The sequence below is a fragment of the Monomorium pharaonis genome, chromosome 2 (genome assembly GCF_013373865.1).
Source record: "Monomorium pharaonis isolate MP-MQ-018 chromosome 2, ASM1337386v2, whole genome shotgun sequence".
Lineage (NCBI taxonomy): Eukaryota > Metazoa > Arthropoda > Insecta > Hymenoptera > Formicidae > Monomorium > Monomorium pharaonis.
The window spans coordinates 461,669-533,757 of NC_050468.1; the positions used below are offsets into that span (position 1 = coordinate 461,669).

Consider the following 72,089-nt stretch of genomic DNA (forward strand, 5'->3'; position numbering starts at 1 on the left):
GGTATAGTGAAAGCTGACAATTGGTACAAATCCGATGGTTTATAAAGCCGAGGTATTCCGTTTTATGCTCTCTGGTTGCTGTTAGGGATCCATAGTCGGTATCAGACAATTGTATTGTGCATTCTGTACATATTGCCCATGGTAAAAAATAAAAATAAATGACGCACACTTTTCGCTGAAAATGCAGCGACCGAAGTTTCCCATATGAAAATGTTTTTTCAGTAACGTCTGTTTCGTCCTCACTTTGATCACTTTTGTAGTCTGAATCGTTAGGTAGCGTTTCATCATCTTCGCTGGAATGGTTGTCATCGTCAGCATTGTCGTTGTCGAAATCGTCGGCATTGTCACGATGATCGCCGTTGTTGTTAATTTGCGCTGCCATTAGTCGATCGATTTCAATTGCAGCTTCTTCAAAAATTTGATCAACCATATCCATGGGTTCGTCATTTATTTCGAAAACGTTTTCAGCCATTTCACTGCACTACTTAATACACTGCTTATACGGAATACGTTTTCTGGTGAACTGACTCTGCATTTTCGTCTGCAACCCCTCTATATATGTCTTAGATCCCATAAGGTGCTATGGGAAAAAGAATTGGCGCCTATGAGACGCTAAAGTTTTCTTTGGGTAAAAAATATTAAAAAAAAAAACAGCAGTTGCGAAATCAGTTTCCCAGATGAAGATTGTAGATATTTATCTAGGATCGTTTTCTAACGTGACACCTTGGTGACAAGTATCTAGAGCAGGTTTTATTGCGGTCCCCTCAAAAATACGGGTTCGAATGTATTCATTTGGCAATAAAACTCATGGTTTCGGCAATAAACTCTACCCCTAGATACTTGTCGTCAAGGTGTCTTATTAGGAAGCGATTCTAGGCAAATATCGATATGAGATCTTTATGAGGAAGCGGTGACAATTGATATCAAATTTTATATTTTTTTAACCAATGAGAAGCACGCATTGTGGAAACGTGTTACGACGTGTCAACCAATTTTATCGGAAACCATATGGCATATTTTTATGTCCCAACGTTTTAAATCGGCGCCAAAACTGATGCCGCTAGTAAATAAGCATGTCAGGATAATTGCAGGTGCATTCTTTTTAAGATTGTGTTAGTGTGAACAAGAGAATGTATATATGGCAAGAGCATCCCTTAGAACAAAGGATAGAGAGGTAACAGTCGCGGTCAGTCAGTCAGAGAGTGCGTGTGCTAAAACGAAATTAACGCGAATTATTCAACGATTTGTATTCGTAATAGTGAATAGTGAACGAAGTGTATTTGTAATATGGAAAACTTCGAGCAAGTGGAACGCGAACTCTTGGAACAAGCTGACAAAGTTGCTACATTGGGCGAATTTTTTGCGTGGTTGCAACGATGTGATGCATGCATCGAACAGCTCGAGGAACGCAATCGTACCAAGCGTCCTCGGTTTGCCGTTGGACAGAGACAATCTTCGGTGGCGAGAATTGCTCGACTCGCGGGTGAAAAAACGCGACTGCAAAGACGTTTTATGCACGTCGGCAGTAATTACGCGAGCACTAGTGATAACACGAGACTTGAGTGGCGTGAAATAGATACCGCATTCGAGAGTCGCGTTCTGACAGGTGCGGTGATTAACGTGCGTCACATCGAACCTCGCCAATTTTTAGAAGATGCCAAAGACATTGTGCTTGAGCGAGTGCGAGAGGCAATAGACATACATGACAGTGTAAAAGTAAACACCGCGTTTAATGGTGAATTTGTAGCGGATGAAAAACGTGACAATAAAAGTATAAATACAAAAAATTATGGACTTTTTCAAACATCTGACTTAAACGAATGGTACGAGCGGCACGTTATCGAGCCCACGTTGGCGTCGCTCGAAGAGTTTCAAGAACGTGATAGCGGATGGGCGCTATCGCGAATCTTAAATCTGACTGTTAACATAAATAAATATAACCCTATGCACGCGGGATGTTACGTTCAACTACCGGAGGATATTATGCTGAAGAGAGCGGTGATCAACGTGAAATCGACTGACAATGCATGCTTTGCGTGGTCGGTGATCGCTGCTCTGCATCCCGCAGAGAAACATAGTGAAAGAGTGACATCATACCCACATTACAGTACAATTCTAAATTTCGAAGATATGAAATTTCCAATTGCGTTGAAAGACATTGGAAAATTTGAGAGACTCAACAATGTGTCAGTCAACGTTTATGGGATCAAAAAGGATAGAATCGAAAAATATAAAATTCTTCCGTTGCGGCTCTCCGACGTGAAGAAAGAGAAGCACGTCAATTTATTATACGTGCAAGATCCGCGTGACGACAACATGGGTCATTTCGCGTGGATAAAAAATTTGTCCCGCCTCGTGAGCTTACAATTGAGCAAAAAGGAACACAAAAAATACATTTGCGATCGGTAAGTAATAATTCTTGTATAAAATGTCTTTATAAATTTTTATTTAAAACATAAAATAAAAGCATGTTTAAATTTTTACAGGTGTTTACACTATTTTAGTTCTGAGAAAAAGTTGGATGCCCACGGCATAGATTGCACAGCGTTGAATAACTGTGCCATAATATTACCTAACGAGGACGACAAGTGGCTCCGGTTCGAGAATTATAACAACAAGGAACGACTTCCCTTCGTCGTCTATGCTGATTTGGAGTGCGTACTGCGGAAAACAGAATCGGATACAGACAACGCGTCATACACATACCAGCATCACCAGGTATTCAGCATTGGATATTACATGCGATGTTCGTACGATGCGTCGTTATCCATGTATCGGTTTCGCCGCAGTAATGATTGTGTCGCGTGGTTCGTCGAACAACTAAAAGAATTGGCTCATAGTGTAAATAACATATTATCTGCTAATGTCCCCATGACAGATTTAACGCGAGACGAGTGGGATGCATACCGTAGCGCGACACATTGTTACATTTGCGAAGAACCGTTTGCGCCAGACGATAGACGAGTACGCGATCATTGTCACATAACCGGTAGATATCGAGGTCCCGCGCATTCAAATTGTAATCTAAATTACAAAAATTCGTTTTACATTCCAATAATATTTCATAATTTATCCGGCTACGATGCGCATTTTATTATTAAAGATATAGCCGCAGCGTTTAAAGGGGAAATAGACTTGCTTCCCATCACAAAAGAAAAATACATTTCGTTTACTAAATATGTTAAAAGTACAGAAGAACACAAAAATGGTTGGAGAAAATGCATAAAATTACGTTTTATTGATTCATATAAATTTCTTAATACGAGTCTGGATAAATTAGCATCGTTTTTAAATAAGGACAGACTTCAAATTTTACAATCTGAATTTAAAGACATATCAGCTGAAAAATTTAATTTATTAACACGGAAGGGAGTATTCCCATACGAATACGTTGACTGTGTTGAAAAGTTGGAGGAAACGTGTTTACCGTCACGCGAATCATTTTATAGTTCTCTAACCGGTAACATGATATCTGAGAACGATTACTCTCATGCTATTAACGTATGGCAACGGTTCTCCATTCAAACGCTAGGTGAATATAGCGACATGTATCTCAAAATTGATGTTTTGTTGTTAGCCGACATTTTTGAAAATTTTCGTGATAAATGTATGGAAAGTTATGGACTCGATCCCGCGCATTATTACACTCTCCCCGGATACACGTGGGATGCTATGTTAAAGTACACGAAAATTACTTTTGAATTGCTTACAGACATTGATATGGTCATGTTTATCGAACGCGGTATACGCGGTGGCCTTAGTCAATGTTCTGGTAGATACGCACAGGCTAACAACAAGTACATGCAGTCGTATGATCCATTGAAACCGTCATCGTATCTAATATACTTTGATGTGAACAATTTATACGGATGGGCAATGTGTCAACCACTGCCGTATGGAGATTTTCGATGGGTCAACGACGTGTCCAATTTTGATGTATTATCAATCGCGCTCGATTCACCAACAGGCTATATCCTCGAGGTCGACCTTGAGTATCCACAACATCTTCACGACGCGCACACCGATCTACCCTTCTGCACCACGCGCGATAAGCCGCCCGGTATGCGACAGGAGAAACTTCTCGCGACGCTTTACGATAAAAAGCGTTACGTCATCCATTATCGTAACTTGCAGCAGTGCATGCGCCACGGTCTTCGCGTAACGCAGATACACCGCATATTACAATTCGAGCAATCTCCATGGCTCTGCAAATACATAGAACTGAACACACAGTTCCGAACCCATGCAAAAAATAATTTTGAAAAAAATTTATATAAACTAATGAATAATGCAGTATTTGGCAAAACCATGGAGAATGTGCGCAATCGCGTCAATGTAAAATTGCTAACAAAGTGGAAGGGTAGATATGGTGCGGAGGCAATGATCGCTAAACCAAATTTTCATAGTCGTAGTATTTTTGCGGAAAATCTTATTGCTATTGAATTGCGTAATCTCGAAGTGAAATTCTATAAACCTATTTACGTGGGCATGTGCATACTCGATATTTCTAAAACATGTTTATATGAATTTCACTACGAGTACATGATGCCTTTGTATCGTGACAAATCTAGAGTTATGTACACTGACACAGACAGCCTCATTTATTACATTCAATGTGAAAACATATATGAAAACATGAGGCGTGACATACATAGATTTGACACGAGCGAGTATCCGATCGACAATGCGTATGGTATCCCTCTCAGTAACAAAAAAGTGCCGGGCCTGATGAAGGATGAAAATAATGGCGCCATTATGACCGAATTCGTAGGACTTAGGGCGAAAATGTATGCGTTAAAAGTGAATGGAAAAAAGGACACAAAAAAGGCTAAAGGTGTAAAAAGCAATGTTGTGACACGAACTATATCCTTCAATGATTATACGCGCTGTCTCAACGAAAAGATCGAGTTGACACGTCGCCAGTCGTGTATAAGATCTAAACTACATCAAGTATATACGGTGTCGGAAACAAAAATTACCCTGAGTCCTTACGACGATAAACGGTATCTTGTACCGGATTCGACCGATACATTACCGTGGGGACATTATCAGATACCATTATAAATACGTTTTTCTTTTATACGTTTTATACTTGTTATATCATGTATTTCACATTACATATATTTTTTTAATTGTACATTTTGCGTTTCACGTATTTTATAGATTACATTTTATGTATTTTAAATTTTACACGTATTTTATAATTTTACATTTTACGCTTTATGTTATATATATTTTACACATAATTTACATTTTATATTTCATGCGTGCTATATTTTTATATTAAAAACCTGTGCGAATTAATATTTAAAGAATGTATTATAAATAATGATGTAATGGAAGGATAATAAAGATGCTTCATGTATGTCATACAATTTATTTATATATTGTATACATTGTATTTTTATACGTTTACAATAAAAATGTTTTTTGAACGCATCAAATTACATTGTTTTTGTTTATCCAAGAATTGTGTGATCCATCAAATCCCAGCCACTTTACATAGACCTTGTCTCCCTTTCTGCGCAATACTTTCTCCACAAGATACACGTCAGGATGAGACGCGCGATGCAATTCGTGTTCGTAGAACGCTCCAGCGATAGTTGTTCCGCGATAATCCTCGAGTAAATAAGTTACGGGATTGGTACGCTGCACTTTAACGATCTTAAACACCTCAGTTGTCCAATTCGGTGTGTAACCCTTTTCAAAGATTGTCTTGTACTTGCTTACGCGTACCGAATCGTCCACTCTAAATTTCCCCGGACCTGCGATCTTTATCGCGCCGTATACCGTAGCCAAAAGTCTTTCAGTCACAGCGGGGGTTACGTCAATGGGTCGCATGCCGATTGTTCGGTGTTTCCGAGCGTTGTAATTCGACACGAGACGTGGTAACAGGTCAAACCACTTGTAATTACCGTTGAGCGTAAACATCTTCCACATGTCGTTTTTCAATGTGCGATTGAACCGCTCGATGACCGACGCCTTCATTACGGAGTACGTAGAGTAATGATTAATGTCATGTTTCTTCAAGAGTTTCTGCACTTCGGCGTTATAAAACTCCTTCCCCATATCGGTTTGCAAGTTTTTCGGATTTCTGCCGCTCTCTCGAATTATCTTGGTGATAGCATTAGCCGTCTCGTTTCCGCCCTTGGTCTTGAGTGGTAAAGCCCACGCATACTTGCTCAATACATCGATGACAGTGAGTATGTAATGGTAGCCTTTGTTGAAACGCGAGTATGGATGCATCTCGACGATATCTGCCTGCCACAGGTCATCGTATCCCCGAACTATGACGCGTCTTCGTGGAAAAGTTTTTCTAGCCGGAGCGTGCAGTTCCTCGACGAGTTGTCGTCTCTCGGAATTAACGTATCGATCTGATTTCGATGCTCTCATGTTTCGCACACAACTTTCGATTAAATGACGCGCACGATAAAATTACACTACAAATTATTTCGTTTTTTAAACATTATTGACGTTCGTCGACGTTTGTTAACGTTTGTTGACGTTTGTTTCACGTTCGTTCACGTTTGTTCACGTTCGTTTCAAGTTCGTTGACGTTGGTTGACGTTTGTTGACGTTTGTTTCACGTTCGTTCATGTTCGTTCACGTTTGTTTTAAGTTCATTTTACGTTCGTTTACGTTTGTTCACGTTCGTTTCAAGTTCGTTGACGTTGGTTGACGTTTGTTTCACGTTCGTTCATGTTCGTTCACGTTTGTTTTAAGTTCATTTCACGTTCGTTCACGTTTGTTCACGTTCGTTTCAAGTTTGTTGACGTTGGTTGACGTTTGTTTCACGTTCGTTCATGTTCGTTCACGTTTGTTTTTAAGTTCATTTCACGTTCGTTCACGTTTGTTCACGTTCGTTTCAAGTTCGTTGACGTTGGTTGACGTTTGTTGACGTTTGTTTCACGTTCATTCATGTTCGTTCACGTTTGTTTTAAGTTCATTTCACGTTCGTTCACGTTTGTTCACGTTCGTTTCAAGTTCGTTGACGTTGGTTGACGTTTGTTTCACGTTCGTTCATGTTCGTTCACGTTTGTTTTAAGTTCATTTCACGTTCGTTCACGTTTGTTCACGTTCGTTTCAAGTTCGTTGACGTTGGTTGACGTTTGTTGACGTTTGTTTCACGTTCGTTCATGTTCGTTCACGTTTGTTTTTAAGTTCATTTCACGTTCGTTCACGTTTGTTCACGTTCGTTTCAAGTTCGTTGACGTTGGTTGACGTTTGTTTCACGTTCGTTCATGTTCGTTCACGTTTGTTTTAAGTTCATTTCACGTTCGTTCACGTTTGTTCACGTTCGTTTCAAGTTCCTTGACGTTGGTTGACGTTTGTTGACGTTCGTTGACGTTTGTTTCACGTTCGTTCATGTTCGTTCACGTTTGTTTTAAGTTCATTTTACGTTCGTTCACGTTTGTTCACGTTCGTTTCAAGTTCCTTGACGTTGGTTGACGTTTGTTGACGTTCGTTGACGTTTGTTTCACGTTCGTTCATGTTCGTTCACGTTTGTTTTAAGTTCATTTCACGTTCGTTCACGTTTGTTCACGTTCGTTGACGTTCGTATTGACGTTCGTTGACGTTTGTTGACGTTCATATTGACGTTTATCGACGTTCGTTGACGTTCGTTGGTGTTCTTTATCGTTTGTATTATTCTTTATCGTTATTTCTTTGTTGTTAATATTGACGTTCTTTTGTCGTTTATTTATTATTTTTTTCTGTTGTCATCCTTCAAAAGCCATTGTTTGTCTTCCGGTACCGATCGATTAGATAGTCGTTCATAACCATTTCGGACCTGATTTATAGTCGTTCGATAACCATCCGATAACCGTTCCTGAGTCGCTCGATAGCGATCCTGCGCCATTTGATAGCTACCTGACACCCGTTCCTGAACTGTTCGTTGTTGATTCAGAAACTGTTCGAAACCGTTCGTTAAACGTTCGTAACCGTCCTTTCGTCGTTCATTGCCGCTCATTGTCGTTCGTTGTCGTTGTTGTTTCTGAATTGACTTTAATAATTATACGCTGAAGTTCGTTTATCGCAGTCTGCAACGCTCGCACGTCCTTCTCAAGCAAAGTCAATCTTTCATCTGATTCTTTCTGTTGATTCGTCGAGGTTTTTATACATTGATCCACGTACAGTTTGTTGACGGCGTCTGTATCAGCCTCAGGCTGCGCTAGACGGCGAATCTTGCGCAATCTTGCGTCAAAGTTCGTTGCAACGCGACACAGAGCGTTTTCGCGCACGTAATTTCTCACTATGCCGCTCCAACGATAATACGAATCGTCATCGTTTCTCTTTTCGTATAGCCCAAATTTATTGATTGGCATTTTTTCGATGCGAGTAACACTATTCGACTGGTTCGTTTCGACGACACACAAGTTAATTTATAATTAAACCAACCTCGCGAAGTTCCTCAATAATCGACAGCATCTCATTGTCGTGTGCGTTGTGACCAGCTTGGCGCGAAGCTTCGAGCAATCGTAAGCGATCCACTAACTCGTTAGGATCATCCCAGTGTACGTGATCAATTACATTATGATTTAAGGTCATAGCGTTAGGTAATCCTTTTCCAATCTTAAATTCGTTTTTAAATAACGGTGCAATTACATATTTATACTTGTATCCCTTGTTGGCTAATAATCGACCGTGTGTAACGTGATTGCGTTTATGCGCGTTTGTAGTCAACAATATATCTTTGTACTTTCGTTTATCGTTTTCAGTGTAGACGGAATCATCGGGATATCTCTTAAAGATCAGCTCATAGAGACCGGGTGTGCCAACGTATCGCATACCATCTACAATTATGCGATCGCTACTATCCACGTCAAACTTTTTATTACCTAGCATCATTCCATTCTTGTCCAGATAAATACCGTACACGGTATCAATTATTTTTTCTTTTTCACCGCTACCGTCGAGAAAATCTCCTATGTACTCTTGACCCAACGGACCCAAGTGCTGCGACAATGCTTTTCGACCCTCCGGCGTTTGCAGGCGATTTCGAACAGTCGCCTCGAACGAATTGTTTGTGGTTTCGAAAACATCATCGTTCTCGAGCGACGTTGGTTTTGCAGTTACCGTACGCGGCGTGAACGTTATCCCTGGCGAATCCATCGCTGGCAATTCTGTCGCGTCGTTTGGCATATGCTGCATTGATGGTAAAATCATTGCGTCGTTTGACGTATACCGCATCGATTTGTGCGATTCACTTAACCCGAGGTCTGTCAAAGTGTTTTTTCGTTTTCTCTTTATCTTGCTCTGTATCGAGTCTTTCTGGGTGAACGATGTTTCGACGTCTATGTCATTGTCATGCGGCTCGTCCTTTATCTCGCGCACGCCGGAATTGTCAACGATCTTTTGCAGCGGTTCGATCAGCGGTTCAAAGTGTTTCTTGGTCGCGATATCCTCCTCGATCCTACCGGTTTTCAAGGCGCGATATTTCTTGCGGATCGATTCGCTAGTTTTCTCAATCTCTCTCGCAATTTTCTCACGCTCGCGCGTATCTTTGTTTCCAACCATGTTGACGTTTGTCCAACGTTAACGTATCGATAACAACTAACCACTCCGCGGCACGGCGAACTCGTTAAATCCTTTTCTGTATCGTCCGTTAGTAAGCGCACTATCCTTGTCTATCACTAGAAATCCATAATCACGTTGCCAACAATCGCGGCACAATGCACAAAAATCCTCATACGTCATGTCTGTATTCACGTGATCGTTGTACACGTGCTTCAGGTTGGTACCATCCTGTTTAAACAGGATTAGAAAATTCGCGTTGTCGCGTATAAGATGTTTCGGTATTCTAGCGTACGTCTGACAAAGATAAAAGCAGTCTACGTTTGAGTGTCGTCCCATTGAAAAATACTCTCTTATCGTATCTTGCTTGTCGCATGCCACGTCATCAAAGACAAAGATTGAATTTGGACGTGCCTTGCTCGGTGGAATGACGTCACTGTTATTAGAGAACGTAAAGTAACCGATTTCGTCGATTGATGTTAACAGATTCTCCAAATATTGATATTTAGGCTGTTGCAACGATTTCGAATACATATACACGTTCTCAAAACGTACTCCATGCGGACTTTCCAGCAAACTTATAAGAACGTTGGTTTTACCGCAATTCGAGGGACCGCAAATGATTCCCCGTATAGTACTCGGCAGCATTTCACCATGCTTACGATTTTCCCCGCTGCCCTCCATCCCCCGTAACTTGTCGTCGTAATTTGTAACGCGTATCGCCAACGGTTGTCGCTCGAACCTCATTTTTTACTAAGTAGAAGGATAGGATCGAACGCCTATTTATATGCGTGTAAAGCCGCGACTCGCTCAGTATCAAAGATGTTCGTGCTGTTGTCGAATCCTTCCGATATTCTTGATCTAAGCGCTGATCAGTTGCAATTTGTACCGAAACCTGTTTTGCTACGAGTGTGCGGCAACTATCTCGATCACGTGTGGGACAAGCTTCCAGAACACATAAAGTTGGATTCGGAGGTTCGAAGCTATCGTCACTGCAACGAGCATTACAATCAACCGTGGCAGAGGACGCACATCGACGGCCCCGCACCGTTGATAAAGAATTGTGTCGAATGCCAGCGGGTTGTGGCTTGTTAAATAACGTGATAAACGCGCTTCCTATCGAGTTACATATCCCAGGATATCAGTTTTGCGGTCCGGGAACGCACTTGGAAAAACGATTAGCCAGAGGTGACCAGGGTATAAATCCGCTGGACGCGGCGTGTCGCGAGCACGATATAGCTTACTCGCATAGCAACAATCTCGCTGAACGACACGTAGCCGACAAGATACTCGCCGCAAAAGCGCGAAAACGAATTACCGCGAGAGATTCGGTTTTGAGCGAAAGAACTGCTGCTGCAGCTGTCTGGGCAGCGATGAAAGCTAAAACGAAGATCGGTATGGGTATGAAAATGAAAAAAAAGATGACGAAAAAGAAACGAGTACTTCCTACGGTGAAACGAGGTGGTATGTTGCCGATTCTACCAATGTTGGGCGTACTCGGATCCTTGATCGGCGGAGCTGCTGGCGTGGCGAAAGCGGTGAACGACAACAAAGTCGCGCGGCGTCAACTCGAGGAGCTGCAACGTCACAATCGCGCGATGAAAGGTCGCGGGGTGTATCTTGGTCCGTACACGGGTGGAAAGGGACTGTATCTCGCTCCATACAAAAATGGAAAAGGTGTAACAGCAAAAAGGAAAAAAAAAACTCCGAAAAGGCGTTAAAAATGCCCGTGGGTGCAATGACGAACGTACAACTGCATCAACTGGCTATCCGTATGCGTATTCCGTACTTTAGAGGTATTTTTATGCGTAACGCATTACCGATAAGCGGTGCACGTCGAAACGAGAGCGGTATCGTAAACCTGGACGATGCGGCGGGCCCCGGTACTCACTGGGTAGCGTACGCAAAGAGAGACAATCACGTGATGTATTTTGATAGTTTCGGCAATCTTCGACCACCTAAAGAACTCGTGCGATATTTCGGAGACGGTGTGACAAAAATAGAATACAATCAAACGTCCTATCAAACTTACGATCAGAGCATCTGCGGACAACTGTGTCTACTGTTTCTCCGAACGATTGATGCATGTGAATTTAAAGCCTGACAGCGTGCTATTTGACTCAGTATTGGATGGTTTTTCAATCATGTCGCTGATACTTACGCTAACCGGGAAAAGCAGTGCTCTTGCTACAACATACTTTCCAGCCATAGATTTGAGCGATGGCGATTAAGAACTCGGTCTAATGAATTTTGAGACATACAACACGATTCCGAACGTAAATGCTTCGAATAACACATTTTACTTTGACAAAGACGATGTGGAAATCACGATTCCCAAGGGATCGTACAAACTGCATGCTATAAATGAGTTTTTGAGACGTACAATTCCACAGAAACATCTGGAACATGTTGTTAACAATAGTGATAAAAAACGTAACAACGGCAGTGATGATAAGAGTGATGATGATAATGATTTTCCGATAGTACTCCGCGCGAATAACAATACGATGAGAAGCGAGATAAAATGCGTCTACAGAATAAATTTTAGCAAGCCCAACAACATCGGATCGCTGCTGGGATTTTCTTCAGATCGTATATTACAGCCGCGAAAATGGTACGAATCGGATCTACCGATTAACATTATCAACGTAAACATTATCCGCGTAGAGTGTAACGTGACCTCGAGCGCATACAGCAACGACAAGCGTGTGCATACGATACACGAATTTTCTCCGAACGTGGCACCAGGATATAAGATCTCGGAAACACCGGCGCAGATCATTTACCTGCCAATCACCGTACGGAGCATTTCGGATTTGACTATACGCGTCGTTGACCAGCACGGGCGATTGCTTGATTTTCGAGGAGAAGAAATTACTGTCAGATTACACGTACGGCGGCTACGGCGATAACGCGTTAGTGGTGGTATATGAGATGCTCGTGTTGAACGGGCACGTGAGAGATAACGCAATATTTACGAAATCAACATTTGTTAGTAAACTCCAATCACCTGGTTGCGCTAAGAAAAAGAAGCTCACCGCGTCAAACGTTGAATTTTTGAAATCTCTGGGATTTGCGGTGCGACAATGACGAACATCTTAAACGTCGAGGACAAGCCGATCTTTGATGATCGCATCGTCAAAATCGAGACTCACACGTACAATCCGTTTGCCAATACAACGTTCGAACACAGCGACGAGATAAGAATACCTATACAACAGCAAGATTTATACACGTTGCCGTCTGAAAGTTTTCTATACATTGAGGGAAAACTTACAATAAAAAAACCAGTTGCGGGGTCTGATGTGAAATTGGGAAATAATTGCGTCGCGTTCATGTTCGACGAGATTCGATACGAGCTCGACGGTGTGGAGATTGATCGCAATAGAAACGTTGGAATAACCAGCTCGCTCAAGAATTATGTAACTATGTCAAGTGACAGAATTATGATCGCAAGTAACGCGGGCTGGGATCCATGGGATTCTCCAAGTGGATACTTTAATTTTTGCGTACCACTCAACATGCTGCTGGGATTTTGCGAAGATTACAGACGCGTGGTGATTAACGCTCGTCACGAGTTGATCCTGATACGCGCGCGCAACGACAACAATTGTCTAGTTGGCGATCCGGCGCGGGAGCCGGAAATTGAATTATTCAAAGTACAGTGGCGAATGCCACATGTGTTACTAAACGAGATAAATAAACTATCGATGCTGCGTGCTCTGGAAAGCGGGCGATACCTCAGCATGGCTTTTCGCTCGTGGGATCTGTATGAGTTTCCGCTGTTGCAGCGCACGACTAAACATTCGTGGGCCATCAAGACTGCTACTCAGCTCGAGAAGCCGCGGTACGTCGTCTTCGCTTTGCAAGCTGGTCGGAAGAACGTCATGCTCGAAGATACGAGCCGATTCGACCATTGCAAACTGATGAACGTAAAATTGTATCTAAATTCGGAATGTTATCCGTACGACGATATGAATCTAGATTTCGATAGAAACAGGTGGTCGATTATCTACGACACGTACGTACGTTTCTGTAAAACTTATTACGGATACGATTATCTCGAGCCGAATCAAACTGTCGCGAATTTTCGGCAAAAAGGTCCGTTCATAATTATCGATTGCTCTCGACAAAATGAATCGATCAAGAGTGCAACCGTGGACGTGCGCATAGAATTCGAGTGTAAGGAGAACGTGCCCGCGAGTACCACCGCGTACTGCCTCATCATACACGATCGCGTGGTTCAGTACAATCCATTGACCAATGTTGTGCGCAAAATTACCTAAGTCGCGACGGCACTCTTTTAAGACGATATAAAAATTTACAACACACTGAAATTTACCGCAGTCTGCTCAATAATAACAATCATGTCTCTACCAACGTTTGTGGACCTACAAGGTTTCCTCGTTGGAAGAAATTTTGTCGTGAAAGAATTTGCTTCTCTCAAAGATGGATTCGAACTGTCTTACTATATTTTTGAAAGCCCTGAACCATGGTATAATCTGACCAAGGCAGAGAGAAATCAGGCAATGTGGCTGATTCAAAATCATCATGGAATATCTTGGGAGGCTGGAATGATCCCATACTACACGGCTAAGAGTTTAATTACAAAAGCGGTCACGGGTACAACGACAATGACGATTGATAATAATGAAATTGTCGTGTACGTCAAAGGACATGAGAAGCAAGAATGGTTGCGGGATTTGCTCTTAGACGAGGCGAGACAGAAGACCTATGTCGAAAATATCGAAGCGCATTACAAAGGCATTGAATCTCTAAACAAGTTGGATATTACACATACCCTACGTTGTCAGAATCATGTAAACAATTGTGCTTTACAAAATGTATTCAAATTATTTAATTGGTGGTCTAACAATAAAAATAAAAAGTAAACGAATATATACGTATACGTTGTCTATTATTTACTTCCTTTTATCCGCTCATATTCCTTTTTCCCTCATCTCGTTTATTTAACTTAGAACGATAAGTAGGAAAATATAATTCTAAAAGTAATACGATTCTTCTTTTCACACATTTATTTACCATATAAAGTATCATATACAATATTATCCAAAGCGTAAGCAATTAGTTCGCACTCTACAAGACAAGTTTTATCATATTTTTCATGCAATAATTTTATAGCATCGTTTTTATTAGTGATATGATTTTGACGTAAAATAGTGATAAACTGTTTATATTTATCACTCGCGTCGTACGTATTTTGATGCATTTGATGGCATAAATAGTCGACACAATTTTCAAGTTCGTATAGGAACAATAAGGTTGACGGTTTCATGTACATATAATTATCGCGCAACATCAACTTTACAATATTTTCGTCGCGTATTTTTACAAGTTCTATAACCAGATCGCGAACCAAAACTCTTGAAGACACAGTTGATTGCACAAATCGCTCAATATCCGTGCGTTGCTCCATAAACGTTTTCCATGTTGCGTGCGGTAAAATTATCTGGTTGCCTTTGTTGTCGCCAAGCAGTATTTCCACATAGGATATAGGCCCCACGCTGATCCCGATATCCAAATACTTGTATGCCGTGGCAGTCAAAGCATATCTCCTTCCTAGGATACGAGGAGTATAACGCGGCTGCGATAATGTTCTGTAAAAAGAATATAGCGAGCTATAGAATAATAGAAAATAAATATAGAAAATAAATATAGAAAATAAATATGGAAAAAATTTTTTAATTATAAATACTTACGATTTATCGCACGCTTCGTTTGGTTGGATCGGAACGTAGTAGTTCATCTCGTATGTTTTTTTCAAGAAACTTTGAAATCTATCTTCAACCGATCAACTGAGCAGTAACGTTGCCCGGGAAGAGCTTCGTTGTCCGTTTTGTAACAAACGACTGATGCGGTGGCGTTGTTAGAACTTTTTTATATTGTATGTCCCCTCCACATGTGTCAATAATAGTGGGGCGCAAAGGGATAAAACACTCACCATATACTCATACTATTTACCAATAGCCTCGTAATTTTAAAAAGAATGTGTCAGCAATTATCATGACAAGCTTATTTTACGAGCGGCATTAGCTTTGGCGCCAATTTAAAACATGGGGACAATTTAAAACATATAAAAGTATGTCATATGGTTTTCGACAAAATTTGACCAACATGTCGTAACACGTTTCGCAATGCATGCTTCTCATTGGTTAAAAAAAAAAATTCTGGCGTCAATCGATGCCGCTTCCTTATAAAGATCTCATATCGACATTTGTTTAGGATAGCTTCCTAATGAGATACCTTGCTGACAAGTATCTAGGGCAGGGTTTTATTGCGGTCCCTTTCCCCTCCCACCCCAAACGGACCCTTATGCGGTCCGGTTCTTCCCCCGCTTCCGCGTGACGTCATCCCCCGCGCCAACAAATATCCCCCGCGCCCCGCACCCCGCTCGTTGCCCCATGGAGCGATACCGGCCTCTTATACATACTTCTTGTTAAGCACAGGATAACGGCAAATTAGTAGCAAGAACAAAATAAAACTTGCCGAGCATACTTTCGCAACAAAATTGCGACAAGGTGTGTCCGTAAACAGCTTAGTTTTTGTTGGCAAGGCTTGTCGCAAATAGTATGACGCATATTTTATGCAAATAACAGAGTTGCATTATCGGGTTTTAAACTTTATTTCTGACTTTACTATCTATCTCGAGATGGCGCATTTTTCGTGAAAAAGATTTACCTACTGGATTAATAAAAGGGGCTCGTCGAGAACAGAGAACCAAGTATGATTGCACCATTCACATTTGATGAATATTGGACTAATCAGTCTAATATTTCAGTCTAATAATCATTTTTGTTGATCTAAATTTCGACAATATTTGTCCTGTTCTTGCCACAAATTTGCTATCATATTGTGCATAGCAAGGTTTGCCTCGTTTTTGCCACAAATTTGCTATCATGCTATGTACAGCAAGGTTTGCTCTATTCTTGCCACAAATTTGCTATCATATTGTGTACAGCAAGGTTTGTCTTGTTCTTGCTGCAAATTTGTTGTTATGCTTTACTAGCAAATTTTACCCTGTTATTTGCATTAAATATGCGTCATACTATTTACAACAAGCCTTGTTTGTCTCTGCAAACAGCAAAAGCTAAGCTTAATGCGGACACACCTTGTTGTAATTTTGTTGCAAAGGTTTGCTCGAGTTTGCGGCAAACTTTGCGCAAAGTTTGCGTCATTTTGCTAGCTGGGATATTAATGCAACTGTTATTTGCTAACCTTACTTCTTAAAAGAGTACTCTTTTCGACCATACATTTGACAAGTTGGCCTTGTAAAGAAAGTAAGGTTAGCAAATAACAGTTGCATTAATATGTTTTTCTTCTTTCTTTTTTTCATTATTTTCGACAATACATTACTATTCTTTTTCAGTTATTGATAACATTTGTAAATAAGCATTTGAACAAAGTACATTTAGAAATAACAGATCTGGATACTCAATTCCATGATGAAGTTTGCCTAATTCTATTGCTTGGCCTTGGAAGGTTTCTTTGTTCCATTACCCGAGCAAAAATAAAAGAGATGTTATTGTATATACGTAGATCAAATTAGATATAAAATACAGATATTATTAGATCTCCATTTTGACCTTATCAAATAAGATCTAATAAGATTTTCTTATATCTAAATATATATACTTCTATCTTAGATCTAGAGAAAAATTAAATTGATCTAATTAGATATAAAAAAATTATAATAACCATCTTCAGCAAAGAATGTAGCAGTGAAACTGTTGTAAAATTCTCCAACATGATTGGTTCTCGCCTTTAGTTTCTGTTTGATCTAAATGTATAAACCAATCATATAAATTTTATATTATAAAAGAACTTTACAATAGTTCCACAGCTACATTCTCTGCTGAACGCAGCCATTAAATAATTAAAAAGTTTCTCAAGAGATCTTGATTTTAACTTAATTTGCATTAATTTAAACAAATTGTGAGTGTATATATACAGGGTGTAATGTAATCGGAAGCCATCCCGTAATGGAAAGATAGACGGAATCGAGATGAACATAAAAGTCCAATATTTCTTGGGTTAAGTCTATCAATAATCGAGATATAAATTTTTCAAATTGTACGAATGAGAGCGCGCCGTGTGAAGAGCCGAGACGCTCGAGCTGTAGCGCGGCCCACTGTGTCGAACATTGGCTGCCGGCGGCGGGGAGAAGGAGGAGAAGCGGCGCCGCTGCCTGTGCTTCGCCGCCCTCACGTCCCGCAGCACCGCGTCTAAACTCGCGTCGTTACGCACATTCGCAATTACTTGACAAAATTATTTAGCAAAGATAGGGACAAATTAAAACCGTAATAAACTGCTGTGATTAAGAAAATCGAAAGAACGAAAGCGATAGATACTTATGGAATCTACAAATAATCTAATTTCTATCGTAATTGTGAATAAGTAAATTAATAAAAGTTTTTCGTACATTCACGAAAGATTCTTTCTTTTTCTTAAATATCTTATTTACAGTATCATACAATTCTAACTTTGTTTCTTATCGAATTGTCGTACTGTTAAATCCTTGATGAAAACATTAATAAAAAATTCCCATAAATTCACGATTGATTCTTAAAGTGATAATTTTCTTTTATTATAATATTTGCCGCATTAAATTCTCTCATCGTTTCTTATTGTTTTTTTTTCCATGGAATGTTAAATTAACGAAGGTTTATCACGATTAATATCTACGATTGATTCTTCATATATTCTCATTTCGTAAATATTTAATTAGAAAATTATAAAATGCGCGATATATCCATATAATATGTTACACTCATTGTTCATAACACGATAGAAAAGTATCTCTTGATGTAACGATTTCACAATAGATTATGCCTTTTACGATAATTATGCTTAGAGATGTTCAATATCAAATATTATTAATAACGAAGAGTTTTTTAAACGAAGAAGTATTCATGCCTGATCTAACGATTTCGTGATAAATTATACGATACGATCGTAATTATATTTGGAGATGTTAATGTCACCAGTATAGTTAACAACAAAGTGTTTTCTTTCGTAATTATACAATAGAGAACTTAAGTTTACGAAATATTCCAACCGAACTATTAAACACGATGTCTCCGTAGATATTTTGTCATATTCCAACGAGAAAATATACTTTCCTAACAGGAAACGAGAGAACGATAGACAATGATATCACTTCTTGAAATTCTTTTTTTTTTATTCAGACAAGTAATGGATTATAAAAGAGAAATCAATTAGATTCTCGTATTTTTGTTGGTATCTATTCTAAATCAATCAGTAAAAATCTGTCGTAATTAATAATATAATTAAAGATAAAAGAAATTCCGAGTTCCCTATCGTTATGAAAGAAAAACTTTTCGTTATATTAATAATATTTGATATTGAACATCTCTAAGCATAATTATCGTAGAAGGCATTATCTATTGTGAAATCGTTACATCAAGAGATATTTTTCTATCGTGTTATGAACAATGAGTGTAACATATTATATGGATATATCGCGCATTTTATAATTTTCTAATTAAATATTTACGAAATGAGAATATATGAAGAATCAATCGTAGATATTAATCGATAATATCGATAATAATAAAAAATAAGATAAACCTTCGTTAATTTAACATTCCATGGAAAAAAAAACAATAAGAAACGATGAGAGAATTTGATGTGGCAAATATTATAATACACTTATAAAAGAAAATTATCACTTTAAGAATCAATCGGGAATTTATGGTAATTTTTTATTAATGTTTTCATCAAGGATTTAACAGTACGACACAATTCGATAAGAAACAAAGTTAGAATTGTATGATACTGTAAATAAGATATTTAAGAAAAAGAAAGAATCTTTCGTGAATGTACGAAAAACTTTTATTAATTTACTTATTCACAATTACGATAGAAATTAGATTATTTGTAGATTCCATAAGTATCTATCGCTTTCGTTCTTTCGATTTTCTTAATCACAGCAGTTTATTACGGTTTTAATTTGTCATATCTTTGCTAATTCCTAATTTGTCAAGTAATCGCGAATGTGCATAGCTGCCATCGCCACGAGTGTTGGCGCGGTGCGGTGAGACGCGAGGGCGGCGAAGCCCAGGCAGCGGCACCGCTTCTCCTTTTTCCCTCCCGCCGCCGGCAGCCAATGTTCGACACAGTGGGCCGCGCTACAGCTCGAGCGTCTCGGCTCTTCACACGGCGCGCTCTCATTCGTACAATTTGAAAAATTTATATCTCGATTATTGATAGACCTAACCCAAGACAATATTGGACTTTTATGTTCATCTCGATCCCGTCTATCTTTCCATTACGGGATGGCTTTCGATTACATTACACCCTGTATAATAAATGGTTTTTTACAATTTTTTAGTGTACTTTATTCTATTATTATAACCACAGATTAAAAAAAAAATTTTTTTTAATTCAAAGTGATTTATTATCGTATTGGAAATCTATAGTATAGCTATAAAAATTTATTTCTTAGAATTTATTGTTGTTATATAAAAAAAAAGTAAATTAAATTTAAAATCTATTAAGAAAACGACAATGTAGCAGAAAATAATTTTGATTACTGCCAGTAATAATTAACAAACAAGTTGATGGTTTAAGGTTGACTCAACTGGCATTTATTTATTTGATTAATAGTTACATGACATTTCGACCCTAGCTTTGGACCCTTATCAAGTGATATAACAGAAAGTCAGAAACGCATGTTTAAAACCGTTTTAAAGTTTTATTATTTTATTTTATTAAAACGAAAATTGTAAATGTGAGTCATTACAGTGACATTTTAAATTTTGTTATGTATTCTGTTTTTCTTTCATTCTCGTGATTTCGTTCTTTCACATTTTCATGCTCTCTCATTTTTTTGTATTCTCGCGTTGATATTTTCGCATTCTTGCATTCTTATACCGTCTTATTCTTATATTCCCACGATTTTATTTTATTATTACGTACTTTACTATTTTTTCATTTTCACTTCTTCATGTTTTTTGAGAAACGCATGCTTAAAACTTTTAAAGTTTTAAACATGCGTTTCTGACTTTTTGGTATAACACTTGATAAAGATCCAAAGCTAGGGCTGAAATGTCGTGTAACTATTAATGATATAAATAAATGCCAGTTGAATCTATTAAAAAAACATATAATACATGTACATTAAAGTATATAAAAAATATTTCGTAATTTCTTCCAAAAAATAATAAATAAATGAATAAATAAAATAAAGTTAAAAAACTTGAATATTAAAAATTATTTTAAAAATATATTATTAAATAAATAATTTCTATGTTTCAATAAAAAAATTTATACAATATAAATATATACTTTTAGAAAACAAGTATTGTACATGTTAAGTTTTATAAAAATTTATTTTATATAAAAGAATTAATAAAATAATTGAAACATATATTCTAACTTTATAAAGTATAAAATAATAATTAATATTTTATAATTATGTTATTTTATAATTACTATAGATTTCCTAAACATTTTTATAAACTATAATGTATACATAAAAAATGTTTTTTTACAAACTTTTAATTAACTTAAATGAAAATCTATAGTACACGTAAATGTATAAATATTTATTAACAGTGAATAATGCAGCAATAAAAAAATTTAAATATTTTAAAAAATTTGTTGTTATATAAAAAGGATAATGTAAATATCTATAAAAACGTTTTTTTTAATGTATAAAAAATGTGTTATTTATTAAAATAAATAAATAAATTTTAAAACATTAAAATATAAAAGATTATTATAAAAATTTATTGTTAAATAAATAAATAATTTTTATATTTTAATATAAAAAAATTATATAAAATATATGTTTGGAAAAATGTTATTACATATTTCAATCTTTATAAAAAATTATTTTACATAAAACTATTAATAAAAATATTGTATATTCTAACTCTATAAGGTACATAATAATTATTAATATTTTATGGTTACATTGCATTTTATTATTTACTGTTAGTTATAATCTATATATTTATATCATGTGTACTATAAATTTTCATTATGGCTTAGAATTACTTTAAATTCTAAAAATTATTTTGGAGAATTTGTTGTTATATAAAAAAGATAAAGTAAATTAAAAATTTATAGAAAACATTTATTACATATACATTAAAATACATGTATATTACATATACATAAAAAAATGTTTTGTAATTTTTTTAAAAAATAAATAAATTAATAAATAGAAAAAAATATAAATAACTTAAATATAAAAATTATCAAAGTACATTAAAGTATATTAAATAAATAAAAATAATCCTTATATATTAATATAAAGAAATTATATAACAAATATATATATATTTAAAAAAACTTATTTTACATTCTGATCTTTATAAATATTTATTTTTTGCGTTAAACTGATGGCTCCATCTTATATCTTCCTTCAAACACAACTTTTGTGTGAAACATTTTCCTCTAAAATGCTTTATTTCTGAGATATAAGTCTGTAGCACTTTAAGCGACTCACTCTGTATAATAACAACAAAATCTCAAAAATAATTTTTCTTTATCTAAAATAATAATGTATTATCATATTAGAAATCTATAATACATGTACTGTAAATATACAAACTTTTACTAATTGCAAATAACAAAACGCAGCCATAAAAAATTATGTTTAAGAATTTACTGTTATATAAAAAACGAATAAATTTAAAATCTATAAAAGCATTTATCTAAAGCATCTAAATCTTTTTCATTTTTAATTTACTTTATTGAAAATACATAGAACACGTACTATATACTATATCAGAGTTACTTATCCATTTTAGTCAATTTATTTATGACTATAACTAGCATTAGTATGTCTCGATGCGCATTATGAAGAGGTTACTTATTATATGCATCGTGCGCTCGCACGCACGCACGCCCACACACACACACACACACAATGCGTAAAATTTGGCCGGCAACTTCTCATAGTGCGCATCGCGTAATGCTAATGCTGATGAAAACAAACATAAACAGATTAAAATGCATAGGTAACTTTGATATGTTATAACTCCGTCAAAAACATCGTATAGATTTCATTTTTTTTTAATTTGTAGGAAAAAGTTTATATCACTGAAAAAAAAGTAATATATTCAATAAGATATGTTATTGCGGGCTGCTAATTACAGATATACTCAATACAATAATATATGCTATCGCAGTATCAACATATTGTACTTGCATTAATAGCAAATATTATTGTATTGAGTATTTTATGTAGTTGGCAACCCGCAATCACATATGTTATTGGCTATATTACACTTTTTTTCTATGTATAAAAGGAGAAAATTAAAATCTGATAAATGTTCTTTAAAATAAAGATTTCGGGGTGGTCCTGTTTGTCTACGTTCCCGATTGCCTACTGTTTCCTTTGCACACAAATTTTACAGAAATTCCCGATTGCCGACATTCCCGATTGCCCATGTCCCGATTGCCTACTGCTACGTTTGCAAACACGCAAAAAAATCAAGATGCAAAAGTACGATTGCACACGTTATATTATTACGCTCATACACATTGCACACGTGACAATTACCACATGGGTTTGCGACTTTCCAGGCACCCTTACCGACGGGTTGCGGGAGGGAGGGCGAAGCCCCCTCTTGCACCCCCGCGCGCGCGCGCGCGCGTGTGTGTGTGTGTGTGTCCACGCTTCGTGCTGTTCCACATGGGTTTGCTACTTTCCATGCAAAACGAGGTCTACTTACTTTTTTCTTATTTTTAATCTTTTATTTTTATTTTTAATATGGAATATCTCGAAAATTAAAGTAGTTAACTCTGGAATAAGATTTATACAAATTTGTCGAGCATAAAAACCATTATTAAATCAAAGCGCCTAAGTTATTGGAATCGTGCCTTCAGAGTGTATGAGCGCAATGATATCACATGTGCAATGTGTATGAGTGTAATAATATAATGTGTACAATATGCACGTGTATAATAGCGTTACGTGTGCAATGTGTTTGCGCGTAATTATATAACGTGTGCAATGTGTACGTATGCAATATCGTCACGTGTACATTGTGTATAAACGTAATAATATAATGTGTGCAATGTGCACGTGTGCAATGTGTATGAGCGTAATAATATAACGTGTACAATGTATACGTGTGCAATAGCATCACGTGTGCAATGTGTATGCGCGTAATTATATCACGTATGCAATGTGCACGTGTGCAATAGCGTCACGTGTGCAATGTGTATTTTACACCTTGATTATTTTTGTGTGTGCAAATGAAGCAGTAAGTAATTGGGTCATGGGCAATCGGGAATGTTGGTAATCGGGAATTTCTGCAAAATTTGTGCGCAAACGAAACAGTAGGCAATCGGGAACGTAGGCAAACGGAACCCACTCAAGATTTCAAGCTTTAAAATAAAAAAAAAACTTTCCAATGCAATCAATTTTTGTAAAGTTATGATTATAGGAAGTTGAGTGAAATTTTGGTATAAATTTTTATTGTGCTAATTTTGTTGCTCAATATATATTCTAACTCTAGAAGGTACATAATAATTAATAATATTTTATGCCTGCGTTATTAAATATAGGGAAATAAATATATATATTACTTCTTAATATATTGATGTTTATTAATTTAAATTTTAATTATTTTAAAAAAGTGAGTCATCTTCAAGTATAATATATTCTCATCCTTCAACATTTCCCTTGTTGAAATTATTTGAATTTATTATTAATAAACATATATTGCTATAACAGAACAGTAAGTAAAATATGATTAAATAAACATTAATACTCTAATATTACGTGATATAATAAATTTTATAATTTTGATCAATTTATTCATAATTTTTGAAAATTACTTTATAAAAAATTAATGAATGAATGTGTATGGGCATATATAGTATATACTTTGATATAATTTGAGAAAATTTTTTCAGATCTGTTGTATCCCTGGTCTCGGGATACAGTGCGGGATACACCGCTGCCGATGACTCCTCGGGATCAGGTTTCCGAATGATAACGCCGAGAGTTGATAACAAGAGATATATATATATTTGTTCTTCTTTTACAGTTTCTTTAACGAACCCGAAAGATGTGTTACAAGTATAGGTTGTAGATTAGACGAGCGACATATACTCGTCGCTATTATTATTAGTTATGAGCCCCTCGTTCTCTTTCCGCGGGCCTTTATATACTCCGCTTTTCGGCTTGTTACCAAGGGATGTCACTCGCGGTCTTTGTCCCGTGCACTAGCTTAGCCAGCAATTGCTAGCTAGGCGCATTCCACCGGAAATCAGGAGATTTCGGGTGGCAAAATGAGTAGTAACCGGATATGCTGCCCGGTGCGATGTCCGGTGTGAAGGCCGGTGCGATGCCCGGTAGCAAGGCCGGACGGTGATATCACGCGAGGTGTCACTCGACACCCTTCTCGTTGTTGCAAGTAAAGTTTGTGTGAGTGTCGCGCACTCACAACAGATCTATGGTATATTTTGAGGACATTTTGCACTTTGAGGACCATCTTCAATATTTTTCTCGTTTGGTATATTTTGAGGACTGTCCTTAAAATTTCTAAATTTTATGGTTTGTAACAATTAAGGACATAAAATAAATATCTTCAAAATAAACCAAATATATATGGATACCTTTTGGTATCTGGTACATTTTAAGAGGTGGTCCCGTTTGTCTACGTTCCCGATTGCCTACTGTTTTGTTTGCACACAAATTTTGCAGAAATTCACAATTGCCGATATTCCCGATTGCCCACGTTCCGATTGTCTACTGCTTCATTTGCACACATAAAAATAATCAAAGTACAAAATACACATTGCACACGTAACGCTATTGCACACGTGCACATTGCACACTTTATATTATTACGCTCATACACATTGCACACGTGACGCTATTACACACGTGCACATTGCACACGTTATATTATTAAGCTCATATAAATTGCACACGTGACGCTATTGCACACGTGCACATTGCACACATTATATTATTACGCTCATACACATTGCATACGTGATGATATTGCACATGTGCACATTGCACACGTGATATTATTACGCTTATACACATTGCACACGTTATATTATTACGCTCATACACATTGCACACGTGATGCTATTACACACGTGCACATTGCACACGTTATATTATTATGTTTATACACATTGCTCACGTGATATAATTACGCGCATACACATTGCACACGTGATAATTACCACATGAGTTTACGACTTTCCATGCACCCTTATCGACAGGGTGGGTGCGGAAGGGGGAGCGAAGCCCCCCCCCCCCCTTGCACCCGCCTGTGTGTGTGTGTGTGTGTGTGTGTGTGTGTGTCCACGCTTCGTACTGTTCCACATGGGTTATTCAATAGCGTCACGTGTACAATGTGTTTGCGCGTAATTATATCTCGTGTGCAATAGCGTCACATGTGCAAGGTGTATAAACGTAATTATATCACGTATTCAATGTACACGAGTGCAATAGCATCACGTGTACAATGTACATTTTGCACCTTGATTATTTTTGTGTGTGCAAATGAAGCAGTAAGCAATCGGGTCGTGGGCAATCGGGAATGTTGGTAATCGGGAATTTCTGCAAAATTTGTGTGCAAACAAAGCAGTAGGTAATCGGGAACGTAGGCAAACGGAACCCATTATAAGAACACAAGAAGCAATTGAAATTCATTTCATGTACTCACAAAATATCTCTATGAATCATGTTTTCTAATCAATTTTCCGACCAATGTTTAAAAATATCGATAAAGTTAAGAAAGCCTGAACAGTCTGCAGCTAAATTTTAATGCTAATTATAATTTTATTAATTTAATATTTTTAGCTCATATAAACTGCGCACAATTTTGTCAGTCTTGAAAACACAGTTTCAGGCTAAATACCGATTCCAACAGACGTTTACAGATATTTTGCATAAATACACGAGAATAGGTTAAATTACGTTCTGTGTCTTTAAAATGTACCAATTATTAAAAAATCAAATAATTGATACAAATTCCTTAAAATTATATGTTTTAATTATCATGACTATGAAGTAACAAAAAGTTACAATAAAAACAATTAATAAAAGTACATAAATTGCAGAAGAATTAAGCGATGTACAAATGTCCTCATATTAACCAATTAGTATATTACTGCATATGTATATGTCATTGTGTATTGAAATAGACTATATATAAGAAATTATGGAATTTTCAGAAAAACGAGTAGATAATTAACAAAAACATCTACATTGAACAAATATTACCCAGGTAACAGACTGACGTCGTTTTGACGTCATATTTTAGACATGCTGTGACGAATGACGTCAATTGACCAAAGAATGACCGTCATAAACAAGTCATTTAAATGACGTTATATTGATGTCATTATGTCACGTCGTTTTGACGTCATATTTTAGACATGCTGTGACGAACGACGTCAATTGACCAAAGAATGACCGTCATAAACAAGTCATTTAAATGACGTTATATTGATGTCATTATGTCACGTCGTTTTGACGTCATATTTTAGACATGCTGTGACGAACGACGCCAAGTGACCAAAAAATGACCGTCATAAACAAGTCATTTAAATGACGTTATATTGATGTCATTATGTCACGTCGTTTTGACGTCATATTTTAGACATGCTGTGACGAACGACGTCAATTGACCAAAGAATGACCGTCATAAACAAGTCATTTAAATGACGTTATATTGATGTCATTATGTCACGTCGTTTTGACGTCATATTTTAGACATGCTGTGACGAATGACGTCAATTGACCAAAGAATGACCGTCATAAACAAGTCATTTAAATGACGTTATATTGATGTCATTATGTCACGTCGTTTTGACGTCATATTTTAGACATGCTGTGACAAACGACGTCTAATATTAGCGTGAGCAAATGTAAAACAGTTTGCTATGACCAGCGAACAAAAAACATCTTGAGAGAGAAGGAGAATCTCCTTCATGGCTGGCCGCTTGCTGTAAAACATTGAAACGGCAACGCTAACAATTATTGTAAGATCGCGTTGTATTGTTTTTCTCGCTCGTTTTGGCGCGAGTGCACCATCAGCGTGATGTGCCTGTGATTGGCTGACGCGTTGCGAAGCGCGCCATGCGCGTGCGCGATCGGCGCTGCTAAGCGAGTGACAAGCGTGTCGGAGTAGCAGTTCTTGTGTGTGCATGCTCGTTGTTGTGTGCGTGCTCGTTGTTGTGTGCCTGTTGCGTCTTGCGTGTCCCGGATAAACCGGCAATTCAGCCACCCTTTCCTCACAATTCCATCCTCGTTACAATATATGCGTCCGCCGTAAATACGCGTATACGGCGTCGGTTCTCGTCTCTCGCCTCTTTCGCCTCTTTCGCACGTCCAAACCATATTCTCTTTCGGCCGATCTCGGCGGTCTTCTCGCGTCTACGCCGACGTCGACGTCGTTTCCTCGTCGCGCCATTGTCCCGACGATCCCTTTGAATTTACGGAGATCCACTGTAATATTGCGGAAGCTCTACCAATATTAATTGTTTCAATATGGCTTTTCTTGGCATCGAATTTATGAACGGTGATAATAAGGAAGAACCAGGAGAAATAGCCGTAATTCATCAAGCATGGTTAACACCTCTAAAGAAAGAGATTTGGTGGCCGCCATACAAAACAAGTGCGCAATTCAGGAAAGCTCTTTCCATCGGAGAAGAACCCAAAGAAACGTGGACCATATACGAATTAAAACGAACATTTTTTACTTGTGGTATGTACATTATATTTATTTAGTATTACTTATTGTTAAATATATTTGTCAGTTAAATACTTTAATTAAGTATGAGTTGTAAAATAATTGTTACAGCTTATGTAATTTATTGTACACAAAGTTAATTATTTAGGTTAGATTAGATTTGCTCTGGCGAAAATCAAACACTTCCTGAAATATCTGATAAACGTAAATTGAAACATTAAAGTGTAAAGCAAGCGGAAGGATAAGAAAAATTCGTATACGCTTTACATAACTTTCAGAGAGCTATAAGAAAAGTGTAAAGAATTAAAACCAGAGAGGAATCGATGGAACGTTAACGGAATCTCACTTACTCTTTGTTCACGCCTCTAGTTATTGCGCCCTGATGTTTCAGTTTACGCTTCAAGAAGTGTTCCTTGCTTTTAAGCTTTATTTTCATAAGAGTGGATTAGATTAGATAATGTTAATTATTATAATTAGCCTGTAACATGTCTTTTTTTTCTTAATTATAGATGACTTGGATAAAGCATTAACAAAAATAAAAAAATTCGAAGAAGTCTCAGATATACAGTCTTCTGCATCAGATAATAATGACAACGTGAAAAAAAGAAATAGAAAACCAAATTTAAAATATGTAGTATCTTCAAGCAGTGAAGAGGAAGTCAATGAAAATGAAAGTTCCTTTCGTCGACCACCAAAAATATCAAGATTTGGTAATAATAAATTTTATTTATATATCTTATGTCAAATCAAGTATTTCGGTTAACTGTACTTTTCAATTATTTTATAAGAGAAATTATTTCTTTTATATTTTTAATTTTTTAATTTTTTTACATTGGAAAAAATACATAATTAAATAACTAATTATATAAATAGAGTTATGTATTGAGTGTTTTTGTGCAAAATATTATAGTTATTAATAATCTTTTAGTACACGAGCAACAAGATGAATCTTGTCATCAGGATCTAACATCAGAATCAATGATATTAAGTCCTTTGGCAAAAACAGGTAAAAAGAAATGTTTGTGTCATATTTTTGAATGTTTATTTCTCTCTCTCTCTCTCTCTCTCTCTCTCTCTCTCTCTCTCTCTCTCTCTCTCTCTCTCTGATGTTAACATTTTTTTTGTTACATTAGCCTTTTCATCACAAGCCATACGTTCCGATAATTCTTCCACTTCCACACATAGTTGGACAGAAAATGTGGATGCTTTGAATTCCCCAAAACAAACGCCATGCACCACTGTCTCCACTAATACCATTCCTCAATCAAATTCATCCAATTCAACACTTATTAATCAAGACTGTATTTCATGTAGAGCGCATTTGTGCTTCTCTGGTATATACAATTTTATATTAAATAATTAATATAGATATATAGTGTCCCAATGAACACACAATATTTTTTAAATGTTTTTTAAATATTTATTTAATAAATATTTAATAAATAAATATTCAATAATAAATAAATATTTAATAATTAAATATTCATTGGGATCTGTAAAGTAGAAACAGTTTTTTGTATATATTATTGCTATTATATATTATTGCTATTTTTTCTACATTTTTGTTTACATTTTTTTTATGTGTATTATGTATTTTAGAAAAAATATTTGCTAAAGTAAAAAAGGTGAGAGAAGAAATTAAAGAACTTAAGGGTATATTGCGACAACAAAACACTGAAGGTAGCATACCATCTATCCCTGACGATTTGGCGGTGGAGTTTCCATTAAAGACACGGGAGGAACTGCAAGTTTTAGAAGACTACTTAAATTCTCGTCAGAATAAAAATGCTATGGTATGAGTTCAATTAAACAGTATTTATTTATAAATATATGTGCTCTATGTATGTTTCTTTTTTTATTGTTTTAGTCATTATACTTTACAACATTAGGAGGTGATAGCATTTCTACAAAAACGAATAGAATTTTAAAACTCGTTCTCAGTAACGAACTCGCTGCAACTTTCAACTTTACAGGGACAAATGTCAAAGAAGCTTTTCAAAAGTTGCATTTGAAGAATGTAATAGTCCGTAAGTTCGATTATTGTTGAAAATTAGAAAGTATTAATAATATATTATTTTTTATTATTGGAAGTTGTTTTTGTTTATAGATGGTGTGCAAAAAACATTACCTTTAAGCACAGAAAAGGATGTAGAAAGTGCAATTAAAATTTGGTTGAAGCACGCTCCTGATAGAATCAAGGAAGCCTTAAAGAAAAACCGTCGATAAAGGTTACAACTTTTTACTGTTTTTCTTTGTTCCACAATTTTCATATGTTCCTATGTTTTTTTATCTTCGGATGAAATACTTATTTTATTAATGTCATATTTTTAATTATATTTTTGTTTATTTGAATAATTAATGTTAAGATAAATTTTTGATCCTGTACGTATAAATTTTTATCTGTACGTTACTTTGATAACAGGGTGTATACTTCAGGGAAAAACGTGGAAAATTTGGTATTCTCAGGGAATTTTGTTAGGATTCAGGGAGTTAAGAAAAATAGCTTCTTTGGTCATTTTATTTTTATAGATAGACTATTGTTTCCCTCTCCCTCTCATTATCCCTGTCCACCTCTGTGTCTCTTCTCTTCCTTTTCTCCTTTCCACCTCTCCTGTCCTTTGCTTCCTCTTCCTTTTAATCGCCATTCTTCCGACTCTCTCATCCTTGCTTTGCTTCTCGCCACTGTTCCTCTGTGCTCCACATACCTCCTTCGTTGGTGGTTTTCCTAATCCCCATCTTCCTCTCCGACTTCTCTATCCTCTCCAATCCTCTCAATTCCTCCTTCACCTGTCCTTAAAACATAGAAAACATCCAGCTTTGTATCCTTACTTCCCGTTCCCCCTTTACGTTCTCCCCCATTCCCCCTTGCTCTCCCTCTCTCCTCAGTTCCCCAACTCCTTCCTCCACCTCCCCCTTTCCTCATCCCATTCCCACTCCTTCCCATCCACATATTCCTGTTCCCAACCACTACCTTTTTTCCTAGCCTCCTCTCCTCTCTTGCCTTCTCCAACATTCTCCATCTCATCTTTCTCTCTTCCCACGTCAAATCTTCGTCAATACCTATATCCCACCTCCTTATTTCCGACCTTCTATCCAGCATTTCCTCTTTATCCATTAATCTCCTCATCTTGACCAAAATTATCACATCCCCCTCCCCTACCCTCTCCCTCTCTTTCCATTTCCCTTCTCATTATCTCCCTTATAAACTCCTCCCTCTCTTCCGCGTCTTCCCCCTCCTCTTCCGCCAGCTCCCACCAATCTTCATTTCTTCCTCGGTCTCCTCTCTCTTCTCTGCCCTCTCTCCTCTCTCTGCTCTCTTCATCACCTTCTCTGTTCCTCTTCATCCCTCCTCCTTCTGTCCACGTCGAAGCTCCTCCGCTGACCTTCTCCTTTATCTCCCTATTCCTGTCTCCTCTCCCTCTTCCATCTTCTTCCACCTCCTTCTCCCTACTTTCCTTCTCCATCCTGCCTCCTCTCCTTTCATTTTATTTTTGTATTGTAAATGATCGCTTTTGTGTCGCTACTGAATCTTCATGACATTCTAGTGAAATATTGTGTGTCTAGTCGGCAATGATGGTTGGCTTTTAGAAATTAGAAGCAATTAAAAACATAAGTATTCTTATATTTATATAAGTTATATATAAAATATTTATATAAGCTTTATTATTAAGTATTTATATAAAGAGAATATATTTATGTAAGTTATATATAAAATATTTCATTTTATAAATTTAGCCAGTATTAAAAGTTACAAAGTTCTATATAAAATTTTTTATAAATATTTATAAAGTTTTTTATAAAATATTTATAAAAAACGTAAAATATTTTAATTTAAAATCTGCTTAAAAATTATTTTTATGTCTGTATAAAATCTATTTAAAACATGTTTTTATTTATATAAAAAATAATACGCTAAAGTAAATAAGTTAAAAATTGCATCTTAAAATATTTCAATTTTAACTGAAATTTTGAAAAAAAATACCTGGAACGTCCTGGAATTTTCGGGGAATTTTTTTACACAATGTAAGTATACACCCTGGATAAAAAGTTTATCATTATGTTAAAAAGTACACGTAAACGTAAAGAGTTCGTTGGTCGACGCCAACAATACCGAAGAGTACAAGAAGCTGTACACAAAACATTTGCTGCTAGTATTATTAATACAATTTCTCGTGATATCGCTAATAATACATCAAATAAAACAGAAAATGCAACATGCAATTATTTAGATACTAATGCAAATACCAGCATTGATATAAGTAATAATGAAGAAGAAATTGGAAATGTTTCTGCCTGTTTAGATGTACAGTATGACAATCATTCAACTATAGATGCTATATCTGATGTTAGCAAACATTCTAATAATTCTAATACAGACGTTAGTGATAGGCTAACTAATCAAAATTGCTTGGCAAATGAATTAGTTAAATGGGCTACCACAAGACACATTTCACAGGTAGCTGTAACAGAACTCTTGCACATACTTTCGCCCTACCATCCTGAGTTACCTTTAGATTGTCGAACGTTATTACAAACTCCAACTTCTACAATAGTTAATAAATTAGATACAGGGGAATTTTGTTATTTAGGTCTAGGCTTTGCTTTAAAAAATGTATTATCACAAAAATATACCCACAATTGTTTAAAGTCCATTGAGGTATTAAAAATCTCTTTTAATGTAGATGGTATTCCTTTGTTTAAAAGTAATAAATTACAACTATGGCCCATTCTAGGGCAAATAAAAAATTGGCGTAGTGCTCCATTTGTTGTATCAATTTTTTGTGGTACATCGAAGCCGAAACCTTTGAATCTTTTCTTGAAGGATTTTATAAATGAATTAAATGATTTATTAAAAAATGGGTTTATTTTTGACGGAAAAAAATATAATATTGAAGTTCATAGTTTCATATGTGATGCGCCTGCTCGTGCTTTTTTAAAATGTACAAAAACACACACGGGTTACTCGTCATGCGATAAATGCATTGAAGTTGGAAAATATTTTAAAAACAAAGTTATTTTCCCGAATGAAACGGCCTCAAAACGTACAAACGATTCATTTAGACAACAAACAGACGATGATCATCATCTTGGCCGATCTCCTCTTTTAGATTTGCCCATAGACTTAGTTAAACAATTTCCTACCGACTATATGCATAACATTTGTCTAGGAGTAACAAGAAAATTATTAACAATGTGGACTGGAGGGCCACTAAAAACTAAATTATGTCACAGTAAAGTGCAAGAGGTCTCACAACGTCTTGTAAATTTGCAAAAATTTTTTCCATCAGAATTTAATAGAAAACCTCGGTCACTAAATGAGTTAGCGCTTTGGAAAGCGACAGAGTTTAGAACTTTCTTGATTTACGTTGGTCCGTTAATTCTAAAAAATGTTTTAGATACAGCTATTTATGAAAATTTTCTATTATTGCATGTTGCAATTTCCATATTAATATCGCAGAAACATATAAATAATTTTGGAGTCGCATTTGCTAGAAATTGTCTACTAAATTTTATTAAGCATGGTAAAAATGATTTGTATGGCTTAGAATTTGCTGTATACAATGTTCATCTTTTGGCACATGTATGTGACGATGTGGAGATATATGGTCCTTTAGACAACTATTCGGCCTTCCCGTTTGAAAATTATCTTGGCCGTTTAAAAAAATTAATAAGATCTTCTAGTAGACCATTGCAGCAAATACATTGCCGACTGCAAGAATTTAATTTTTCTTTCTTAGAATCAAATAAATTACATTTATTGGATTCTAAGAAAAATAAATATTCTCTAGTCATAGAGCATAAAAATGGACCCTTACTTAATTGTAATCTTTATGAATGCAAACAATATACAAAAATTATTTTTACAGATGTATCATTATATATTAACCGTTATAGCATATCTGATTGTTATTGCATTTTGAAAGGCGATACAAAAGTAATACAAATACACAATATCATACAAACAACAACAGGCCATGTTTTTCTTATTGGAAAACAATTTATTAACTATTCGTCGTTATATTCATATCCATGCGATTCAGCATTACTAAATATATATGTTCTCAAAGATTTAAGTGATTTAAAAATATGGCCTATTAATCTCATTAGCAGCAAATGTATTGTACTCCCTCATATTAATTTTAATTATTACGTATGTTTTCCAATAATACATAACACTTTTGATTAATGTTTGTAACAAATTCGCGATTATACTCTGGGAAAATTTAAAAATTATACAAGCGTCAAACATATGTTGAATATGTATCTATTTTTTTATAGATATTTTTTGTGTGTAATTAAAAAATACGATAAAATACGATAAATACGATAAAATAACACTGTCACCGCGATTTTGTATCTCTAGTACACAATATATAATAAAATGTAAGTAGAAATATTTTAACAATGAAATGTGATAAAATGATATGTATGTATGATATATGTGATATATGTATATATATATAGCAATAAAATTGTTAAATATATAGCAATTATGTGTGTTATTTTTTAACTCCTGTTTTAAAGACGTCAAATTTGTTGTACAAAAGACGTCATCGAATGACGTCAAAATATGGTCATCGAATGACGTCAAAATACGGTCATCGAATGACGTCGAAATATGGTCATCGAATGACGTCAAAATACGGTCATCGAATGACGTCGAAATATGGTCATCGAATGACGTCAAAATACGGTCATCGAATGACGTCGAAATATGGTCATTGAATGACGTCAAAATATGGTCGTGCAGTGACGTCAAGTTTTTGTGACATTAGACCGTCATTTTCACGTCATAAAGACGTCAATTAATGACGTCAAAAGTGGTCAGTAAAGGACCAAATTCTGACGTCAAAACGACGTCAGTCTGTTACCTGGGTATTGACCGTCTCTAATTAAATATATGTATGTAAATATATATGTCGTAAATGTCTCGAAATCATACGTACAATTATAATTACAGGTTATTGGTATAACAATGTTGTGTATGTAAACATGTATGTCTTAAACGTCTTCAAATTATACATATAACTGTACATATATGCAGGGTTTATATACGGCCGGTACATAAACGTGGAAATAGTTGCCGTTTGTTTGTAAGCAAGAAGACTAGAGAACAGGAGAGAAAAAAAAATTTTGCGTCTAAAAAAAGATTTCATCTTAGAAAAAGCTTTCTTTTTGCATCTAAAAAAAAATTCATAATTCGTGACATAAAAAAAATTACTAAAAGAATTATTTTGGATTCTTTGTGATATCTGGATAATAGGTATATGAAATAAAAGTATAAAAAAAGTGTACAAAGTATATAAAAAATGTAATATGTAGTACAGATATGTACTGAAAATATAAAAAAGTATTTAAAGATAAATATCTTTCAATTTTATATTCTATATGTCTTAGTATCCTGTTTTATAAATCTGTATTATTATTTAAAAAAAAGTAACGAAAAGTAACGATTTTTTGTTATTTTTAAAGTAACGGTAACGCGTTACTTTTTACGACCGGTAACGAGTAACGGTAACGAGTTACTTTTTATCAAGAGTAACGGTAACGGAGTTACTTTTAAAAAGTAACTTTCCCAGCCCTACTTATATGTTATTGGTATAACATGTAACATTATTATACTAATAATATGTAAGTAATTATATGTATAATTTCAAAACATTTAAGACATACATATCAACATACATACATATAATTAAAGACAATCAATAGTATATGCTCAATATAGTTGTCTCTAATAATTATCTAATCGTTTTTCTGAAAACTATTCATAATTTCACATATATGGTTTATTTCAAAGACTTATAATAAATTGATGGTTTAATATGAGGACATTTGTACATTTTATGGATTATTATAAGAACATATTAAAAATATATAATTTAATACAGTTACGTTTTCAGAATAACGTTACAATCTGCGTATTACACAGAAATTGAAAATGTTGACATTAAAATTCGTAGTCTTGTAAATGCAAAGCGTGTCGGAAAGAATAAAAAAAGGTTTCCCAGACCACAAACTTAGTGTCAAAAATTCTCAATTTTTCAGCAGTTTAGACCATGTCGGAAAAGACAAAGATCTTTGACACTGGCAGTTAAGAGATTAAAGAACCGTGTAATACGCAGTTCTGAAAAGTAACTGTAAATCATATAATACCTTTAATATGTCCTTATAATAATCCATACATAACATGTACAAATATCCTAATACTAACCCATCAGTCTATTATTGTATATGTATATGTCCTTGAAATAGACCATATATGTAAAATTATGAATAGTTTTCAGAAAAACAATTAGATAATTATTAAAAACATCTACATTGAGCAAATAGTATTGATTGTCTTTAATTATACAATATGTATGTATGTAGATATATATGTCTTAAATGTTATGAAATTATACGTATAATTACTCCTAAATTTTTTGGAGTAAAATGTCATTCCAAAAGAGTGAATTTTCGACGCGTCGAAACCTTATGTTATGGTTATGTCAACTCGTGTGTGAAGGCTCTGGCCTGTGGCACACGCTTTCCGAAAGACGTAACAATAAGGTTTCGACACATTCGATAGGACGACCGTAATCGTAACCGGCGAAATCAAGTATGTGATTGGTCAAAACCGTACTGTTACATCTTACAGAAAGCGTGTACTACAGGCCTAATTCTCTCGCGGCGAAGAAAATTAATTTTTGTATGCGTTAATCGCACTGCAGATGGTCTTTATATAGCGCATCGGCTGCACCTTACTTCGCAGAGAGTATATAAGTCGCTTGCTCGTCTATCAGCGGTACCACGCACTAACTGGCAGGTTGACTCTTCAATTACGAGTGAAATAAATTCACTCGAATAAAACATTCATTCCAATAAAAAGAGTGAAAATGTGCACTTCTTGATGAAGAGTGAAAGAATTCACTTTATATGAGTGAGAAATAACTCCAATCGAGTGAGTTGGTGTGTCACCCCATACTTCAAGTGAGATTTTTACTCTAAAAAATTTAGAGAGTATAATTACATTTTAATAATATTACAATGTTATGTATGCATACAGACATGTATATCTTACATGATTTGAAGTTATACATACAATTATACCAATAACATGTAAGTATAATTATAAATATAATTTTAAAACATTTAAAACGTACATATCAACATATATATAATTAAAAACAATCAATAGTATATGCTCAATATAACTATCTTTAATAATTATCTAATCGTTTTTCTGAAAACTATTCATAATTTCACATATATGGTCTATTTCAAGGACATATACATAAACAATAATAGATTGCTGGGTTAATATGAGAACATTTGTATACTTTATATCCCAGCAAACACAAAGTTACATGTAACGTGCTTGTTAGTTGTAATTTCCCACTCAATAATATAATTGCAATATAACACACGTGTTATATTACAATTACATTGTTGAGTGGGAAATTACAACCAACAGGTACGTTACATGTAACTTGGTGTTTGGTGGGATAAGTAAATAAAATATCGAAAATATTACAAATCTTTGCATGTTTTACTCTAACTGTATCTCAATAGAACATAAAGTCATATTTTTAAACATTAATTTATCTTGTTGTGTACATACTTTTAAAGTCCTCAAAAATGACCATTCATATAAAACTATTAATATTATATAAAATATAATATTATTTTTAATTATAGCTATAAGGTGACATTATTTGGTTCAAACATTAAATCATAAAATGCTTTCAAATTATACATCCATGTTCCCATAATAATGTATACATTAAAAAAAAAAAAAAAATATATATATATATATATATATATTCTCATATTAGCCCAATGACGTATTAATATCTTGCGTCTTCAAAATGGACCATATATATAAATTATAAAATATTTTGAGAAAATTGACATAGATATTTATTATAGGAAGCTATATCGATTAAACAATATTAATTGCATCTAAATATATGCATGTATATGGGTCTTCTTAAAATGTCATCAAAATATATCAAAAGCATATATATATACAGGGAGTCCCAGAGCATACTGGTCACTGTTCATAAAAAGGTAGATGGGATCGAGATGAACATAAAAGTTCAATATTGTTGTGGGTTTGGTCTGCTAATAATCGAGATATAAATTTTTTAAATTATGCGAATGAGAGCGCGCCAAAGGAAGGGCTCGAGCCGCTCGAGCCATAGCACGGCCTACTGTTTCAAGCATTGGCTGCCGGCGGCGGCGGGGGAAAGAAGGAGAAGCGTGGCGTCGTCGCCGTTCCCACGTCTCGCCGCACCGCACCTAAGCTCGCGTCGATGGCTGCTACGTACACTCGCGATTACATGACGAGATTATAAATTATTAATAAAAATAGGACAAATTTAAATCGCAATAAACTTTTGTAAATAAGAAAGTCGAAAGAGAGAAAGCAATGGAAACGTATGGAACCTGCAAATAATATAATATTTGCCGCATTAAATTCTCTCATCGTTTTTTATGGAATATTAAATTAACGAAGATTTGTCACGATTGATTCTTTATCATTCTCCTTTCGTAACCACCTTATTAGAAAATTACGAAATGCACGAAATACTATCCCTAATATGCACTCTTAAAATAACACGATAAAAAAATATTCACGTTTGATCTAACGACTTCAGGATAAATTATTCGATGCAACTTCTACGGTAATTATAGGTAATTAGAAATCAATGTTATGTCAAGTATCGTTAGTATGGTTAACTAGAAATGATTTTCTCTTGTATATGATAGAGAACTTCGAATTTCTTCTATCGTTAATACATTATAAGTCACTGAAAATCTGTCGTAATTAATAATGCAATTAAAGGTAGAAGAAACTGTAAGTTTTCTATGGTTATAAAAGAAAATCCTTCGTTGTGTTAACAATACATGATATTGAACATTAATTTTTAAGCATAATTATCGTAGCATTGCGCCTAAGCTATCGTGAAATCGTTACATCAAGAGAGAATATTTTTCTGTATTATTACAAAGAGTGTAACATACTATGGATAAGTATGACACCTCTCTCTCCCTCTCTCTCTCTCTCTCTCTCTCTCTCTCTCTCTCTCTCTCTTTCTCTCTCTTTCTCTCTCTCTCTCTTTCCCTCTCAAGCACTACGTAGTACACAAATACAATAAATATTACCACGTTTAACAACATCTTTAGTTTGTACTATTCTACACGGAGAGAATTTTCTCTTAAAAATTACCCTGAAAATCGTGGTAATTGTGAGACAACGTAAACCTTGGAAAATTTTACCATACTTTTAATAAAATTTACAAAAATTTAGTAAAGTTTAGTAAAATTTTAAGAAAATTTGGCTAAGTTTTAGTAAATTTTACTATACTTCTAACAAAATTTACTAAAACTTAGCCAAATTTTCTTAAAATTTTACTAAACTTTACTAAATTTTTGTAAATTTTATTAAAAGTATGGTAAAATTTTCCAAGGTTTACGTTGTCTCACAATTACCACGATTTTCAGGGTAATTTTTAAGAGAAAATTCTCTCCGTGTACTTTCATTATGTGTAATTTGAATAAAATAAAATTTTAACAATTATCATTTCTTTATATTTTTAGTGTTACACACGATCGAAAAAAAAATTATCAAAAATTATCACTAAAACTGCGCTAAATAATCAGCACGATACTTTCTTTCTGAGTGTCGTATCGTGTTTAATGTTAAAAATGTTAAAAAATAGTAATATTGTTAAACAAATTTTATGACATTTAATGAAACTCTAATAATATTGATTGGAACTGTTGTTGAAAATGACGTTTATCGTGTTTCAGTAAATACTTTAGAGGGAAAGATATTCCTGCTAAATTACAAAGTATAAAAGTACAAAGTTCAATTTTACATACGAATCAAGAGTAAATAAAAAATTCAATAATCAATAAAAGAATTCAGAGTTTCTTCTACCTTTAATTGCATTATTAATTACGACAGATTTTCAGTGACTTATAATGTATTAACGATAGAAGAAATTCGAAGTTCTCTATCATATACAAGAGAAAATCATTTCTAGTTAACCATACTAACGATACTTGACATAACATTGATCTCTAATTACTTATAATTACCATAGAAGTTGCATCAAATAATTTATCCTGAAGTCGTTAGATCAAACGTGAATATTTTTCTATCGTGTTATTTTACAAAGAGTGCATATTAGGGATAGTATTTCGTGCATTTCGTAATTTTCTAATAAGATGGTTACGAAAGGAGAATGTATAAAGAATCAATCGTGATAAATCTTCGTTAATTTAATATTCCATAAAAAACGATGAGAGAATTTGATGCGGCAAATATTATATTATTTGCAGGTTCCATACGTTTCCATCGCTTTCTCTCTTTCGACTTTCTTATTTACAAAAGTTTATTACGATTTAAATTAGTCCTATTTTTATTAATAATTTATAATCTCGTCATGTAATCGCGAGTGTGCGTAGCAGCCATCGACGCGAGCTTAGACACGGTGCGGCGAGACGAGGGAACGGCGACGACGCCACGCTTCTCCTTCTTTCCCCCGCCGCCGCCGGCAGCCAATACTTGAAACAGTAGGCCGTGCTATGGCTCGAGCGGCTCGAGCCCTTCCTTCGGCGCGCAAGGCGCGCTCTCATTCGCATAATTTAAAAAATTTATATCTCGATTATTAGCAGACCAAACCCACAACAATATTGAACTTTTATGTTCATCTCGATCCCATCTACCTTTTTATGAACAGTGACCAGTATGCTCTGGGACTCCCTGTATACATATTATATGTAATTATATACATATATAAGCATACATATATATACAGGGTGTCTGGTATTTTTTTATGGGATTTTTATGAGCAGGTAGAGCGCATGAAACTGAACAGAAAAGTTCTTACCGTTTTTCCATTTTCGCAATAGTTAACAAGTTAGTGACTTGTAAAATTTTCTGTATTAGCCCGGCCTACCGGCAAATGCAAGCGCGTCGAGCGCCCCGCCGTAGCGGCCGCCCTTCCCCAGCGCTTGAACCTTGAGATTGCTAGGCGCGCGGGAGGAATTGTTACCACAAGCGACAATGGCTACGCACAAGCGTAATGCTAAATTCTCCCTTCGAGTTATGATAGTTCCTTACCTTTTTTAATAAAAATAAAATTTTTTAACGACAAAAAGTATGTGTGTACGTGTACATACATGTGTACAAAAAATATCAGTTTTAATGCTTAAAGAAGTGATTACTAAATTTATTTTTTTAATAAATAACAATTATTTTTAATAAAAAATATTTTTTTGATGATAGTCTTAAACGTCGTAAACGGTCATTATAAATTTTAAAAGAAACTGTTATCATATGCTCGAAACAAAATTTATGCTTCTTCAAAAAACATTAGAAAATTTTATCGATTAAAATGAAAATGACAACCAAATAAAATGTTTGTTTCAACTTTATATTCTTAATTAAAAATTAAATAACTAGGATATTTATATTTTTAATAAAATTAATCCTTGTACATACATACGCGAGCTAAAGGATAATCACTTTGTGACAGGAAAATGATTATGCCTTAGTTCCGCAATTTTATATCATTATTACTATTTACGCTGATTACTATACACGTACACGTAAAAAAATATGATTCTAGTTAAAAAAAATCAATTATTCACTTTTAATTTTATTTTTTTTAATAATTACTTTATCTTTAATGACTGAAAAGAGTATTTTGTTGATAATAAACACCACACTTTACATAAAACAAATAATGTTTAACATTTTCGCGTATGTACACACACACATACACACACACACAAATTACACACAAACTACAAACCAATTCTTGAATTAAGGAATAATCATTTTCCTGTCACAAAGTGATTATTCTTTAGCTCGTGTATGTATGTATCCCTCCTTCCACACACACACACACACACACACACACACACACACACACACACACACACACACACACACACACACACACACACACACACACACACACACACACACACACACACACACACACACACACACACACACACACACACACACACACACACACACACACACACACATTATATACTAAAATTTTCTTTAATTAAATAAATATTGTTTATAAGTTTTGAAACATTTAATAAATTCATATATTCGTAAATTTACACGGAGAAAATTTTATAGTAAAATCATGTATGATTTTATTATTTATGATAGTAACCACGAACTGTAAGAAGAAATTTCAGAGAATTATATCATATAAGTAGTGTAAATATTGTCGTAATTTGATGAAAAACATAATAAAAATTTTCATAATTCCTTCTTGGCCCGCATTTACTATTTACCATAGTAATTTTTACCATGAAGTTTTTTCCGTGTATTATAAATCTATCACAAGAATTAATTTTATTAAAAATATAAATATCCTAGTTATTTAATTTTTAATTAAGAATATAAAGTTGAAACAAACATTTTATTTGCTTGTCATTTCCATTTTCATCGATAAAATTGTCTAATGTTTTTTGAAGAAGCATAAATTTTGTTTCGAGCATATGATAACAGCTTCTTTTAAAATTTATAATGACAGTTTACGACGTTTAAGACTATCATGAAAAAAATATTTTTTATTAAAAATAATCGTTATTTATTAAAAAATAAATTTAGTAATTACTTCTTTAAGCATTAGATCTGATATTTTTTGTACACATGTATGTACACGTACACACATACTTTTTGTCGTTAGAAAATTTTATTTTCATTAAAAAAGGTAAGGAACTATCATAATTCAAAGGGAGAATTTAGCGTTACGCGTCGCTTGTGAGTAGTCATTGTTGCTTGTTGTAACAACTCCCCCCGCGCGCCTAGCAATCTCAAGGTTCAAGCGCTAGGGAGGGGCGGCCGCCGCGGCCGGGCGCTCAGCGCGCTTGCATTTGCCGGTAGGCCGGGCTAATACAGAAAATTTTACAAGTCACTAACTTGTTAATTATTGCGAAAATGGAAAAACGGTAAGGACTTTTCTGTTCAGTTTCATGCGCTCTACCTGCTCATAAAAATCCCATAAAAAAATACCAGACACCCTGTATATATATATATATATATATATATATATGTAATTATATACATATATTTTATATATGTTTCAAAAAATTAAAAAGGATTAAAAGCCAAAATTACTTATATATAATTAAATATAGGTTCCACCATTCAATTTTGGGGAAAACAAAATAATAATTTCTGCTATAAGAGCTGCGCTGAAAATAATGTTATTTCTTTAGTCACTTTCAATGATTCTCTTTTTCATATGTTCTTATATTAAAACATAAAAACGGATTAATCTTAATAATATATTACATAATATAAAGCATAAATACATATATTCTTTTATTTTATTTTATTATATTTTATTTATCTCTAAACTTAACAATAAACTATTACTTATATTACCGATTAGTACCAATAATAATAATAATGATGATGATGATGATAATGATAATGATAATGATAATGATAATGATAGTAATGATGATGATGATGATGATGATGATGATGATGATGATGATGATGATAATAATAATAATGATGATGATAACAATCATTTTTAATTAAAAAAATTAGTTTAAAAGATTGATTAAAAGAAACAATTTTTAATGTTTATTTAATAATTATTTACTATATATTCTTACACATTTGTTAATATTTTAATAAAATGCCTAGACGAACAATAAAATATAGTATAGAAGAACAAAAGAAATTGCAACAACAACGTCGTGATATATATATAAATAAAGCACAAGCTCAATATAAACGGCGACAAATTATAAAAACAGCAGTTAATAAAAATAATGTAATAATAAATGAAATATCTGATACTATTTGTATTGCCAGTACATCGTCTACTAATTATGTAACACAACGTACTACATGTGCGGAATATCAATCTCGTTATTGGTTACGTAAAAAAACATACCCTTTAATTATTAATAATATGGTATTAAACAATGATTTAGTTGAACATTATATTGGTCCTATGAATGTATTATGTTCATTGCAATGCTAAACATTTTGCTGTTGAAAAAGTTTCTAATAAAGGTAATTCGTTTCATGATTGTTGCAATCATGGAGCAGTAGATCTTGAACCTTTACCTACATTCCCTCATTTTTTACGTGCTTTATTCGATGGACATCACGCAAAATCTAATAACTTCTTTCAACATATTCGTAGTTATAATTCTTCATTTTCATTTGCGTCATTTAATGCTAATTTGATTAATTTTCAAAATAACCGACCTGGTCCATATTGTTTTAAAATACAGGGGCAAATATATTATCAAATTAATACAGCGTTATACGCTGCACAAAATGAAAGTCCAACTTATGGGCAACTTTTTATTGTCGATCCAAATGAAGCTATAAATCACCGTTTTAATGAAAATTCGAATTTAGATTTCGAAATCTTACAAAATCTTGAGCATGTAATGAGAGAATGTAACATTTTTGCTAAATCATATCAAATGATGAGTGAAGAATTAGAAAATCAACAACAATTACTATCTAATGAGTCGATACCAGAATTACAATTAATATTTACTTTAAAACCTGAAATGGATCGACGTCGATATAATATCCAAAGAATAAATGAAGTTGCTGCCGTTTTTTCTACAACTGCAGATGGAGAAATCCCAGAATCATATGTTACAATACGCAATAAAAATACTAAAACTTTACAAAGCGTTAGTACTATGGATCCAAATGTTGAACCATGGATATATCCATTGTTTTATCCATATGGTACTCAAGGATGGCATTGTCATTTAAAAAAATTAAACAGTAATAGACGAATAACTAGAGGACAATATATTAAGCATCGCATGGCTATTCGTGATGACTTTAATGTTTTCTTATTAGGACGACGTTTATTCCAACAATGGCTTGTAGATAATTATGTAAAAATTGAAAAAGATAGAATGAATTTTTGTAGAGCTCATCAAAAAGAATTACGCTCTGAAACATATCAGGGTTTAATTGATTATATGTAAAATATGGCAAATAATTTAAATGGACATATTGGGAAAATGGTTATACTTCCTTCTACATTTATCGGTTCACCACGTAATATGTTACAAAATTATCAAGATGCAATGGCAATTGTTGCTAAATTTGGTAAACCAGATCTTTTTATCACAATGACTTGTAATCCAAAATGGCGTGAAATTGAAGAAAATCTCTTGTATGATCAACAAGCTTCTGATAGACCTGATATTTGTACACGTGTTTTTAATATTAAAAAAGATTATTTAATAAACTTGATTACTAAACAAAATTTTTTTGGTGAAGTAGCAGCATATGTATATGTCATTGAATTCCAGAAACGAGGTTTGCCTCATATGCATATGTTAATAACTTTAAAACATAATTTTAAAATAATAACTCCACAAATTGTCGATAAATATATATCTGCAGAAATTCCTGATCCAACAGAAAATCGTAATTTACATAATATAGTTATGAAACATATGATACACGGACCTTGTGCCAATTGGTGTTTAGTAAATGGACAATGCTCAAAGCGTTATCCGAGAAATTTTCTTGAGGAAACCAAGATGGATGAAGATGGTTATCCTTACTATCGTCGACGAAATACTGGTACAACTTTTGAACGTCCCGGCGGATATACAGTTGATAATCGTAACGTTGTTCCATATTGTCCTATTGTCCATTTGTCGATTATATTCAATTGCCATATTAATGTTGAAATAGTTTCCAGCATTAAGTCGGTTAAATATTTATATAAGTATATGTATATATAAAGGTCATGATGTTGCTGCTATAACAATTGAACCAATAACAAATAATACAGTTATTAATCATGATGAAATACATGATTACATCGAAGCTCGTTACGTAGGACCTGTAGAAGCTAGCTGGCGTATACTCGGTAAAAAGTTACAAGATAAAAGTCATTCTATAATTCGTTTATCAGTTCATTTGCCAAATGAACAAAATGTAATTATTGAAAATGATTCCATTGAAGAAGCAATGACTACTGCTGTAAATCAAGTCACTATGTTAATTGATTATTTTGCACTAAATTTACGTGACACAGAAGCAAGAAAATATTTATATACAGAAATTCCACACTATTATACTTTCAAAAAAGAAAAAACGGCAAAAATGTATCACACTGGGTAAAACGGCATAATTATTTTAATTGCATAGGTCGTATGTATTCTGTGAGTCCAACACAAATAGAATTATTTCATTTACGATTATTATTACTAACTATTAAAGGAGCTACAAGTTTTAATAATTTAAGAACTGTAAATGGAGAAACTTATCAAACATTTTCAGAGACATGTTTAGCTTTAGGTTTAATTGAAGATGATGATGAATGGATACGAGCTATGAATGAAGCTGTTGAGTGGATGATGCCACGACAATTACGTAAATTATTTGTACACATTTTATTACATTGTCAACCATTACATCCTGAACAACTTTGGGAAAGTTTTAAGGTAGCAATATCGGAAGATTATATAAGACATCTCGGTACACTACAAGGACAAAGAAAAGCTTACAAACAAATTAATGCTATGCTTTTAGCTGAAGGAAAAAGCTTTGCTGATTTTCCACAAATGGAACAATTAGCAGAAAATAACGAAGAGGAGGATTACGTGACATTAGAACAAGCTATGGAAATTGATACTAGACAATATAATCAATTAAATGAAAAGCAAAAAGATATAGTTGACTTAATTTTAAACAAATTAGATAATTATAGTTATAATAATGATAATTGTTATTATATTGATGGTCCAGGAGGAACTGGTAAAACATTTATATATACAACCATTTATTATTTAGCTCAAATTAAAAATAAACGTGTATGTACAATGGCTTTCACAGGCATTGCAGCAACGTTACTTCCTGCTGGAAAAACCATTCATAAAACTTTTGGATTACCAGTTCCATTATTTGCCGATTCATCATCTGCCATTAAAATTCAATCTAAAGAAGCTCAGTATTTAAAAAAAATAGATGTCTTTATTTGGGATGAAGCTCCCATGGCACCACGATATGCTCTAGATATTATGGATCGAACACTCCGTGATATTATGAATAATGATTTACCATTTGGTGGAAAAATTGTTATATTGGGTGGTGATTTTAGACAACTTCTTCCAATTAAAGTACGAGGTACTCGAAGTGAAATTATAAATCTTTCTATTAAATTTAGTAACATATGGAAATATTTTAAAAAGTTTTCTTTAATACAAAACATGCGAGTTTCTCTAAATGAATTTGCAAAATTTTTAATAGAAATGGGTGATGGGAAATTGAATGATTATAATGACAATATACAAATTCCTGAATGTTGCATAGCTCCATCTGATGCAGATATTGTTACAGATATATATGGTGATTTAATACAAAAAAGAGATTTTAATAAGATAGCTAAATGTGCAATACTTTCAGCGAGAAATATTGATGTAGACGAAATTAATAAACGAGTTGTTGAATTACTAAATGTAACAGAAGAACGAATTTATATAAGTGTAGATAGTGCTGTAAACTGCGGTGATAATGGTGATATTGGTGAATCTTTATTACCAGAATATTTAAATAGTTTGTCTCCATCATGTCTTCCTCCTCATGAATTACGTTTAAGATTAAATTGTATTATTATGTTAATAAGAAACCTTAACATCAATGAAGGATTTTGTAATGGTACTAGATTAATGATCATAGAACTTGGCGATCATTTATTAAAATGCAAGATTTTAACTGGTGATAAAACAGGAGATATTGTTTTTTTAAATCGTATAACATTATACTGTGAAAATGTATATCCTTTTGCATTTAAAAGAAGACAATTTCCGATAAAAATAGCCTTTGCTATGACAATTAATAAGTCTCAAGGACAAACATTTGATAGAGTAGGAATAGATCTTCGCAAAGATGTTTTTAATCATGGACAACTTTATGTTGCTTTTTCGCGAGTTCGTTCTTGGCAAGCATTAAAAATTTATCTAGGTAAACAACGAGATAATAATAATGTTAAAAATTATGTATATAAAGAAATATATATATAACATTTATTATTTTTTCGTTTTTAACTATTTGTATTATTAAGAACGTAGATAAAAACTATAGATACATAAGAAATAAACTGATTAATAAAGACAGATACATGGGAAATAAGAAAAATAAATAGATTAAAAATAAATCAATAACATAGATTAAATAGATAGATGATAAATGAATAGATATTTATAACGCGAAGTACTTAACGGGGATAAAAATTGACATCATTGTCGACTTCGTTTCTCTTGAGATGTATACAACGATAACACAGGCACACAAAAAAAAGTGGTTGGTCCGGCGGACTAGACTAGTCAATTCTTATGTATTTCGACCCGCTGAATCCGAATCTGAAGTCAGAATTGCAAAGTTAGCTCGCATTTTTTAACCTCAAAAAAAAATTTTTTTTAAATGTTGGTCCGGCGGACCAGACTAGTCTATTCTTATGTATTTCGACCCGCTGAATCCGAATCCAATGTCAGAATTGCAAAGTTAGCTCGCATTTCCTAACCTCAAAAAAAAAAATTTTTTTTTAATGTTGGTCCGGCGAACCAGACTAGTCTATCCTTATGTATTTTGACCCGCTGAATCCAAATCCAAGGTCAGAATTGCTGAAATGACTCATTTTTTCCTAACCTTAAAAAAAAAATTTTTTTTTAACCTTAGTCCGGCGGACCAGACTAATCTATTTTTATGTATTTTGACCCGCTGAATCCAAATTCAAGGTCAGAATTGCTAAATTGGCTCATTTTTTCCTAACCTCAAAAAAAAATTTTTTTTTAACGTTGGTCCGACAGACCAGACTAATCTATTTTTATGTATTTTAACCCGCTGAATCCAAATTCAAGGTCAGAATTGCTAAATTGGCTCATTTTTTCCTAACCTCAAAAAAACATCTTATAAAAGCAGTTTAGGTCACAAATGTATAATCCGGAGCGTGCAGGCTTGCGTAACCACATTATCCGTGGAAAATTCCATACGTATGACAAGTTTGAGCTTCTGTGAATAAATAGCGTAGAAAATTCACTCCCTTTTTCTATTATATCTAACTTTTATTCTGGAAGGTTCTGTGCAATGGCTTTCTCTTACGTTTCTTCCCTTTCACAGAGACATCACGTTTGAGCGTCCAGCAGAAATCAGCCATCATATTCACATCCCATTTGCCTTGATATCGAAACTCCATCTCCTTGATGTCCTGATGAAATCTTTCTCTCTGTTCTTCACTATAATCACCTAGATTTTCTGGGAAGTAGTCGATATGAGAATCTAAGAAATGCAACTTAAGATTCATTAGGCAACCTAGTTTTTTATAGTTCTCCATCATTTCCGCCACCTTTTGTCTGTAATCTTGACTTTTGTAGTTTCCTAAAAAATTTTCTGTGACACCTTTGAAACTCAGCCATGCTGCTCTCTCATCTTCATTCATTTTGGTAACAAAATTGTCGTCTCTCAACATTTTACGTATTTGAGGTCCATCAAAAATTCCTTCTCGCAATTTTGCATCAGAGATGTTGGGAAATTTTTCTTGTAAATACTGGTAGCATTCACCATTTTTATTCAGAGCTTTCACCCATTGTTTCATGAGTCCTAATTTGATATGAAGAGGTGGAAAAAGAACTTTTGAAGGCTCAACTAACGGTTCATTTATGATATTTTTAGACCCAGGTTGCAGAGACGTTCTTGTCGGCCATTCTTTTCTAATGTAATGGTTTGTTCGATCTCTACTATCCCATTCACATAGAAAGCATGGATTTTTTGTGTAACCTGATTGTTGACCCAATAATATGGTGAGAATTTTTAGATCCCCACAAATTTGCCACCTATGTTCTGTGTATTTAATTTTTTCAAGAACTGTTTTCAAGTTTGTGTACTCTTCTTTTATCACTACCGAGTGCGCTACAGGAATGGAGGCATATACATTAGTATTGTGCAGCAACACTGCTTTCAAGCTTCTCTTAGAAGAATCGATAAATAGTCTCCACTCATCAGACTTGTAACATCCAGGTTTCAGTTTGTTCATTAATCCGATAACATCGTGACAATAGACTAATGAATGTTCCTCATCTGCAAAGAAATATTGCCGATATTCTCTTTCTCTGTCACGATAATAGGAGGTTTTCACATTTTTCGCCTCCTTAACATTGTGTTTCAACCAGGACGCCAAAAACTCTGCTCCATCTTTGGGCAAACCCAAATCTCGAACAAGATCGTTCACCTTCTCTTGTGTTATTTTTCCTGGTTTTTTTGATATATTATACGGAACATAGTCATCACCATCAGTTGATTTACTTAAACTTTTAGTCTCACTCTCAGTTTCAATCTCAGATTCTTCCGAACTTCCATCAATCTCTATTCGATTGAGTTCAGAAGTAATACTTGTATCCATGACTTCATCGTTTGTTTCGTCGGATGCTGATATATATATAGGTTTCGTTAAACTCGAAACATTGGCGTAGCATAATGCCGACTTTTTTCTGTTGTTTATTCCATTTAGACTTGTCATACAGAAATAGCAATCTTCTCTGGTCATCGGTTTCTTCCATATGGCAGGTACTCTCATTCTCAGTTTTGTCTTGTTCCTTTCACAACTTCGCAACATTTTATAACAAGAACTACATATTTTCTTGGGAACCCAATTGGATTCTTGGTTTGCGATTTCGATACAGAAGGAATTTTTGTAACGTTAAAAAAAATTTTTTTTTAAGGTTAGGAAAAAATGAGTCATTTCAGCAATTCTGACCTTGGATTTGGATTCAGCGGGTCAAAATACATAAGGATAGACTAGTTGGTTCGCCGGACCAACATTTTAAAAAAAATTTTTTTTTGAGGTTAGGAAATGCGAGCTAACTTTGCAATTCTGACATTGGATTCGGATTCAGCGGGTCGAAGTACATAAGAATAGACTAGTCTGGTCCGCCGGACCAACATTTAAAAAAAAATTTTTTTTTGAGGTTAGAAAATGCGAGCTAACTTTGCAATTCTGACTTCAGATTCGGATTCAGCGGGTCGAAATACATAAGGATTGACTAGTCTAGTCCGCCGGACCAACCACTTTTTTTTTGTGTGCCTGTAATGAACGGGAAAGTGATTCACTGGTTCCTTTTCTTCAACCAGGTTTTTTTCCACATTCCTGGTGACGGAACTATCAATAAAATAGTTCTGTGCAACTTAAAAGTTTAGTAGGATAGTGTCCCTACTTTACCACATATAAGAATTTCCTTTTTTTTAAAAATCAAGAAAAAACCAGATTTTCTTCCACATACTTGGTGACAGAACTTCTAACAGAATAGTTCTATACAAAAAGATATCCTGGAAATAACCCATTATGATTTCCAAGGTATTCCCAAGCGTTAAAACAAAGACACCCGAGGGGGTTTTAGTCGGTAAGAGTCCGGCATAACCTTCACTGAAAGTCGTAGGTTATCCATGAGGATTTCCCCCCCGATATAAAAAAAAAAAAACCTAGATGGCTGGAAAACTGATAAACAAAATAATAAACAGATGGGTAGATAGAAAATTAATAAATAGATAAAAATAAATAAAAAAATAAAATAAATAAATAGAAATAGAAATAGAAATATATATTTATTTATATATTTCGTATACATATAAATATATATGCATATTTATATACATATAATGTATATATGCATATATGTATACACACAGAAAAAAATGTAATATAGCCAATAACATAAGTGATTGCGAGCTACGAACTACATAAAATACTCAATACAATAATATTTACTATTAATGCAAGTACAATGTTGATACTGCAATAGCATATATTATTGTATAGAGTATATCTGTAGTTGGCAGCCCGCAATAACATATCTTATTGAATACGTTATTTTTCTTTCAGTGTACGTATACATATAAATTGAACAAATGGCGCGCGCGTAGCGCGCGTCTGTCTTGTTCTAGTGTATATAAAATATTAAAGAAATGTTTAAAAAAATATTTAGTGAAATCATTTTCTCAAATGAATAAATAATGGCAAACAAATATTAAAAAAATAAAATAGAATAGAATAGAATTTATTGTGTCCCAAATGGGGTTACAAGGCGCTTTTTTCACGGAGCGTTCCCGAACCGTTCACAAACTTAAACCCTCTACTCCCGAAACCGACCTGGCCATATGCGACCCTTACACTCTGTTACCTCCCACCCCTATCGTACGCCCCTACCCCCACCCCTCCCTCCCTTCTTCCTCCACTCACCCCCTCTCTCTTTCCATTTCTTCTCTATTATCCTCTTCAACCTCTCCTCGATCCTCTTCTTCCCTTTTCCTCCTGGGACCTCTCCTCCTCCTCTTTTTCTCCTGACTTCCTCTGCTCTCTCTGCTTTACCTTCTCCATTCTCTTCAGGCTTTCTCTCCTTCTCTCCTTCCCTCCTGCTTCTCCTGTTTCTTTCTCACCACGTCTTCTCCCTTTCCATGTCTCTCTCCTTATCTCCTCCGTCTCTTCCTAGTAACATAAAAACATAAAACATAAATTATCTCCTCCATCTCCTCTCCCCTTTAATTCCCTTCCTCCTTTCCTTCTCCCTCGCCTATTTCCCACTTTTCTTTCCTTTTATTCCATACCCATTCTATCCCATCCACCCACATACTTCTATTCCCTACGTACACTTTCTTTCCCTTATTCCTCTCCTCTTTTGCCCTTTCTAACATCCTCCACCTGGTTTTCCTCTCCTCCATTGACAGATCCTCATCCAACCTCACATTCCAGCGACTCTTAATCTCCGCCTTCCTCTCTAGCAACCAGTCTCTATCCTCTTCCCTCACCACCTCCGTAATCACCACTATCGTCCCCCTTTCCCCCACTCTTTCTGACACTATCCCTGTCTCCACCTCTCTTCCCGTTTCCCTCTTCATAATCCCCTCTATTATCGCCCTTCTTTCTATCGCCCCTCCCTCTCCACTCCCCTCCATATTATGTTTCTTCTTCTCACCTCCCTTACTCTTCTCTCCCTTTCCGCCCCCCCTCACCCTTTCCCACCCTTCTCTTTCTGCTCTCTCTCTCATCCTCCTGTCCATTTCCCTTTCCACCCTTTTCCATGCCTCTACCCCCCTCCCACCTTTACCATCACAGTTCCCATTTTCTCCCCATCCTCCTCCTCCGCTCTCCTTGCGCTCTTCCTCTCCTCTCTGCCAGCTCCTCCTGCCTGTCCCTCCTTCACTCTCCTCCCATCTTGGCTGCTTCCTTCCTTCTCGCTTCTCTCCTCGCCCCCTCGCCTCTCCTCCTCTTCTTTTCTTCTCGTCTCCTGCCACCAGCTCTCCTCGTCTCTGTCCTTCCGCCCTTTCCCTTCCTCTCCTCTCTCTTCTCTTCTCTCGTTCTCGCCTTCCCCCATCTTCTCCTCCCTCTTCTCTTTATCTGACTGTTCCTTTTCCCTTCTCCTTCCCTCTCTTCTGTCGTCCTGTCCGATCCTCTTCTTCTCCATCTCTCTTTCTTCGTCACTGTCGTTTTGCGCTTCCTCTTTTCCATTGCCTCTTCCTCTTGCTTTCCGCATACTCCTCAGCTCCTCCCTCTCTCCTGCTATCTCTTCTTCCCGTCTCAGACCTTCTCCTTCCAGCGCCTCTAACCTCTCTTCCAAGCCTCTTAGCCTCTCTCTGACTTCCCTCAGTCGCCTTGTCATTTCCCACCTCAATTTCCTTAACTCTCTTCCCAGCTCTTCCATCCTCACTTCCTCCCTTACTTCTCTCTTCTCACCACTATTCCTCTCCTCTGAACCCGGCACTTTCTCTCCCTACACAATTTCTCTTTATCTTCTTACTTTGTAATGCTCTTTCTTCTCATGTGTCGAAATCACACTATCGACATGTGCCATCGATGGACTACGTGTGCGGAACTTCGCGTTCCCAAACACGCTACCATCCTGCCCTAGCACTCTTGCCAACTTAACTCTGTTCCCATATTGCACTCCCTTCCTCCACCAGATGATGTTCCTCTTCTCTCTTCGCGCTCACGTTACCGCATCTCCGCGCGCACCGCCATCTGCCCTCCGTCCTTCCCCTTCTCCTCTCCATCGATACTCTCCTCTACGTCGCATCTCTCCAGCGCCCTCTCTCTGACCTCTTCTTCTCGTTCCTGCCTCCATCTTCCCTGCTTTCTTCTCTCGCTACTCCGATGCCTTCCCCGACATCTCCATCCTCATATCTTCTCACCTCCATCTTCTTTTCACTTCCCTCCAATTACCCGTTCATTTCCCGATCTTCTCTTCCCGCTTTTCCACTTCTTTCTCTCCTCTCTCTCACATTTCACCCGCACAACACTTTTCACTCCGGAGCTCTCCGTGCCACCTCTACTCTTAACCACGCCATTGTTCCTTCTGCCAATATTAAAAAAAAAAAAAAATATATATATATATATTAAAAACCGTTTAGAAAATGTTTATTGAAATCATTTTTTCAAATTAATAATTAATAAAAAACATATTTTAAAAAATATTTAAAAAAGGTTTAAAAAATGTTTTTTAGAAATTATTATTTTTAATAAATATTTAATAAAAACAAAATATTAAATAAACATTAAATAAACATTTTTTTCCGAAATAAGTTTAGAAAATGAATATTTAATAAAGAAAAATATTTAAAAAATATTTTTAAAACATTGTCTGCTGATTGGGTAGATAGACATCCATTAGGGATCCATTAAACATCTATAGCTCCATTTGATGTTTTCTTCTGTAGTGGAAGTTGGACGTCTATTAGGGATCCACTAAACTTCCATAGCTCTATGGAACATTTACTTCCATGATGGAAGTTAGATAGACGTCCATTAGGTATCCATTAAACTTCCATAGCTGTATGGAACATTTATTTTTATGGTAGAAGTTAACCCAGACAACACGCTTGTCAGAATGAAAACTTTAAGAGAACTTTTTAAAGAAAACATTTAGATATCTTGGAAATGATGTCCAAATGATAACATTTATCAGAGACGTCTGCTAAGAGAGGTCTTTGAGATATCTCATGGAAGAATTTCATTTAAGTTTCTTGAAAATGTTATCCTTATGATATCAGCTAAATGATATCAGCTTAATATCTCATAAAAGATATCACAATGCTGTCCGATTTTTGAGCCGTCCATGCGTGTCGTAGTTGACTCAGAAATCAGACAACACTATAACATCCTGAATGAAAGATCCATTTAATATAAAAAAAAAATTATCATAAAGATGTTTTCAAAAATAACGGTTTGTCTACAATTACTGCGCACAAAAAAATGCACAAAATCTAAATTTATCATGTACTGAATACAAAAACAGAATAATAAGTGTACTATTCAATTTTTCTTAGAATATATGTGATCTATATAGTTAAAATTATCTAATTAACCATTTGAACGCTTCAAAGTATTAATGCTAAATAGACCGCAATTTCCATCAAATTATTAAGGTTATGGAAAAAGATAAATTTAACAATGAAATTATTAAGTAAATAAATTAATGCTATTTATTTTTAATATGTTTTGCAAAATTTAATTGCTTTTATAAAAAATAATATAATTGCGTCAGTTTATAACATATATGTATATGTAGACAATAACAAGTACCCATATCGATGAGTCAAATTGGCATAGCGGATAGAGTACAAGGTTCGTAATCCTAAGGTCCCGGGTTCAAAACCAGAGGCAAGTAAGAATAAAATAAAATAATATAATTTAAATTTAATTAATTAATAAAAATTTGTCCTAAATTTAGTATGTACTGTTGATAAAAATAATTTAAAAGAAATAAAATTTTTATTTTAAATTTTTATTTTGTCAATCATCTATGGCTCCATGAAGCTTCTACTAATGATCCACGAAACGTCCGTCAGTCATCCACCGAGGCTCCGTGAAGCCTCTATTAATGATCCACACAACGTCTAATAGACCTCTTTGACGACCTCTAATGAAGGTCTAATGGACGTCCACAATGCGGAACTGTGGATTTCTAATGGCTCTATATTGGACGTCTAATGGACGTCCACTGGAAGTTTATACTTCCATGGCAGACGTCCATTAGACGTCTACTGGATGTTTTATTTCTATGTGGGTGTAGTCAAACCACTTTTAGAAATAAAAAATTAAGTAAAGCAAGCAACTTTTTTGTGTCCAAAATATGGATCTTATTAATGCGATAGCTGTGTACAATAAACTTATTTCATTAAATGTACAAAAAACACAAATAGCCCAGATAGCCAAATAAAGGCAACGTGTTGTTATTTTCTGTCACTTATTCTCTATTAATTTTATCAAACTAAAGCCAAGGTGTTTCCTCAAACTGTCTGTTGTTCTGACATCATGTAAAATTCTACATTAGAATTCAACAAACTGACGGCAAGTTGTCAACATGCATGCACAATTGCTGTCAATGTGACAAGTTTATTATTCCTCAATGCATGCACTTATAATTTTATAAACTCATGAAGGTTATTTGCTCTCCTGATGTTGCTCTCCTCATGATGAACTTCGTTCCACGTTAAATTACAATGACAGCAAGTTGTGGGCAAGTTCACAACATACATGCAGTGCATTAATTTGCCCGATATGCTTAATCTTGCTTGGCTATCTGGGAATATTTATTTGACAAAAAATTTAAATTTTTAAGTTTTATTTATATAACTATACTATATTTTCAACACAAAATCTTATGTTTTACATGCTTTTATGGTAATTTTAAATTTCATTTAAATATAAAATAACCTTAAATAACTTTAAATAAAAATCATACAATAAAAATAATAAAATAATAACCTTCATCAATAATAGTCTCCGAATTGTATAAATAGATCTGATAAAACTGACTAAATGATTCCAAAAATTCAAACACTGATAATCTGTAAAAAATAAATATTTTTACATATTAACTTGCAATTATTTTTAGAATACAATTTTTTCGTGAATTTAGTTTTATTTCATAATTGAATTATAATGTTACCGATTTTCTACAAGATCCTTCTGTTTTTGTAAGATCATACTATTTCTTTCTCTATTGGCTTGAGTTTGTGGTCTACGTGTCTGAAGGTTATTTTGTAAGCGACATAGATCAATTTCTTGATCAATTACTTTTTTTAAATTTTCTACAATATAAAAATGTATTATATGAAATGTGTTACGTGAAAAACAAAAAATCAACATATTATAAAAAATTCTCGTTAACTCTCGAAAATATAATTAACCATTCATAAAATGATGACGATTGAATATAAATGGTTAATTATATTTTCGTTTGCGTTATTTTACTCGTGTTTAATTTCAGAAATATTGATAATTTGGCACGACTGAAAAGGACTATGTATAGTCGAAATGTTTCAAAATTTGTTTAACAATTTTAACACAGTTGATTTTAATGAAGTTTATAATATATTTTTAATTAAATAAATTATATTATAATGTGAAAATTGGTATTAACTTGAAATATTGACCTGTTCATCTCATTATTTTTGTATTATATGAAATTATTGTAACAAAACTTATTGTAATAAAACGTACTCACCAATAAATATCCACACATTTGGTCTACTTCCGAATTTATTTAAAATTGTGTTATGGAAACTTTCGACCAAATTATTTGTTCGAACTGAACAACCATACACAGAGACTTTGTTTGCTGCAGGCAACCATGTTTTACGTAAATAGGACATAAATTGTAATATCATAAGATAATTGTCGGATATGTATCAGCTATATGCTGTAATATTGTAAAACTTTGCTGAAATAAAGTGGAGTTTTGCCTCTGAATTATTGTAAGTGATTCTTCGGAAATGTCTATATTATAATTAGAAGTAAAATAAACTTAACGATATAATTGTTATATAATTTATAATAGTTGTACAAAACTTACAAAGTTATATTATGGAGTAGAAAATTGTAACTAATAATTATATAATAGTTAATTGGTGTTTGCTAAGAATGTTTATTTACTAAAAATATAATACACATGCACACGCGCAGCACGCGCACATACACATCCGCACATTCCCACATCACTACACATTGCGACGTAGCTTTCCTTCGGGAACCGCCAGGTCTGAGGGGCTACGCCTAATTAACAATAATAATCTCTATAACAGCTCGCGTGTAACGCTCCCTCGCGAAATCGGTAACATTCGGTAGCCTGCTTGAACGGTAACACCTGCAATGCTTTATATTTCTGGGCGCTAGGCGCGGATTTCCGCGCCACACAACAATTAACTATAAGTCGGTAGCCGGATAGGAAGCGTTACTAATGCCGGTGGCTCTTTTCTCGAAGTGGTAGAGGGGCGTGGTTCTTTAGTAACCAGGGGGGGTGGAGAGCTCGGATCGAGGCAGGTCGTAGAAGAGAATCGGTACACAATCGTCAATTAAATATCAAATATCAAAATATATTTCTTTAAAGATTAATGAGTACGGTGTCAACGAAAATCATGAATCTTACTCCACTTAACAAAACGTCATAAATTCACAGAGATGCGCGGCTAAGACGGACGCGAGAAGTCAGCACAAAGAGAATGCGGAAACTTTAGAATTACTCTATGAGACGAGAGGCCAACGAGGCCTTCCGTTCGACAACAACAACCAATATAATATATCCGAGAACGGTATTCGCGGTAATAAAGAACGAAATTATCAACTACAAAATGACTCTCGGTGTCGGCTTTGTCCGAGAGGGACGTACTTAATAACTAAATATTCGGGCCGGTCGGTCGGATCTCTCGTGCGGCCACAAGACTCTACTTTGTATTTCGAGTTTCTCAACACTAATGAACAAACAACAGCAAAAACGGTATCGGATTCGGGATCACCGGTAACACGACAAGAAACGGTATCCCTTATCCGGTCCCGCACGAAAGTCGACCGCCTTACCGAATCTTACTAAATTCCGCGTGGCTGCCGAGTGATGGCCTTACAAAATCCAAAATCTTCATCCGCCGAAGTCGATAGCCCTGGGCTGGTCCTCGGTGATACGCCTTATCGCACGGCTTACCGAACAGTAAGGAGCCCCCGGTCCCGCGCCGGCCGGCTCGGGCCGCCGCGCCTGCGCGGGCGCTCTTCGATTCCCGATAAGGGGATCCGCTTGACGCACGTGATCCTCGATCCCGCGCCGCAGTGCTTCACCTCTCGACGTGTCGCTGATCGGCACGTGCTCCACAGGTGGGGCCCCTTGTGCCGTGCCGTTTCGGCTGGTCCGGCTGGCCAGGCCGCGACTGAACCGATCTTGGCGGCTGGCGGTTGACATAACTGTGGTCGCTCTTCCGGTCTGCAGCCCGGTGGCGTGCCCATGGCGTGGCCCTTGCGGGGAGTCGTCGTGTCGTAGTGCTGTAATTCGGCGCGGTCGGTACCCTTGGCTCAGGGTCGGCAGCGCGTTGCGGGGCCGACGCACGGCTCGGCGGGGAAACTTCTGGCGGGGCGCTCCCTCCACTGTCGATTGCTCTTAGCAGGATTCCCACGACGGCTGCTCCTCCGTGGGACGTCGCCCTTGGCACACTCTTTAGATGAGCCCACACTCGGCGCCTTAACTTTAAATGATTGGCAACTACAATCGGAAAACGGTATCGCGGACTAAAAAAAAATCAAAAGAAAATAAAATAACAGAACCGTATCCCCCTCGGCTCAGCGAGGAGTCGCGCCCGATCGATCCCTCGGTCGGAATTATGCCCTTGTGACGCGCGCGCCGGACGCGCCACGTCACACATTCACATACCACACACCTATCATCCAGACACCATGCATCACACATCCCCTCACATATATACGTATATAAATTTATAATATGATTAAGTTTATTGTTATTTCTTTATAAAAAAATATTGGCTACATTTTGCGCGTCTATTATAACTTACTGTAATAAAATCTGCAGTATCGATATATATTAATTATATGTAGTATCTGTGTCAGTTGTTGAAGTAGATGGTTCATCATGCGCAACAGGATATGTATTTCTTTGAATTGGAGAATCTAATTGTTTATTTTCAACAAGAGCTTTGTCTTTGAATTATTACAAGTGATTTTTTGGAAATATTTGCGTTCATGTTATTATCAGCAGTTTTCAAAGCTAGATATACTTCTCAGAGATTTAAAGCAGTATTGTGCAGTACTTGTTATACTTGATATTCATCATCGACCATATGTAAAGGCATAAACGATGCTCTTGCTAAACGAGATTGGTTTTGGACGCTATATTCTACTGCAACAGCATATATTGTATTAAACTAATACAATGTATTTTGTATTTTTTTTTACATTAATAAAGTTACAATTGTTCGATTATTAACGAGTTTTATTTTTTTATTTACAAGAAACAGTGCATACCGATACTGAATGGCAGACATGTAAAGATTCCTTTTAAAGTATCGGCAATAAAACAATAAATCGCTGCAGTAATCTGTAACAAACAAATAAATTCAGCTATGTTGAGTAATATGAAATTCAGTATATTTTTTATACACACGAACATATTATAGTAGTTTGATACAGGCATGCTAATGTTTATAATACTTGCATTTGGGCTCTGTCCGTTTATTACTGTGTCTGTTTGGTCTGTGCGCATTCGGTCTGTGCGCAATTGGTTGTGTCCGTTTGTTACTATGTCCGTTTGTTACTGTGTCCGGTTGTTACTGTGTCCGTTTATTACTGTGTCCGTTTGTTACTGTGTCCGTTTGTTACTGTGTCCGTTTATTACTGTGTCCGTTTGTTACTGTGTCCGTTTGGTCTTCGCGCATTTGGTCTGTGCGTATTTGGTCTGTGTCCGTTTGTTACTGTGTTCGTTTGGTCTGTGCGCATTTGGTCTGTGCGTATTTGGTCTGTGCGCATTTGGTCTGTGTCCGTTTGTTACTGTGTCCGTTTCACTCAGCCTGCTATGTCCGTTTATTACTGTGCGCATCTGGGACGCTCCCTAACAGAGCAAACTTTGCTACACGACATGACAATATATTTATGGCAGGAACAGGAAATCTTGTTAAGCATAGAATAATGGCAAATTAGTAGCAAGAACAAAATAAAACTTGCCGAGCACACTTTTGCAACAAAATTGCGACAAGGTGTGTCCGTAAACAGCTTAGTTTTTGCTGGCAAGGCTTGTCGCAAATAATATGACGCACATTTTATGCAAATAACAGGGTTGGAATATTGAGTTTTAAACTTTATTTTTGTGTGACTTTACTATCTATCTCGAGATGGCGCATTTCTCGTGAAAAAGATTTACCTACTGGATTAATAAAAGGGGCTCGTCGAGAACAGAGAACCAAGTACGATTGCACCATTCACATATGATATTGGGCTAATCAGTCCAATATTTCATTTTTGTTGGTCTTAATTTCGACAAGATTTGTCTTGTTCTTGCCACAAATTTGCTATCATATTGTGCATAGCAAGGTTTGCCTTGTTTGTGCACGCATAAGTTATATACTTAATACACACACACACACACACACACACACACACACACACACACACACACACACACACACACACACACACACATTCAGATGCACACATAAAAGAAAATGAAAAAGCTGAAAAATTATTTGGCGGCTTAGCAGCGCCATGTTTTTGTAGTAAAATATTTATTTGTATTAAAATATTTATTTGTAATATTTGTTATTTATTTGTATTAAAACTTATTTGCCAGCTCAATATTATCTCCTTTTTTCTTGCCAATATGCTTCTTGACAATTGTTTTTTCTAGGCGTACAGCAGCCAATAATTTAATACGCGAAAGGCTAATATTTATAGTTTAATCTTTTGTGTTTAAGATTTTTTTAAATTATCTTTAAATAACCTTTTTACTAAACAAAATTGTATCTGAAGATAAATGTAAGACAATCTTAAAGCCATATCAGATTTGAGATTGAGATTGAATTGAAATGTTATTATTCAAAGCAAAGTTAAAAAATATTGGTTTTGTTTCTAATTGGTTACATTTCAATTTAATCGCAATATCAATCTCTAGTTAGTCTGATACGGACTTAATGAAAAATCAAACTATGAATGTCAGTTAAAAAATAAACATATATTTTTACAGATTGGCGCATTTTTCTTAATATCATTATTTTTGTAGAGAAAAACTTAACACTCTCATTTTGTAGCGTTTACTCTTATAATATACCATTTCAGAGATGTATATTATTTATATGTATATGCAGAATCGTATTATTGATTATAACATTTTAATATTAAAAAATAATAATAAATTTTATATAAATATCCTTTCTTATAGCTAGCACATTTACTTCATATTGTAGCGTGCGCGCCGCGGAAATGAAAGACACTTTTTATAATGTAAAACCAAGCAGCTTTATTCACACGTCCGACCAGGCTCGAGACCGAGATTCAACTCGTTGTTTACACGCGTTGTCAAGCGCTCGTCAGCTGACAACGCTCGGTCCAGGAAATCAATAGTATTGATCCGTCTTCGAACAGCTGAGTCGCGGTCGCGGAGTATACCGGGCGACGCATGCAACACTGCCCCCCTTCTTCTAGATTGTCGTCCCGACAATCAGGGAAACAGTTTTAGCGCTTTCCGCAGAAGACTCCCTCGGTTCCCGGACGATTTCCCGCTCTTCCCGAGCTGCTGCAACGGGTTCCCGAGCCACGTCCACCGAGTTTTTTTTTTTCGCCTCCTGCAAGGACTACCACGGGCATCCTCTCACGCCGAGCTCATCCAGCTCTCACGCAGGATCTCCCGAATCCTTCCGCGTCCCCGTGCTCCACTCCCCTTGCGACACTGTCCCTCGACGTCGGATCTTGTGCACTTCCTTCTTCTCTTTTCAGGATCGGGGGGGGAATTTATCTCCGTGGACCCAACGCTTTAAAAAAAGCTCCCCGTCCTCTGCCTCGGCATTTGCCCTAAGTTCCACGGGAAAACCACGGTCAAAAACCGTGGATGAGGCAGTCTTCTTCCCTAAAAGCAGCGACCTCCTTCCGAAAGAGATTCCTCTTCGTCCGCCCTTCTTCTAAAAAGAAACTGCTCTCCGAAGAGCAACTGAAACACACAAGAAAACAAACAGAACAAAAACACAAAAACATGAACTAAAATTAACTTCAAAACGGTGTTAACATTAGAATAAACCCCCCTATTTCGTATTCGGGCTCGGATTCGTATCGGTTCGATTTAAACTCACATCGGCTTCACTCCCTCTCCATGAAAGGAGCCAAACGGTTTGCATGAACGACTTTATTTCTATGAAATCTCCGAATACAATACAATACATCATTTAATTTGTTGACTATCTTCCACGGACCGTTCCAAGAACTCTGCAACTTAGGAGCTCTTCCAGGAACCCGTCGAGGATCGAAGAACCATACTTTCTGCCCTGGTTCGAAATTTACTTGTCTAGATCGTTGGTCATACCAAAATTTAGCATTTTTGGAGCTAATTGAAAGACGCTCTCGAGCGAAACGATGCATCAAATCTAATCTCTGCCTCAATCTGAAAATGAAATCAGTCCTCTCTTCTTTCTTGGAAGAAGGAGGGTTGCCTCTAAGAAGATCTAGAGGCAAACGTAAATCTTGTCCCAAATACATTTCCGCAGGAGAAGCTCCAGTTGCTTCCTGCTTTGACGAACGAAAAGCCAAAAGATAAAGTGAAATCCAACGATCCCAATCCTTCTGGTTTTCAGAAATGAATTTCGCCAAATAATCAAGAATTGTGCGATGTTGACGCTCGACTTGTCCATCAGACTGTGGATGAAGAGGAGTCGTACGCGTCTTCTTCATTCCTAGAAGCAAAGACATCTCCTTGAAAAGACTACATTCAAAATTCCTTCCCTGATCCGTGTGAAGCTCCAAAGGAATTCCGTGTCGAGAAAATACTTGATCCACAAGTGATCTTGCAATGGTACTAGCTCTTTTATTCTTTAAGGGAATAGCTTCTAGCCATTTAGTAAAACAATCCACTACCACTAGGAGATACTTATTTCCTGAAGAAGAAACCGGCAGAGGACCCAGAATATCGACTTGTATCCTCTCGAAAGGTGCGCCCACATTGTAAATTTCCAAGGGACACTTTCCCTTCCCAATGGGCCCTTTTCTAGCAACGCATACCTTACAAGAGGCACACCATCTCTCCACGTCCTTCTTGCTGGTAGCCCAATAAAAATGCTTTCGTATTTTCTGAAGGGTCTTATTGACACCGAAATGTCCCCCTGAAGGTGAATCATGGGCTTCTTCAAGAATTTCCTGAACTTTATGCCGTGGCACCACAATTTGAAAAATATCTCTCCGCAAGTTCGGGGAAATCCATTTCTTATGAAGAACTCCGTCAATCAAAAACAATGAATCCCAATAAGACCAATAAATCTTCAAGGAAGGTTCGCCTGAAGCAACTTCTTGCCAATTAGGGCGAGTCTCAGCCTCCTTAGCATGAATTATCATAGAAACAACAGAATCCTGAAGCTGCTCTGAACGCCATTCCTGAAGTTCCTTATTTGAAAAGATTAAACGTCCCAAAATCTCTTCCTTTGAAGATTCCTCATTTAATTCCACCTTTATGCAGTATCGACATAAAGTATCCAAACATGGTCGTCTCGAGAGTCCATCGGCGTTTTTGTGCACCTTTCCGCTCCGATAAAAGATATCAAAATCGTACTGCTGAAGGCGTTCTACCCATCTTGCTAGCTGTCCTTCCAAATTCCGAAAGGACATCAGCCAACGAAGAGAAACATGGTCGGTCCTCACTAAAAACTTTCGTCCATAAAGATAGTGATGGAAAGACTTCACTGAATCCACGACAGCAAGAAGTTCACGACGGGTAACGCAATAATTCCGCTCTGTCTTACTGAAAATCCGACTGTAGTAAGCGATGACTTTTTCCTCTTCTCCCTGCAACTGAGAAAGAACAGCCCCGATGCCATGATTCGAGGCATCGGTATCTAAAATAAATTGTCCTTCCCCCGAAGGAAAAGACAAAACCGGAGGACATGTTAATACACGTTTTAAATTCTCAAAAGCCTGTTGGCATTCAGAGGACCAAAAGAACTTAACGTTTTCCTCTGTTAAATTATACAAAGGCTTTGCTAAAACAGCAAAATTTTTTACAAATTTTCTATAATACGAGCAAAATCCAAGAAAACTTCGTACCTGCTTCCGATTTTTCGGAAGAGGCCAATCTTTAACCGAAGAAATCTTTTCAGGGTCAGTTGCAACCCCCTCTGCTGAAATAACATGACCTAAATATTTAACTTCTCTTTTAAGGAAACTACATTTACTAGGATTAACTTTTAAATTAGCTCTTTTCAACTGAATAAAAACTTCTTTCAAATTGAGCATCATTTCTTTAAAATTTTTTCCGAAAACAATTACATCATCAAGATAAACAAAGCACTTCTTTGAAATTAATCCTTCCAATACTCTTTCCATCAAGCGTTCAAATGTAGCAGGGGCGTTACAAAGACCAAAAGGCATAACTGTGAATTGCCACAAACCATTTCCGATAGAAAAAGCAGTCTTTTCACGATCCTTAGGGTCTAGGCTTACCTGCCAATATCCACTTTTAAGATCCAATGTACAGAACCACGAATTCCCCGTTAAACAATCCAAAATGTTATCAATTCTTGGAAGCGGAAAAGAATCTTTTATGGTCACAGCATTTAATTTCCGGAAGTCGACACAAAACCTTATTGTACCGTCCTTCTTTTTGACCATAACTGCTGGAGAAACCCAAGGACTATTTGATTCCTCTATTACTTTATGGGCTTTCATATCTTCCAAAATTTTATTCACTTCCGCCTGTAAATGAAGGGGAATTCGTCGAGGTACCTGCTTAATAGGGCGAGAATCACACAATTTTATGTTATGCGACAAAACATTACAATTACCAGCAATAATCTTTTCAGAAAATACACAAGAAAATTCAGACAAGAAATTCGAAAACATTTGTTTTTGAGAAAATTCAAGTTCTTGAGAACTTTCTTCAAAAATCCGCAAAAGAGGATCGGAGAGCCGAGCAGGGCATTCCTCAATCCGAGAACAAATTTGCTCGCGCTTCTCCGCCTCGCTGCCCGTTAAACCGAGGGCGCTTTCAAACAGACCGTCAAGAATTCCCGCCTCAGAGAGAAAATCCACTCCGAGTATACATTCGTCGCTTATCTCCGCGACATAACACAATAAATTAACACAAAATTTACCTAAAGAAATTTCAACAGTAATACGAGAAATTACCGGAACTTTTTCTCCGGTAGGATATTTCAAATCACAAGAAATAATACGCTCCTGGTTAAAAGAAGCAGCCATCTTAGCACTCACGACCGATACATCCGAGCCCGTATCGATTTTAAAATTGCATACTCCCCCATTTAAATATCCGGTAAAATAACAACGGCCGCGCGCGGCCGCACTCACACCGTCAAGTCGCCGAACCAGAGCGGACCCGTCGCGCGCGGGAACAGGAGCCCGAACTCCGCCTGCCGAGCCGGCCCCAATAAACCCGACAGAACTTAGTTTCCCGATTTATTTGCCGGACACTCCGCACGAAAGTGCCCGGTGGCCCCACATTGCCAACATTCTTTCCCTTTTCGCTCTCCGTTTCCTTCCTTTCCTTTAAAATAATTTTTTTTTCCTTTGTCCTCCTCTTTCCGTTTTGAAACTCCCGACTGCTCCGATCGAGAATTTCCGTCTCCCTTACGTTCCGAACGGAAATTATTATTCCATCTCCCCCCTTTTTCCGAAAAGCTATTTAAATTAAAAGACTTTAACATCTTCGCGCGCTCAACCGCTACTCGTAAAGACGTTACCCCTTCAACTTGAAGGGAGCGTTTGACAAACCCGTCCGACAGCGCAGCGATAAACTGCGAACAAGAAATTTTATCGCGCACTTCGTACGAGCACTCGGGATACGCTTTACGCGATAGGCGCTCCAAATCCGCGCCTAACGTCGCGAAATCTTCCCCCGCCCCTTGCTTCCGATTCGTGAACTGCATATAAAAATTTTGCGCAAGCTCACTTTCCCCGAATCGAAGTTCTAACTTTGACTTGAGTTCCGCAAACGAAATGGAGCCCTCGTCAGCCGGAAACGAGTCCAAAAGTGAACGCGCCCTCCCCCGCAGACAGGAAGCAAGAACTACCGCCTTCTCAGACTCGCTCCAATGATTCGCACTCGCGATAAGCGAAAATTGAGCGAGGAACTCGCGTAACGGAGCCGTCCCGTCGTAGGTATCGGGCTTTAATTTTAGACCGACGGACATTCGCGCTTCACTTCGCGCATCCTCCCGCCGCGCGTCCGCGTCCGCACCGAACGCGTCCTCTCGCCGCGCGCCCGCGCCCGCCCCGGACACACGCGACTCACTGCCCGCGTTTCCGTTTTGCGGAATATTATTCAAAAGACTCAGCTGTAAAAAGCGCAGCTCCTCCTCGTGCCGTCGCAGCGTCGCGGCTTGTTCCTCCTCCCTTTGAGTCAGGCTTTCGCGCAGCAACCGCATCTCCTCTAGGAGCGCCTTTACGATCCCCGGCGTCTCCTGCTCCGAGTTTCGAACATCCGTTCTGTCTCCCTCCGCAGCGGCAGAAGCGTGAGATCGGGTCATCACAGGAGAACGGTGGATTGACATCCTTCGAATTCTCCGCTCCTTCTCGTCTGTTCACTCCGCGCACTTATCACTAGATCCGCGCGCGTTCCTCAAGGTCCGACAAGCGGACGAGCCCCCAAAATGTAGCGTGCGCGCCGCGGAAATGAAAGACACTTTTTATAATGTAAAACCAAGCAGCTTTATTCACACGTCCGACCAGGCTCGAGACCGAGATTCAACTCGTTGTTTACACGCGTTGTCAAGCGCTCGTCAGCTGACAACGCTCGGTCCAGGAAATCAATAGTATTGATCCGTCTTCGAACAGCTGAGTCGCGGTCGCGGAGTATACCGGGCGACGCATGCAACAATATCATTATTTTTGTAGAAAAGACAAAATTTTTGTCTTTTTATTTTGAAAGGCAATTTGGTGTAATTTCACATTTAAATTTATTTTGACATACACACATCACACACACACACACACACGCGCGCGCGCGCGCGCGCACACACGCATGCACGCACGCCCACACGCATACTTGGCGCCTTTTTTTTACTTTTTTGTAAAAAAGGTAATTCTGTTCGGATATCACTTATTTTGTTGTGGTTATAGACATTTTATTTAATCCACGAAGCTATACCGTAACTTTTATATAGCAAAACTTTTTCCTACTTTAAATAAGTGTGAAATTAAAGCGGAATTATGTAATATATAGGAAACTGTCTTATGACTACATTTTTTTATAAATAGAACGGACATTTAGTAAATTTGTATTAAACGAAATAAACATTCTATTTTTGTTAACGTGAAGTAACAGACATTTGTCTTATATCACTGAATATATAGAAAACGCTCTTACAGAAAAAACACTCTAATTTTGAGAGTTCCCAAATAGCACTGGATGTTCCAAGGACGTCTATTTTAAGTCCAATTCAGGTCTGCATGTCCATGGACATAAAATGGACATTCATGGGATGTCCATTATTGGAATTAAAACGAATTTTTTATTCAGAACGTCCTATGCTGGGTATCTGATTTATGTCCACACTTGGATCTTACTTTTATATAATTTATCTTTATTATTTTTATTATATAATCTAAAAGAAATATTGTAAATTATATATATATCTTATTTACAATATTTCTAATTAACATTAATTTATAAATAATAATAAATTATATTATTTTTAATTTTCAAAAGGTTTATTTTAATTGTTCTACTTTTAGATATAATATGAAATAATATGAAATAATACGTATTATTTTATTTATTATTAACATTATTAATTATTGGTATTTTTTTAAATGTTTGTTATAATATATTATTGCTTCTTTTCGTTTTTTATTGTTTCGTTTTTTTTATTTTTCTTCTTCGTTTTTTTTTCGTTTCTTTTTCCGACCAAAAGAGGGACACAGCAATTGGTCTGGGTTAAGCGCTGTCTCTGTCTAACCAGAGCATAATGGGCGCTAGACAAAGAAAGAAATTGACCCGGACCATGTCTCCTCTTTGTCTTTCTGCCGGACACTTTTCAAGAGCTTTTTGCAGAAAATGCGCAGTCCATGCTTTATGTCGATAATTTTTAGAAAATGTGGATTAACCCACTATTGCAGCAAGCCCTTTAATTGAAAAAGGCCCAAAAGAAATAATCAAACCATAATAGATCCAAAATTTGGATTATTTCGGATTTTCTATGAATGTCCGCAATTGTGCCAAACGTATATCCTATGGACGTCCATTGAATGTTTGACGGACCTTATTTGGACTCTTAATGGACGTCCAAATGTCCAGAAGCCGATATCTATTAGATATACAATGGATGTCCTTGTACTATCTGGCTATACGGTTAATGGTTTTAATTAATTCTGATTATTCTATGATTTTCCAAATTTTAAAAAGTTTTTTCCAAATGTTTCCAAATGATTTCCAAATGATTGAGAAACTAAAGAAAAAACATTTTTAGACATTTTCTGCTAACTATATGTTACGTCCGGCAGACTCCACGATTTCCCTTCGTCAGAGAAACAAATAATTTACAAAAGAAATTCCGTTTCAATGATCTCCGATAATTTTTTATGCGTCTAGGATTAGTCTATTAAAAACGTGATGACAAACATGGATGGACGAAACGACCAAATTGATAATTCCGACTCCTTTTGAATATTGAGTCAACAAATAATAAATTCGGCATGGGTAGCGAATGTTGCGCGCCCCTAGTGGCCCCGAGCAGAACCCCCCAAGTCGTGCACCGATGCGGTTCAAAGATTAGCACAAGTTTTTAGTTTTATTAAATCATAAAATGAATTTTATAATAAACATTAGTAATTTAATTGATTACGTTGGGAGTGGTTCGAGAGCGTATGTTGAAGGGAAGAATGTGTTAAAGGCAAACCACCTTATGTACGTGGAAATAACGTCCAAAAAAGTAGAGGAAATGAAAATAATGTGTTTGTGCTTGAAATCAATGTGTTTGGCCCACCACACAAAATTAATTTAGTTATCAATATAGCTAGTAAAATAAGTATATCTTGCATATGTTTCTGCAAAGCAGGCCAGTCTGGCAAATGTAAACATTATAGTATATTGCGTTATTATTGCACTTAACCAGATAAATATCAACAATTTTTTTTCATACATTGTAATGCATAATTTCACTACTTTTTTTTATTTAATATATTTGGAGTAAACACTTCTTTTTTATAATTAAATTCTTCGATGGAATAGCTCCCTTTTTCAATTAAAAAATTTTGCTGGCTAATCCAGAACAAATATTGTTCTTTATAGTATACCTAATTTTTAATGTATTAAAATTTAATTGTATATATTTAATATGTATTTATCAATTGGATAGTAATCTTCTTTAGTAAAATAGATTACATATAAACATGTGTTTTGTCATATTTTGGGTTATGTTGCACCTGCTTACCCAGCAAACACAGAACATGTTGTAATATTGCTGTGATGTTGCTACAATGTTATAACATTACCGCAATGTTGCTGCTATGTTCTGTGTTTGCTGGGTATCCACTTTTTTTTAATTCTTTATATTTTGAAAACTTGTAAAAAATTACGTCCCCTTTTAACTGCTTTTTACAATCGCTAATACTGCAGTAATCTCGCCTTTCTCTTTTTTTGAATGCCATTCTTCAAAATTGTTTATTCTTTTTGAACTGTGTTCATACACGACTTAGAAGGTTCTGCTCGGGGCCGCTAGGGGCGCGCAACACTCGCTATCCATGCCGAATTCTGAAGATAGACATTCAAAAACAAACATGGGATCTAAGTAAAGTTTCATGTTTCTTCACCAAAAATGAGCAATAAAGTATCTAAACATAAGCAAAAAATAAATAACGGTTTCCTCCATCTGCAAACCATACCGTAGCACGTCTAGCACCATAGAAAAAATTATTTATCTCTTAAACCCAAAGGGAAGATAACCTACGCGATAGGTCGGATCCCTTCGATAAAATTGAAAGAATATGGGAGAAAACAGAGAAACTGTCAACGAAGTACTCAACGTATGATTGGGCAAAAAGGAAAAACTATTCTCCAATAAGAAACCTTAGAATTCACCCACCGCACAATCCTGAAAAAGAGTCCTGCCAGTTAGAATATTTGAACCACCTATATCTGGATCCTCCCTCTGTAAGACTCTGTATATATATATATATATATATATATATATATATATATATATATATATATATAAAACCAAATCTTGAAGAGGAGTGCAGTACAGTTCAGAGTTCGCAGTTAACGTTAGTTTTTCACCCTAGTTAAGAGTAGTAAGTTAGTTAAGAGTTGTTGGTTAGTCAGTTAGTTCAGTTCAGTTAATAAGAAAATTAGTTAACAATCAGTTTTTTGTTATGGTAACGAAAAAATGAAATAGCGAGTTAGTAATCGGTAACGAAAAAAATAGTAGTTAGTTAGTTAGTTAATAATAGAAATAATCATGTGGAATTAGTGCATAAACTTTAGTGCCGTTCTATCCGGTCAAGAAATCCCTTCAATTCCAACTTCCTGGATTCCAATTCCAGTTCCAAATTCCTGGATTTATTTGGGAACCAGTAATGAGTAAGTCCCACAATCACAATTTCTTTTTTTTTGTTTTTACGTTACACATCTACTCCCTTCAGTTTTAATTCTTTAAGACAACCTCCTATTATTTATAAATAATTCCTACACACTTACACAAACCTGAGGCTCCCGTGTGCGAATCTCAAGTTCCCACACACTTACATGAACCAATATGCGAATCTCGAGTCATTTCGTTCGCCCTTAACTACCGTCATCGAAAAACTTAGTGTTTCTCGACCCTCCTCTCCAACTATCACCTTCGAAGAA

The 72,089-nt window shown here is 35.6% G+C and overlaps 3 protein-coding genes across 4 annotated transcripts; 2 read left to right on the top strand and 1 right to left on the bottom strand.

Annotated features, from left to right (window-relative positions):
- The first annotated feature begins 12,599 nt into the window (after positions 1 to 12,599).
- On the top strand, positions 12,600 to 13,799 carry LOC118644276. The gene has a single exon (XM_036282455.1). The coding sequence runs from the start codon at positions 12,600 to 12,602 to the stop codon at positions 13,797 to 13,799; it is 1,200 nt and encodes a 399-aa protein (XP_036138348.1).
- Positions 13,800 to 27,629: 13,830 nt separating this feature from the next.
- LOC118644381 lies at positions 27,630 to 31,028 on the top strand. 2 transcript variants are annotated; one of them, XM_036282840.1, is made up of 7 exons: positions 27,630 to 28,250; positions 28,745 to 28,945; positions 29,164 to 29,241; positions 29,369 to 29,569; positions 29,835 to 30,028; positions 30,103 to 30,262; positions 30,343 to 31,028. In XM_036282840.1, exons 1-7 carry the CDS (start codon positions 28,034 to 28,036, stop codon positions 30,459 to 30,461), a joined length of 1,170 nt encoding a protein of 389 aa, XP_036138733.1. In that variant the 5' UTR covers positions 27,630 to 28,033; the 3' UTR covers positions 30,462 to 31,028. The 2 variants fall into 2 exon arrangements, with proteins under 2 accessions (XP_036138733.1, XP_036138734.1); XM_036282841.1 differs by lacking the exon at positions 29,369 to 29,569 and having other exon boundaries at positions 27,650 to 28,250.
- Positions 31,029 to 53,348: 22,320 nt separating this feature from the next.
- On the bottom strand, positions 53,349 to 59,489 carry LOC118644279 (vicilin-like seed storage protein At2g18540). The gene is made up of 2 exons (XM_036282465.1): positions 59,238 to 59,489; positions 53,349 to 54,032 (listed from the first exon to the last, which is right to left on the bottom strand). The coding sequence occupies exons 1-2, from the start codon at positions 59,487 to 59,489 to the stop codon at positions 53,349 to 53,351; spliced, it is 936 nt and encodes a 311-aa protein (XP_036138358.1).
- Between the last annotated feature and the right edge of the window lie 12,600 nt (positions 59,490 to 72,089).

What these genes read in the sequence shown, in the direction of transcription:
- LOC118644381 (XM_036282840.1), top strand. Translation starts at nt 28,034, where the DNA reads ATGGCTTTTCTTGGCATCGAATTTATGAACGGTGATAATAAGGAAGAA. An exon ending in AAGTCCTTTGGCAAAAACAG is followed by an intron (nt 29,242 to 29,368) that starts GTAAAAAGAAAT and finishes TTGTTACATTAG; the next exon opens with CCTTTTCATCACAAGCCATA. An exon ending in GTCAGAATAAAAATGCTATG is followed by an intron (nt 30,029 to 30,102) that starts GTATGAGTTCAA and finishes TTATTGTTTTAG; the next exon opens with TCATTATACTTTACAACATT.
- LOC118644279 (XM_036282465.1), bottom strand. Translation starts at nt 59,489, where the DNA reads ATGTCAACCGCCAGCCGCCAAGATCGGTTCAGTCGCGGCCTGGCCAGC. An exon ending in CGGGGGCTCCTTACTGTTCG is followed by an intron (nt 54,033 to 59,237) that starts GTAAGCCGTGCG and finishes GAAATTGTGTAG; the next exon opens with GGAGAGAAAGTGCCGGGTTC.
- LOC118644276 (XM_036282455.1), top strand. Translation starts at nt 12,600, where the DNA reads ATGACGAACATCTTAAACGTCGAGGACAAGCCGATCTTTGATGATCGC.